This window comes from Scyliorhinus canicula, chromosome 15 (genome assembly GCF_902713615.1).
Source record: "Scyliorhinus canicula chromosome 15, sScyCan1.1, whole genome shotgun sequence".
Classification (NCBI taxonomy): Eukaryota; Metazoa; Chordata; class Chondrichthyes; order Carcharhiniformes; family Scyliorhinidae; genus Scyliorhinus; species Scyliorhinus canicula.
The window spans coordinates 46,206,193-46,278,281 of NC_052160.1; the positions used below are offsets into that span (position 1 = coordinate 46,206,193).

Here is a 72,089-nt window from a genome sequence, read left to right on the forward strand (position 1 = left end):
CCCTCCATGCAACAGTGAGGGGAATCTCTCCAGCGTCTCCTGCCATGCTGGGAATCACTGCCAAAGTGCTGCTACCGCTCCGCTGAAGGGCCCAAATGTCCGATCCCAGCGGGAGCTGCCGTGCGCGCGACCTAGTCGGACATGGCCACAACCGGAAGTCCTCCATATCTGTTAATACCCCCTTACCTAACAAAAATCCATCAATCGCAAATATTTAAATTGACTTCCTCAGCAGACGGAGCTTTTTGAGGAGGAAATTTCAAATTTCCAGTAAAACCCAAGCTTGTCCATGTGGAGTTTGCGCGTTCTCCCTGTGTCTGTATGAGTTTCACCCCCACAACCCAAAGATGTGCAGGGTAGGTGAATTGGCCATGCTAAATTTCCTCTTAATTGGGAAAAAAAAATTGGGTACACTTAAATTATTTTTAAAAACGCAAGATTATCTCTTGTACCCAGTCTGTGCTACTCCTTAATCCAACAATTCAACAATGTACAGGAGAAAAGTAATTACAAAAACCTGTTCAATTATTCCAGTAGGCTAGATTGCTTTTAATTCCTAAAAAGTGGCATTGCATTACAGGTACATGTACATTACATTACATTACACATTGAAAGAAGGAGCTTAAAGTTGTGGGTCTCTTCCCAGTAGATATCGGACTATCTAGAAACCGCTGGTTCCATTAATTTGCAATAATCATCTTTATCACACTTGGGTGCACTGATAATTGCAGGAAAAATAATTCCTCCACTCCTTTCATTTCTAGGGTTGACATATTTGCAAGTGTCTCCATGGTGATGTCTGATGGCGTCCTTATCTTTATATTTATTGTTTAAAAAATTTACAAAAATTAATTTTGCAAACTCAAAATAATCGAACACTGCCAAGTGTGATAAAGGGAATACTCACTGTGTCAGTCAATCTCCCGCAGTACTTTGGAGACACTGGAGAATCCCCCTTTTTCTACTGTATAAAATCAGTAAAATTAAACTTAAAAAAAAACCACGGCAAGGCAATCAGTTATGTCTTTGTTTCAAAACATAGTTCATTACCTACTTTGCCAAATTAGATTTTCCTCATCCATGAAGTTTTCAGTTATCATTTAACAGCAGACTGCAGGTTGGTATCATTGCCCCATCCTCGAGTTCCCTTGCAAAACACCCTGGATCCCACTGCAAAAGATTATCTACACAGCAACATTAAGACAATTGATGGTTTGGAGCTTAAATTATCAGTGTTTACACAGGCGTCTTGCAGTTCAGAAAAACTCAACCTATTAATATTTACCCGCCCCCCCCCAACCAACCCAGCCCCCAGGAAAAAAAATGCAGCAAGGATTCAATGGGGGAGAAAATACATTGACGAACAGAGTCAACCTGTTGATGTCCTCTTCGTATTTCAGGTATCTTGGTATCTTTCCATTCCTTCAACTGCACTATTCCACAATACATTCACTGACTGTTCTCGGTTTGCAGTCTGTATTTAACACCTTGTGTGGTAATGTCACTTGGCACAATGAAATTTTCCTGTTGTTATAGTATTTTAGACGATGTGCTCTAAAAGGAAAGAGGAACAAGAAACCATGAATGACGCGTAAATACAGGAGCACTTTTGTTACAGGATGGGCTGGGGTACTGTACTTCACTATTGTGTACTGCATGTAAGGATTTTGAGCGGGATTCTCCGCCGGCGGGATGCTCCGTTTTGCCGGTGCCTGGGGGTTCCCCGAAGGCATGGGGCTGCCCCACAATGGGAAACCCCATTGACCGGCCGGCATAACGGAGAATCCCGCCAGCGGGCCGGAGCAGAAATGTGGCAGGGTGGGGTGGAGAATCCAGCCTATGATATCCTAACAAATCCCAACTGAATTGTGTTTCCAGGACTTTTATACCTTTCTAAATCTTTGTCGTGCAGATTTGAGATGGCAAACCACCATCTTGGGGCCTCACGGTAGCATGGTGGTTAGCATCAATGCTTCACAGCTCCAGGGTCCCAGGTTCGATTCCCGGCTGGGTCACTGTCTGTGTGGAGTCTGCACGTCCTCCCCGTGTGTGCGTGGGTTTCCTCCGGGTGCTCCGGTTTCCTCCCACAGTCCAAAGATGTGCGGGTTAGGTGGATTGGCCATGCTAAATTGTCCGTAGTGTAAGGTTAATGGGGGGATTGTTGGGTTACGGGTATACGGGTTACGTGGGTTTAAGTAGGGTGATCATTGCTCGGCACAACATCGAGGGCCGAAGGGCCTGTTCTGTGCTGTACTGATCTATGTAATAGTTTTAAAAGCAGTTCATTTTGGATTTTTCTAACTATAAGGTAATGCCATGTGTAAACACACAGTCCAGCTGTCTGTAAAAATACAGCTTCTCGCTTCTGATTTGACGTGACAGTCGATAATATATGAATGCATACTGAATAGATGTCATTGCACTTCTAAAGGAAGAGCAGGGAAGCTTTCCTAATGATGCAGGCAATATTCCTCCAACACAAACATTTTAGCTGTTTCTGAAATCTTGCTGGGTGTAAATTAGCAGCTGTGTTTCTACAACAGTAGTTGCCTTTCACAGTGGAGAGCCAACAGCAAATGCCCAAAGGCCAGAGCTCGAAGCTCCAGTCGATTATCTGCCCTCAATGTGTGCTCAATGAACAGTGGTTAGCACTGTTGCTTCACAGCACCAGGATCTCGGGTTTGATTCCCGGATAGTGTCACTGTGCGGAATCTGCACATTCTCCCTGTGTCTGCGTGGGTTTCCTCTGGGTGCTCCGGTTTTCCCCCACAAGTCCCGAAAGACGTGCTTATTAGGTGAATTGAACATTCCGAATTCTCCCTCTGTGCGCCCGAACAGGCGTCGGAATGTGGCGACTTGGGGATTTTCACAGTAACTTCATTGCAGTGTTAGTGTAAGTCTACTTGTGACAAAAATGAAGATTATATTATTATGACCTCCAACTATAGAAACTCCAGTCACTAAGCTCGTTGCGGATACTTGGTTCATGCCTGAAACAAACAAGGCTGGGAAAAGTTAAAGGTGATCCAGCAGCTGCTGTTCTGGAACATTGAATTTATCAATGAAAGCAGTCAGCTTTATTACCTCTGATGCTCATTACAGTTCCAGATCTTTAATTAAAAATGAACCAACAGAAAAAATGAACAATTAAGTGACTGCGTGCAATCCCTATTTTCGACAGTTTGTAAAAATGTGTCACCTATTGGTGAATGTTATGACTTATTTGTGTCGGTATTAAACCAAGTATTACAGTGAGCAGTCACTGGGTACGGTAACAGTTTTCTTTTTAAAGGGGTCCCGATGACAAGTTCCCCTTTTGACTTTCCAACTTGCCTTTAATAAATGCACTGCAATGTTTAAATATAGGTGAGTAATTTGAACACTAGGTTTAATTCCTCTCCAATTCAGTGCGACAATATCACCTTCTGTTTACATTGATAATTTTCACTGTAGGGGGTCGGGGAGCCAAGAGAAAATTGTGATACTGTGCAACTCCCCAAACACATTGCTTTCCTACCTTATGCTTTGAGCACTTCATTGAAAAATTCTCCTCACTTAATTGGCAACCTGCGAGCGAGGAGAAGAATAATAATTATCGCAGTTCCAACAGTATGCCAAGTGTGCTCATTTGCTATCAATTGTGCTTCAAGAGTCAGAAGATTGTTTGGTTCAAACCCCACCCCAGGAAATTGAGCACATAATCAAGGCTAACACACCAGCCCAGTGCTGAGAGAGTGCAACATTGTCAGAGGTGTCATCCTTCAGATGAGACGTTGAACTAAAGTCCCATCTGCCCTTTCATGTGGACCAAAAAAGTCTCATGACACTATTTTAAACAGGAGCATGGGGGTTCTGATTTCTAACCAATGTCCCCTTTAAAATTCTGATCTGTACGGATGAGGTGGTAAGTCAGATAATAGATCAGCTTATAAAAACAGCAAAAGCTTAATCAGGAAAAATAAATTAAGAATATGAGAGGATGTTAGATATAAATGTAAAACATAGCAAGAGTACAGGTATTTGAAAAAGAAAAGAACAAGTAAATTAACCGTCGTCCTCTAGAGATTGAGAATAGGGAGTTAATAATAGGTAATAAGGAAATGGTGGATGAATATAGGGGATACAAAACCATTCCAGTCGTAGCTGTAAATCAAGAGGAACTTGGTGAAGTTACAGTCACTAGGGAAGCTATACAGAGCAGACTGATGGAGCTGTGGGATGACAAGTCTCTGGTGCCTGATGGACTTCACCCCAGGGTCTTAAAAGAGGTAGTTAATTTTCCAATTTTCACTAGATTCTGGAAAGGTTCCATCAGATTGGAACGTAGCAAATATAAGGAAGAAGGGAGCCAGCAAACAGGAAACTATAGACTAGTTAGCTTGATGTCTGGGTGGGGAGGTGTTAGAATTGTTCATTAAACTCAAGGTAATCAGGAAGAGTTAACATCGTTTTGTGAAAGGGAAATCATGTTTAGCCAATTTATTGGATCTATTTGAAGGCGAGACAGTGCACTGTGGATAAAGGGGAGCTCCACTTGCACGGTCGAGGCCTTCGGTGCTCACTGGGCACCGCAGGGACTGAGGTGCCTTATCGGCCCCTTTTCCCACATTTTTGTTTTACGTTTTATCGGGCGGCACAGTGGTGCAGTGGTTCACACTGTTGTCTCACGGCGCCAAACACCCGGGTTCATTCCTGGCCCTGGGTTACTGTCCGTGAGGAATTTGCACATTCTCCTCATGTCTGTGTGGGTCTCACCCCCACAACCTAAAGATGTGCAGGGTAGGTGGATTGGCCACATTAAATTGCCCCTTAACTGGTCATAAAAAATTTATTGGGTACTTTAAATACATTTTAAAGAAAAAAAATTTATTGTGATTTGTTTTTGTTCAAGTTGGTATCCCTTTAAGGGGTTGCCTCTTTTACTTTGTCCCTCAATTCATTTGATTTAGTTTAATTTGTTTACACAAAATAGTTGGATAAAGCGGAGCCAGTCGTCTTGGACTTGTACTTGGATTTCCAGAAGACATTTGATAAAGTGCCACATGAAAGATTATTGTGGAAAATGAGAGTTCATAGTGCAGGGGGTAACATTTTAGCACAATTAGAAGATTGGCTGGCTGGCAGAATATGGATCTTTACCAGATTGGCAGGATATGATGAGCAGAGTCCCACAGGGCTCTGTACTGGAGCCTCAACGTTTTACAATTGATATCAATGACTTAGAGGAGGGGAGTGAGGTATGGTCGCTAGATTTGTAGATGACACAAAAATAGGTAAGAAAGTATGTTGTGAAGAGGACATAAGGAAGCTGCAGAAGAATATAGATAGGTTGAGTGAGTGGGCAAAAATCTGACAGATTATGTATAATGTGGGAAAATGTGACATTGTTCACTTTGTATTTGAATGAAAAAGCAACGTATTACTTAAATGGAGATCAAATGCAGAATTCGGAGGTGCACTGGGATCGAGGTGTTCTAGTCCATGAGCCACAAAAGATTAGTATGCAGGTACAAGCAAGTAATTAAGAAGGCTAATAGAATGCTATCCTTTACTAAGCGAGGAATTGAACATAAAAATAAGAATGTTATGCTTCAGTTAGACAGGGCACTGGTCTGACTACAGCTCAAATATTGTGTGCAGTTTTGGTCTCCTTATTTAAGGAAGGATGTGAACGCATTGGGGGTGGTTTAAAGGAGGTGGTTCAGAGGAGATTTACTAGATTGATGAGAATGAAGGGGTTGTCCTATGAGGAGAGGTTAGACAGACTGGGCTTGTTTCCACTGGAGTTTAGAAGAGTGAGAGGTAACCTGATTAAAGTATACAAGATCCTGAATGATCTTCACAGGGTGGGTGTGGAAAGAATGTTTCCTCCAGCAGGTGGGTCCAGAACTATGGAACATTGTTTTAAAATTAGGGGTCACTCTTTTAGGCCAGAGATGAGGAGAATATATTTCTCAGAGGATTGTGTGACTTTGGAGCTCTACCTCAGAAGGTTGTGGAGACCGGGCCATTGAATATGTTTAAGGCGGAGGTAGATAGATTCTTGTTGGGCAACGAAATTAAAGAATATCAGAATAGTTGGGAATGTAGAACTTGGAAGTACAAACAGATAAGCCATGATTTTATCAAATGGCCGAGCAGTCTCGAGGGCCCGAATGGCCTACAACTGCTCCTATTTTACATGTTTGTATATATCTACCAGGCTGGTGCATGGCCATTGCATGTACACTGCTAAGGGGATACACTGGTCGCCCAGTCTCAACCAATATAACTAATGAAACAGATTATCTGGTTTAGTTATTGCTGTTTGCTGAAGTTTGGTGTGGAATAACTGACTGCCCTAATTCTTTACGATTACACTTCAAAAAAGTACTTCAGTGGCTATAAAGCGATTTGTACCAGGTATGCTAAATGTATTGTTTATATTCTGACATGGTATACAAAGAACAAAGGGTCCCGAAGATGCCCAGAAAGTATGGCGTTCTAGGTTAGGTGTTTTTGTGCTTCGATACAGATCTCCATGGACAATGTGTAACCCGGAAAAGAGAGCGGTATAAACACAGGTAACCACATTTGCAGGTTTGGGAGTTTCATTCTAGAGTTAATTGAGGTGGCGGTGGCGCATTGGTTAGCACTGCTGCCTCACAGCGCCGAGTCCCAGGTTCGATCCCGACTCTGGGTCACTGTTCGTGTGGAGTTTGCACATTCTCCCCGTGTTGCGTGGGTTTTGCCCCCACAACCTAAAGATGTGCAGGGTAGGTAGATTGGCCACACTAAATTGTCCCTTAATTGGAAAAAATGAATTGGGTATTCTAAATTTATTTATTTTTTAAATTCTAGAGTTAATTTAAAGTAGAAACTAACAGGACTCTGTTAAAACTAATTATAAATCATATAACGCAAGTTATCCAAAGACACAGAGTACATCCATTGTGCCTGTGCAGCATACAGAAAATTAAACCCTAAAACTTCAATCTTAAATCTGTGTGCTATAGTTACTGAACCTCCTGACAGTGCAAATAGTTTATTTTCCCACTACCCTTCAGAACCCCTTCAAGTTTAGTTGAGACAAGTTTAGACAAGACTGACCAGGTTTGACAGTCAACTGTGCTTTCCTTACCTGACTCAATGGCACAGATGTAATGGTATTTCTGATTGCAACCCTTGGTGTAACAGCCCAAAGTGGCACCCACCTGCTCACATCTGGAACATCTCTGCAACGAAAAAATAAGTATCGGCCAGTAAGGGGAATGATTTCCAGGATTTTCTCCAATTAATATTTCCTGCTTTTTAAAGAGGAGTAAAACTAAATTTCACGCAGCAAAAACTAAATTGACAACTGACCAGCTTTGGTCTCCTGCCCTTTGTTAAGCTGTGTAGTTTCTGGCCTCGCCACATCCCATGAATGACATTCGCAGCCACATCGGAGCCTGGCAGATCACTCACAAACCTTGTCCCGTGCGTGCGAGGCCCGAGTAATGAAAAATAGGCAAAACAAAGATATGAAGGGATATTGCCGACCCAGGAAGACGGTGTTCCTCTGACTCTGGCTTGTGTGTACCCCCACTCCCTTTGTCCCACCATTTGTGGTTGTGCCTTCAACTGCCTCGACTCTCAGCTCTGGGATTTCTTTCCTAAACCTTTCTGCTTCTCTCTCTCCATTTAAGACACCACTGCCTCCTGTCACTTGTCTTAATTGCTCCTTGTGCATTTCAGTACCAAATTTTGTTTGATAATTGCTCCACTTTGGGGTGTTTTATTGCATTAAAGCCACAATAAAAATACAAGTTGTTGTTGCTGCTGCTGTCCAATGGCCCACCTCTAAATGCTAATCTATCTCAACCTTCTGTTCGGCATCCAGCGTCTGTCTGATCACACCTATGAACAACCTCGGGACTTTTCTCCAAGCAAAATGGGCTGCATAAATGTGTTTCCAACTGGCGGGATGCCACTGTATGGATTGTGAATTTCTGTTTGCCCGGCTATGATGATGATTATTAGTAATTAGAGGAGGCCTACACTATCTGGGCTGGGAACATCACTGTGGGAAGCTCCCGCAAGTCAAAAGCAGCGATGGAGGAGAAAGGGATGCTTGTAGTCCAGCAGAGTCATTATGCAATGTGGTCCCGAAACACGGGGAGTTAAATATTTATACACCTGAAGAAACATTTAAATTTGTTGATGCCAGATCTTATTCATATCCTTCTCAGATCACAATTTAATAAATCAGTATTGATGGAATATCAGCTTGCTAAAAGTCTTGGGGAAAATATTTGGACATTCCTAGAAATTAATGAAATGATTCAAAATAAAATGACTTTTCCTGGGCGGGAGGTATTGAAAGGTCAGGGAGGGAGTTGGGCGGGGGCTGTGAAGAATAATCTGGTAAATCAATTTGGATGTTCAATAGTAACCTTCAAAAGGGAATCGGCTAAATATTTGAAGGGGGCAATTTGCATGGCTACTGGGGAGTGAGCAGGGAAGTAGTACTAATTGGATAGGTCGTTCACAGAGCTGGTAACGGTACAGTGAGCCAAATGGCTTTCTTCTGAGCTATTTGATGCTCCGATTATACGAGGTGGAACAAAAGCGTGGCTTTTGCAGTCAAGATGAAGATACATCATTCTGAAACTGAGAATCTGTTAAGACTTAATGAACGAGCATAGAGAGAAATTACCTTTGCACACTCAGTTGGTAAGAGGATTTAATTTAAGAAATTCATCAGAGCTCCAAATTTATAGAGAACAGATTGGTAAGTCATTGCAGCACAAGGGAGGAAACAAACTTGTTACAAGTGGCAGCGAGGAAAGAGGAACAAAATACACTCGACTCTGAAGCTTAAAACTCAATTTTAGAATCATAGCACAGGAGGAGGCCATTTGGCCCATTGTGCTTGTGACTGCTCTTGGAAAAACTATTCAATTCGAGCCACTCCCTGATGTACCCCTAGAGCCCTGCATTTTTTTCCAAGTATGTTTAAGACACTTTTTAAACCCTATATTTTGTGTCTCCTCACATACTTTGTTTTGTAGTCATTGTGAGGATGGGCTGGAGTGCTGAAGAACCTGATCAATCCATTCCCCCTGCTGACTGCACCAATCCTTTCTCCCCCAGTTAGATAACCCCAAACGTATCTATTGACCCCAAACGTTAGATGAACTGTATCAGCAGCACTTTCCTACTTTTATTCCGTCACTAGCTTTATTCCCTCACTTTAGCTATGTGGAAAGGCTGAATAGACTCGGATTGTTTTCATTAGAAAGACGAAGGTTGAGGGGGGTGACCTGATAGAGGTCTACAAAATTATGCGGGGCATGGGTAGAGTGGATGGACAAGCACTCATTCCCAGGGTGGAGGGGTCAGTCACTAGGGAGTATGGGTTTAAGGTCCATGGGGCAATGTTTAGAGGAGATGTGCGAGGCAGGTTTTTTTCGCAGACGGTGGTGAGTGCATGGAAAGCGCCGGGGAGGTTGTGGAAGCATATACATTAATGGCGTTCAAAAGGCATCTTAACAAACACATGGATAGGATGGGTATAGAGGGATATGGCACAAGGAAGTGCGGAGGGTTTTGGCAAAGGTTGGTATCATGACCATTACATGCTTGGAGGACCGAAGGGCCAGATCCTGTGCTGTTTTGTTCTTTGTACTCCGAACAATCTTATGGTCCCTCTTCCCATCCCTGGATGACACTACTAACCAAGAATTATCTTTAGTCCTATTGCTTTGCGCAGATGATCAATAGGCTGATCCCACCATAGCACAGGGCCCTCATACTAAACAAGGAGATTTCTGACCCTTCTCGAGCAGGACTCAAAGCTCTGATCCGAAGAGTCAAAGGGACAACACTCTAAGCCAGTTTGCCATTCAAAACAGCCTAAAGAGCTGCATCATGACTGAATCAGTATGTGCTTGGGAAACAAAAATGGAAGATATATTTTACACACACAATATATTATTTATGACACTATTGCAGCAAGTTAACTTGTGTGATGCCTCCAGAGGCAGCATTTCCCCGCCCAGGATAATTTGGGTTTGATATCTCACCATCTCGCTGGCCATCTCCACAGCTTCCTGCAGCCCGTACAGCTTCCCTGCAGCCAGGTACACTCCACTTGTCCACACAGCACAGGCTCCATGTAACCAGTGCTCGTGGGGGTCCAGAGGCAGTTCAGGAGGCTGCAGCTCCTCCTCTAAGCCTGGCTTCTTCTTCACCTTCTTGGGCTCGGTGTCTTCTGCTGTCCTCTCACAGCAGTAGCAGCTCAGCTTTTTGCACTTTTCCCTTGAGCTAGTGCGGAGTGGGTTCTGATCTTCCACCTCAGTTGCCTTCTCCAGACTGGGCGGAATCTCTGCCGTGATGCTGACAGTACTCTCGTTGTCCGACTCGGCAACTTTTGCTTCAACCGAGAGCCTCTCTTGCTTCACTTTGATCCCATTCTTCATCTCCAATTTCCCCCTGACATGCTGGTTCTTTGTTACTGGCGGTGTGTAATCCTCTGGGTAATATGGCCCAAAGAGGTCCCCGAGCTCTTTGTGATTCTTCGGCCTCCCACATAAGCAGCAGACCAGATGGCCTTGCTTAGCAGAGTCCAGCACTACTGGCCCTGGTAACATAGCTGAGGATGTTGGCAATGTCTTACTAGCTGATACAGGGGACTGTGAAAATGAAGATCTTTTCTTCATCTTTTGGAACCTGGACTGTTCCTCCGGCAAAGTGTTAATGATTGTGCAGGTGGACGAGACCTCATTACTCTTCTCAACATGAATATAAGGGGAAAAACTCTTAGCTTTGTTTTCAGCTCTTGGCATCTTATAGGAGACGTATTTTAACCGGATGACCGGCTCTTTGGTTTCCACAAGAGGTGGGTTTCTTCTCTTCAATTGGTTTTTGCGCCTGTGAGCAGCTTTTGTAGTCTTGCTGCCTTTCAGGTGCTTCCTTCTCCTTCTCCCGCCTCTCCCACTGGGCCTCTTAACTTTAGAATTATTCTTGGTTTGTCTGACATTTTTATTTCCCGTTGGGCGACTGCGTCTCTTCGGAGGCGGTGGACAAGATTTCGGGGGAGTTGGCCTCTTCAGCTCCAGATCATCCTGAGGATTGTCCAACTCTTCATTTGGACCCGCATCTGAAACAGAAGACAACACAGAGGAAGGAGAAGCATGCTGGGGAATTGTGTCAGTGTTAGCTTTGTGTTTTCCCTCCTTCTCTACCGTGGCCCTTTCTTTGGGAGAAAGCTTCACACTGAGCCGGTCTTCCGCCTCAATACATTCTGGTTCCGTGGGTACATTGATATCGGTCTTCCCATGAATGCTGTTCTTCTCCTGCGTCCTTGATTCATTTTCCTCCTTGAGCCTCTTAGATGTGAGGAGGCACTTTTTATTCAGCTCCACCAGGGCAATCTTGGAAGAAGCATCTTTGGCCGCCACTTTGTTCTGGCTAATTAGCGGCTGGTGCACCTCGTTGCTGGTGTTTTCAGTGAGTTTCTCTTCTTTCAGGGACAGTATCTCATCCAGAGTCAGGCATGTCACGTTGTTATCAGAATAATTGCTGCAAGCAAATGATTTTGAGTTTGGGGAGGTGATCTTTTGCACGATAGCCTCTAGTTTAAGGCCCCTGCCTTTCCGAGGGGGGAGGATCTTTGTCTTGGAAGGGGTTTTCAGAGAAATAGCGGGCAGGTCATTGCCATGACTGTTTGATGCTTCCTTACTCAGACCCCGTTGTGAAGCCCCTTCACAATTCTCACCTTGGATGGGTTCATCCAGCAAAGGATGGGCAGTTGGGTTACTTTCTGATGGAGCAGGGCCAGGGAGCGCTTTCTGTTTCTCTGACCTGGTATCGTTCCCCTTTGACATCTGGTGCTGTCTTTTCGCCGGGATCAGCGGGAGGGAGCAGTAACCTTTCCTTTTCAAAGGGTGCGAAACGGGAAATCTTTGGTCCTCCTGCCCTCCGAGTCTTGAAGCCGAATTTCGTGCCTTTAATCTCTCGGCCGTCATCTCCTCTTCAACATAATCCAACACTTCGTGTCTGGCTGTCAGTTGTCTTTGAGATTTTGAAAGGGAAGAGTTATTTCTGGTGGTCAGACATCGGCTCGAGACAAGATTGCAACTCTTGCGCTGTTTTACATCTTTTTGTGAAACCATTCCCTGCGCCCTGGTTCTGGCTCTGAGTACCACGGATTTATATGAATTGGAGTCTTGGGTCAGGCGTTCTTGGCCCTTCACCTGTTGTTGGGGGTGGGCCGTATCAGGGGGGCGATTGTGATGGATGTTGTTGGTCCTGGTCAGGTGAGCTCTCACATTTGGACTGGGACCTTGCCTTTGGATCAAACACTTGTCTGAGACCGAGTTCAGCCTGTGCCTAGAGCCACAGCTCCCTTCCTTTGGAGCATCTTCCCGGTGAGTGAGCATTCCCTTCCTCAGGACAGCCCGGGACTGGACACTTAGCTCACTGTCCAGTAATGCGCTGGAAGAGCGGGTGCACATCCTGCTGGGAGGGTTGGCCGTGCATTCCGAGACAGTGAATCCCTCCTGGGAACCTTTGCTTTTCGCTCTTTCTCGCTGTGATCCCAAACATTTCACCTTGAGAGGTTGGACGTTGTCCTCTGGTTTGGGGGGTGAATGGTCTTTAACCCGGACACCGCCTCCTGGCGACACTCTGGCCGACAGTCTCCTCACCCTAGGAGCTTTGCTCTTGGAAGGAGCCTTTTCTATCTCGGTCAGTGCCGAGCTGATGAGGTCGGAGGAAAGAGTTGGCAAGTTCAGAGTGAGTGTGGCTTCTGGAGGCTCCTCCTGTTTCACCCCCTCTCCCTCCGGCTTTAACCCGGCTGCGGAGGGGTCTCCCTGGCCCACCTTTGGGTCTGTGAGTATGGCTGGGCCAACATGGATAACAGAGTGTCCCAGCAAGCGGGGGGGAGCTCCGGCACCCACTGTGTCCTCCCCTCTCTGCGCGCTGCCCAGCTTGTCCTCTGCACCTTCCAGAGGCTCTTTAACACAGAGCCGGGTGGGGGACACATCACAGATGACAGATTTCCTCTCGATACCAGCGATTGCATCTTGTAGCACTGCGTTTGCCTTTGACTCCATGGCCAGCTCTTCATCTTCTTCTGACTTGACCATTGAGCCCTCCTTCCGTTCCAAGGGGGGTTGGCTGCTCTTGATCCTGTTCTCGTTATTTTCTGCAGGTCCCCCCTCGTTGTCTTGTCCCATTTGTTCCCCCTCCTCCTCCTCCTCCACCTCCTGGACTGAGCTGCCAGGAACCAGGTCCTTCTGCAGAGGCCGCTGTTCATGTTTATAGTTGGCCTGCAGTTTGTGAAGGTACATTTTCTGGAGGTCACACTGGGACAGGTTGGCCTCCAGCTCTTCCCACTCCAGCAAGGCGTCCTTCCCATTCTTATCAGGCAAGTCAACAAGCTTCAGTTTGTCCAGCTCCTGTGCAGGTATCTGTGAGGAATAGCAGTCGTGGTTATTGTTGGCAAGAGACATCTCTCTGTAGTCAGCCAACGGCTGGAGTGTGTTACTGTGGAAAGATTGGGATTGGCTGTAAACAACATCACCAAAAGCTTTTGGCATCAATGGACAGTCCCGTTTGGCCAGCCCCTGGCTGCAGTCGGGGGGGAAGGTTTGTCCTTGGCCGGCTCGCTTGGGGCGGATCAAGTGTCCGGGAAAGTTGTCAGTGCTGTACATATTGAACTGGCCCCCTTTACCTTCCTGCTCCCCTGTAAAATGGTTAAACCGAAGTTCTGACTCCAACCTCTCCTTGGCAGAGTCCTTTAGAATGATCACACTGGAGGCTTTGGTGTCCTCCTTGGCGAAGAGGCTGGACTGTGCTGGGTAGCTCTCCCCACTCAGATCTGCTTTACACTCTGCGCCCATGTCCTCGGTCGAGGCGAGCGAGCAGGATAGGATGGTGTCCAAGTTCTTCCGCACAGCATCCAGGTTGGCAGAGTTCCTGCAGTGGCCATGGAAGAAGTGGATCTTCTCCAACTGCTCTTCGGGACTGCTGGAATATTCCCCCTCCTGGAGCTCAGCGTGCACTGACTGAGGGGTCCCCAGGGACTCTGACTGAGGGGTCCCCAGCACTTCCTCGGGATACAGGCTTTCCTCGGAGCTCTTAAACATTTCCAACTTCCTGGGCAGCCGTTTGGCCATTTTGCGGTGTGGGGCGAGAGTGTTGGAAAGCAGCAGTTGCTGCACAGTCCTCGGGATGTTTTCTACCTGTGAGCTCAGGGCTATCAGGCTGCTGAAAGCGCCGTCTGACAACAATTTATCCGCGTTTTTATCCTTGAGGGGCACTTTGCAGCTCCCAGCCAGAGTCTTGCTGGGACTTTGCGTTGTGCAGGTCACTGCAGATGCCAGCAGATGGGACACGGTGCTTTTGATCTCGCTCTCAGTTTGCTGGGCATATTGCAGAGTCTCAGGATTGTTCATTAGGGGCGATGGCGTTGAGCTGTAAGATGGTGACCTTACCACAGTGGAAACAGGAGAGTGACTGGATGTGGGGCTGAAAGTTTGAAAGAACTGCTCAGGAGATTTGACTGGAGCATCTGCCTGATAGTAGAGCTGGGGAGACTGGTTCAGGAGGTGCAGCTTGGCCTGGTTGTGGTACTGGAGGGTGTGCAGCTTGACTTGAGTGGCCTTGTTCTGCTCATAGCCCCCAGACTTGGCGATGGCCGCTTTGTAGCCGTAGCCAGCTTGGGTGGAATAGTCCGGAGTGGCGGCACTTTGCCTGTCATACTGTGAACTTGCCGCCACTTGGCCGTAGCCCTCGTACGAGCGGGAGGGGTGGCTGTAATCTTGGACAGTGGGGTAGGAGGTGGGAGAGGACTGAAAGGTCTGGTTGAACTGTGCTGACCTGGCAATGTAGGGGGAGGTCTGCTGTAGCATGGACTTGTGGTGGGGCTGGTGCATGAAGTGTGTCTGTTGGGTGGACAGGGAAGGCGGGTTCCTGGTGGCGTTAGCTTGCATGTGCTGCTGCTGCTGGTAGACAGTGGAAGGAACAGAGCCTTTAAAAGAATCCTGCCCATACTGAGATATTGCTCTCACTGAAGAGCCCTGTGTGCCCCATTTCGGATCCTGCCCTTCACTTTGATACTGTCTTGAGTAAGCACTACTTTGGTAGGTCGATGCAACATTCAGAGGTCGACCCTGTGGCTGCTGGGCAGGAACCTGCTTAACGCCACCATAGTAAGTTCCAGCGGTGTTGTTCCCGTAGCCCTGGTAAGATTGCTGGTTGTAATATTCCTTCGAGGCAATCCCATGGGCATCATAGCTTTGGGCGACCGGGTTCTGCTGCCTGTAGGTTTCCAAACGCGACGAGTCAGCTCTGACCTGCTGGAAGTTTTGCTGGTTGCTCTGGAAACCCCCGGGATCTCGGAAGGACTGCATGGCCTTTTAGCTTGTGTCACTCAGCCCTGTGAACAAACAACAGCTAGAATCATACCGGCACCATAAATGCAATGACCAGCTTCACCCAACTGCAAAACTGCATCTAATGGTTCTGATGTGATATTGGGTCTAAATAACTGTAAAGGGGGTTTCAATTCAATCCTGTGTCTATGCTGTTTTTAATGTACAATATTCTCTGGAATACGCCTGCAGTCCCAGCTAATAGCGAGGCCGTATTCTTTGGGAACTGGGGTGATGACCCTTTGTCCCCTTTCACTGAGAGATGAGACCACCTTTATATGCTGGGGATGTGGCTCGGATGGGGCTGGAGAGTGTGCCCAAAACTGGAAGGAGTGCATGGCCATGGTGAAGCAGAAACTGGTGATGTGGGTGCCATGCTCCCTGCCCATTGCAGGTAAGAACCTGGCCATAAGGTGCCAGGTGCACCCACAGTTGCTCTATGTGGACCAGGCCCATACCCCACTCCAGTGCCACTGTGAGCTATCTTCTATTTTATTTGGAGATGTCTGTGGCCATATAGGCCCGGTGTCCAAACCTCAAGATAATGTTTGGGATTAAATGTAAATGTACAGTATAAATATAACCTGTAGGGAGACACCTGATGTACTGCATTGAAATAAATTATATGTGCTGTACTTTGTCACGTCAAATTTGAATTGTTATGTAATGCAATAAAAAGTATAGTTTTGGAAAAAAAATCTGATATATGGGATCTGCAGTCTGTTGATCTCTGATATATGCAGGGATCTGCGGGCTGTGTTAATCTCAGATATACACAGGATTCTACAGTCTCTGCTAATTTCTGTTACGTATACAGGACCTGTGGTTTATGCTTTTAAAAAATAATTCTGCAAGAGCCACGGTCTGTTATTTTCTGTTATACACAGAAGGGCCAGCACTCTGCTGTTCAGCACAATATACACTCACATCTGCAGTCTCCACTATGCTCCTGATAGGCTTGCCTTTATACACTGCTCTTCATGACCAGCCAGACGTCTCAATGTGCCTTGCAGACAATGAAGTGCTTTTGAAGTGTTGTCACTGTTGTAATGTAGGAAGTGAGGCAGCCAATTTGCGCATAGCAAGCTCCCATATACAGCAATGTCATAATGGACAGATAAATGTTCTTGTGATGTTTACTGAGGGATACACATTTGCCAGGACACCAGGGATAACTACCCCTGTGCTTCATACAAATATGACATGCGATCTTTCACACCCGCCTGAGCAGCCAGACAGAGTCTCTGTTCAACCTCTCATCTGAAAGACCACACCTCCAGCTTGTGCATCACTCCCTGAGATTCCCTGGGGAGTTAGCCTTAATTTGACACAGAGGCAAAAATGTTACCAACTGAACCACAGCTGCCACAGACCTGCAGCCTGAACTATTCTGCATGATATACAGAGGGGACTGCTGTCTCTGCTATTCTCTATAATGCACAGGACCTGTACTCTCTGTTATTCTCGGTAATACACACAATATCTAACCCTCCAGTATCTGTTCATTCTCTAATGCACAAAGGGTCTGCAGTCTCTGCAAGTGAGCAGAGAATTGTAAAATGTGCCCCTTGTAAGGACAAAGAAGGCTTGCATCTATTGCTGAAGAATAACATGCCATGTGTCTCTCTCATGGAGATAGCAGATGCCTTTTCTACAACAACGTAATTGCCGAGCCTGAATGTTATAATATCACAGATTGGCTGACTCTGATTTCTAGTCATCTGTCTCCCTGCTTCTTGAAAGCTGATACCAGGGACACATCACAGTGTTCACTGTGTTGCCATTATGAGGCTGCTTGTGTGCATCATTAGCATTTTAATCTTTCCAAAATACATTAATATGTGCGCTCAGAGAGAAGGAGTTGTGCTGATGATGATAACCATCCACAGGCAAAGGAGGCGGCAGTTCGGAGTAAAGCTTCTGCCTGGACACATTTCAATCTCACAGCCAGAGATTTACACCAGGATTGAAGAACAATTATTTTATTGTTTGATCATATTTTTCTTTATGTGGACACGTATTGTGTTTCCTGTTGGTTAGCAAGGAGAAATGGGGGAGAAGGGATGGGTCAGTGGTATCAAGCATTCCCAGTCAGCATTCGGCAGGGTAAAGCACAGAGTAAAGCTGAGGTTCTATTCAGCAGTCTCTACTGCACAAATAGGACATTTTATTTAAATGTGTTGGACTCTCTGGAGTCACATACAAGCCCAGCGCATGAACATAATTTTGCAATCCATCCAACTGGCCCCACAGATCAACACGTAATCCTTAATGTGTCAGCCTTGGCTCATTTGTTAGCATTTGTACCTCCACCAGAGGTTCAAGTTCCACTGCAGAGACTTTTATAGAACAGTACAGCACAGAACAGGCCCTTCGGCCCTCGATGTTGTGCCGAGCAATGATCACCCTACTTAAACCCACGTAACCCGTATACCCGTAACCCAACAATCCCCCCATTAACCTTACACTACGGGCAATTTAGCATGGCCAATCCACCTAACCCGCATATCTTTGGACTGTGGGAGGAAACAGCACCTGGAGGAGACCCACGCACACACGGGGAGGACGTGCAGACTCCACACAGACAGTGACCCAGCCGGGAATCGAACCTGGGACCCTGGAGCTGTGAAGCATTGATGCTAACCACCATGCTACCGTGAGGCCCCAAGGACTTGAACATATAATCCAGACTGACACTTCAATATCTTTGCGATGAGACATTAAACCAAAGACCTACCTGTTCTTTCACGACACTGTTCAATAGAACAACAATTAGTTCTCTGATATGCACATTGCTCAACCAATATCACAAAAAATAAACAATGTTGTTTGCGGGAGTGTTTTTTAATTAACTCACGGGATGTGGCCATTGCTGGCTGGACCAGCATTTGCTGCCCTCAAACTGAGTAGTTTGTCTAACCATTTTGGAGGGCATTTTAAGAGTCAACCACATTGCTGTGGTCTGGACAAGGTAAGGATGGCAGATTTCCTCCTCTAAAGGACATTAATGAACCAGAAGGGCTTTTACGAGATGTTTTTTGTGGTTTAATTCCAGATTATTATTGAATTTCACCATCTACCCTGGTGGGATTTGAACCCGGGTCCCCACGGCATTATCCTATCTCTCTAGGTGACTAATTCAGTGACAATACCCCAACACCACTAACTACATTATTGTACGTTCTACACTTCAATAAAAAGCAAATGATCAGCTGAAATATTTTTTGGGATGCCTGGAGATTGTGAAAGGTGTCATATAAATGCAATTTTTTTTTCTCCCTCTTCATTCTTCTCGATTACTGCATGAAATTGTCAACATAATGACAACAGCATTTATATGGTTCCATTAACATTAAAAAATCCCTTAACTGAAAACATAATTCGGCAAAAATGGACACCAAGCCCACAAGGATGCTGGCCTTAAGCCAAAAGCTTTATTAAAGATTTGGGTTTTAAGGGGGGTCTTAAAAGGACAGAGAAATAAAGAGATGGGGAAAACTGCAGAACCCGTGCGAAGAGCTACTATCATGGCTGATAATGACAAGCATACTGAAGGAGTGCTGGTTCTCAATGATTCAGCTGCTGCCATTTTTGCCTTGGGAGCGGGAAGATTGTTGGCTCAAGTCCCATTCCAGAGACTAAGATTCTGTAGAATACTGAAGGAGTGCTGCTCTGTCAGAGGTGCTGTTTTTCAATGAGACCTTTAACTGCTTTTCTCAGGGGCAGGTGAAAGATCCTAGGATACTATTCAAAGAACTGGAAGGAAGTTCTCCCTTGTGTCTTGGCAGTGTTTATCCCACACATCATTAAAAAGAGATTATCACATTTGTGGGACCGTACAATGTGCAAACTATCTCATTTATGTAAAGCACTTTGGGGTGTCGTGGGGATTTGAAACACAGCAGATTGGGTGGCATGGTGGCAGACTGGTTAACATTGCTGCCTCACAGCGCCAGGGACCAGGGTCAACTGTCTGTGTGGAATTTGCACATTCTCCCCGTGTCTGCGTGGGTTTCCTCAGAGTGCTCCGGTTTCCACCCACTGTCTAAAGTTAAGCAGGTTAGATAGATTGGTCATGCTAAATTACCCTTTAGTGTCCAACAGTTAGGTGGGGTTCAGGGTGGGAGGGGAGAGAAATGGGCCTAGGTAGGGTGGTTTTTCAGAGGGTCAGTACAGACTTGATTGGCCAAATGACCTCCTTCTAACTGCAGGGTTTCTGTGATATTAATGCAAATTAGGGGGCTGGTTTAGCACAGGGCTAAAGAGCTGGCTTTGAAAGCAGATCGAGGCAGGCCAGTAGCACGGTTCAATTCCCGTCCAGCCTCCCCCGAACAGGCGACTGAATGTGGCGACTAGGGGCTTTTCACAGTAACTTCATTTGAAGCCTACTTGTGACAATAAGTGATTTTCATTTTTCGAATCCTTTCTTTCTGATTAAGCTATACAATCAGTCCCATTTCTCGGTTCTTTCTCTTGGACATTGAATGGCAGAACAGGTTCCAAGGGGCTAAATCACCTGCTCCTGTTCTTATGAATCTGTTTCCACCAGCCTTTCAGACAGCCTATTCCAGTTCATATATCATGTCCTCATGTTGCCTCTGATTCTTTTGCCAATTAGATTAACTCTGTGTCCTCCAGTTACCAAACCATCTTCCACTAGAAGCAGTTTCTCTCTGCTGGAGAGAGCATATAACGAGGCAAGGGAGAGAGGGGAACTTCCCCCTACTTTATCACAGTCTTCTAGCTCCCTGATTCTTAAAAATACAGTAATAAGGACCTGGAGCCATGAGGGTCATACCGCCCAATATCGTTGTTGAATGTCGATGCCAAGCTACTGCTGAAGGTACTTGCATTGCAATTGAGGCTGTGTGCCAGGGTTGATGGGGGAAGATCAGACGGGTTTTGTGAAAGGAAAACAGTTGTCGACAAATGTACAAAGGTTACTTAAGGAGGGTTGGGGTTGTTTGTGGGGTTGATGTGATGTTCTTCTAATGCTCTTTGATTGTTCTTTTGTTATTTAGCATATTTACATTTTGTTCAAAAGCCGTGAATAAAAATATTTTTTTTAAAAGCAGTTTCTACTTCTGTACTCTATCAAAAACTTTTGTGAGTTTGAACAGTTCTGCCCTTAATCTTCTCTCCTCTCAGGACACCAAAGGTTTCTCCAGACTCTGAGATACGTATCCTTGGTACCATTGTGGCAAATCTCCTCTGCACCCTACATATACCCACACTGACATCACAGCTGCCAGTGTGACAGATACAAGTATCCTCACCAGCAACAGGGCTGTGGCAAATTGCACCTACCTGACTGTTAGATTAAAACAGGAGAGGGAATGCTAGCACATTTTATTCCTCCAAGGGTATATTTTAATAAAATGCAGTCCGATTATTAAAAGTCGTGTCACAGAGGAGTTGCAGGAAGACCACTTAACTCGACTGAGCAACACATGTAGCTGGGCCGGTGTCAGACCCATGCAGATAATGGACACAGCATGGGGTCAAGGTCAGCATTAGCACTTTACCCAAAGCAGATGAAAACATTCATCCAGCCCCGGAGGCTGGCAGCAAAACTGCCTGCACACACATTGAATACAGAATGATCAGTGACATGCTTAAAGAATCACTCTCCAGCTCCTGCTCGTAGGCTAGAGAGAACAAGAAACAGAGCAGGAAAGTGAGACAGAGAGTTACATGCAGGCAGAAAGAGAAAGAAAGAAGAGGGGCAAAAGAAGAAAGAACAAAGATAAAGATAGAAGCGAGAGAGAGAAAAACAAAGTGTTTCGTTTATATAAAGTGGCAGGAGATTGAATACAACAGCTAACAGTCGGGATACAGCTGAAGAAGCCTTGATAATTCTGCATCCTCTTAACCTTCTAACTGAGCACAAAATCTTTGATTTGCGTCCCTGCTCATTTGTTCCTTTTTCTCTGTTGGGTTGAGCTGGTTGTTTGAACGTTAACCCAGCCCCACCCAAGAAGGTTCTGTTGCCCGTGCTGAGCTCCATCTAAAGATTCCCTGTAAAATACCCAACATTCCCTGGAAGATAAGTGGCTGGAAATTAGTGCAGTACAAACTTGGGAATCCTTGACAGCAAAGCTGCATATGCAATCAGCTCCAAACAGAGCTTTAAAAAAAAATTCCAGTTATTTTTAACTTTCAACAACTGAACATAATCTAATTCATAATCACAACACCAGAAATGCTCACTAAATGGAAGGGACAGATTGCACGTTCTCCCCCCCCCACACCCCAGAGAATGACCAGCCCTTTCAAAGCAGGTATATATAATATATATGTTCGGCAGATGTTAACTTACTTACAAAAGGGTCTTGATAAATTCCTGTTTGGGGATGGGAGTAAGGATCAACTTGTGTGCCAGAGTTGTTGGAGGGGAAAAACTCACCCAGAGGAAACAGTGCGGTATGGGTGGATGGAGAGGGGTGGAGGGGAAGAGGAGGGCACGGAGAAAGGAGCTGAGGGGTTGGGGCGTGGCATGGTGGCACAGTAGTTAGCACTGCTGCCTCTAGCTCCAGGGACCTGTATTCAATTCCGGCCTTGGGTAACTCGGGGTGGCACTTTCGACCCGTGTCTGCATGGGTTTCCTCCCACAGTTCAAAGATGTGCAGGTTAGGTGGATTAGCCAGGCTAAATTACCCATTAGTGTCCAAAAGAGTAGGTGGGGTTATTGGGTTACGGGGATAGGGTGGAGGAGTGTGCTTAAATTGGGTGATCTTTCCAAGGCCTGGTGCTGACTAGATGGGCTGAATAGCCTCCTTCTGCACTGTAAATTCTATGACACAGGGATTAATTTCAAATCTGAGGTCCAATGAGCTGGGAGTAAAAATTAAAGTAGGGCAATTTTGTAGGTTGATCCTGGCACTTTTTGGCAGCGATTTGCAGGGCTCACTGCCAATGCTCTAGGAGACTGGCCCAGATGTGTCAAGCAGGCAATGTGATTAAAACAATTAGTTTTTGACTGCAGAACACAGTGCGCCATGTTCTAAGGTGTGTGGTGCAGAAGGGGCTGGACTGGAGGAGATTGGGCCGATTCCAGTGACCACCAGTGGAAGGTACATGTGAACATTGAATGAAGACAAAAATGGCCCCCATCGCATACCAGTGCTTGTTTGTATTCACAAGCACAAAATTAAATGCCCACTTCGCTGAGATGCAGATTGACTGTGAGGAGGGGAGGGGTGAGGCATGGGGTGGAGGCCACATGATGTTCCCCCAAAATGTTCACTGCATCAAAATGTTAATTGGGGGGGGGGGGGAAAGAGTGGACAAACAGGCAGATAGGGGAATGGACAGGGAGACGGGGATAGGGAGACCAGGGGGTTGGGGGCGGGGGCAGGAAGACGGAGGGGGGGGGGCAGGAAGAGAGAGGGGGGCAGGAAGAGAGGGGGGGGCAGGAAGAGAGGGGGGGGCAGGAAGAGAGAGGGGGGCAGGAAGAGAGAGGGGGGCAGGAAGAGAGAGGGGGGCAGGAAGAGAGGGGGGGCAGGAAGAGAGGGGGGGGCAGGAAGAGAGGGGGGGGCAGGAAGAGAGAGGGGGGGGGCAGGAAGACGGAGGGGGGGGGGCAGGAAGACGGAGGGGGGGGCAGGAAGACGGGGGGGGCAGGAAGACGGGGGGGGGGCAGGAAGACGGGGGGGGGCAGGAAGACGGGGGGGGCAGGAAGACGGGGGGGGGGCAGGAAGACGGGGGGGGGCAGGAAGACGGGGGGGGGCAGGAAGACGGGGGGGGCCAGGAAGACGGGGGGGGGCAGGAAGACGGGGGGGCAGGAAGACGGGGGGGGGCAGGAAGACGGGGGGGGGGCAGGAAGACGGGGGGGGCAGGAAGACGGGGGGGCAGGAAGACGGGGGCAGGAAGACGGGGGGGGGCAGGAAGACGGGGGGGGCAGGAAGACGGGGGGAGGGGCAGGAAGACGGGGGAGGGGCAGGAAGGCGGGGGAGGGGCAGGAAGACGGGGGAGGGGCAGGAAGACGGGGAGGGGCAGGAAGAAGGGGGAGGGGCAGGAAGACGGGGGAGGGGCAGGAAGACGGGGGAGGGGCAGGAAGACGGGGGGGGGAGACAGGAAGACGGAGGGGGGCAGGAAGACAGAGGGGGGCAGGAAGACGAAGGGGGGCAGGAAGACGAAGGGGGGCAGGAAGACGGGGGGGCAGGAAGACGGGGGGGGCAGGAAGACAGGGAGGTGGGGAAGCAGGGAGACGGGGGGGGGTGGGGGGAGCAGGGAGACAGGGGGGGGGGGAGCAGGGAGACGGGAGCAGGGAGACGGGGAGGGGGGAGCAGGGAGACAGGGGGTGGGGAGCAGGGAGACAGGGGGTGAGGGGCAGGGAGCCGGGGGAGGGGGGGTAGGGAGCCGGGGCAGGGAGATGGGGAGGGGTGGGGGGCGGGGGCCCGGGGGGGGGGGGGGGGGGCAGGGAGCCGGTGGAGGGGTGAGAGGGTTTGGGTCACGTTTGGCTGATGAGTGAAGTGCTGCTGGGTTGATGACAGAAGGCTGGGTGGACGGCGCTCGGGCTGCCGGCAGCTTCAATAAACAGGAGCGGCTGCAGCAAATTAATGTTAGCGCCCACACTGCAGGCGAGCTGGCCCTGCCATTGGATGGTTCGCAGCTGAGTGGCTGCCGCAGACTTGGCTCATTCCCCAAATCCGAGTCTAATCACATCACAAGTGGCTGCAGCCTGGAGTAGGCAGTTCCCTTTCCCCAGCGACTTCCTGCTGCACACATTTATACGCAGCTGAGGTCAGATCACCCTGTCCCAGCGGGTCAGGGGAGGGGTGGGGTTTTGTCTTTTAGTGCGTTTAGTTTTCGCTGTGGTATGCGGAGGGGGTTTGATGGAGGCCAGATTGGGGATTGTGAAATGAGAGGTGATTCCCTTCACTTTCTTCAGGTGAGGTGTTAAGTGGTCCTGTTCAAGTGATCCCCAAATTTTTTTTTGGGGGGGGGGGGTCAGTCAGGGTCATCTGGCTACCAACACCCCCTCCCCCCCCCCCCCCCAAAACCAGCGAAAGGATTTCAAACCTTTAGGTCGAGTGAACAGTACCAGTCCCAGGTCACTGATTTGATCCTCACTCTGCCCAGCGTTAACAGAGCTCAAGTCAGGATGGAAGTTCGACACGAGAAATCGAGACAAGGCTGCAGTGGGGATGAAGGCAAAGTTACCTCGTCTGGGCTTCACACCCTGGGCATCTGATGAGCAGTGAGTGGGACTTGAGTTTGGGTCTGATGCCCATTCAGTTCACTCTGAAATGAAAAAAAATTAAGAAAAGGCAAAAAAAAAATTTCATCTCCAACAGAGGTGAGAGACAGGAATAAGGGAGGAATACATTGCAATAATAATCGCTTATTGTCACAAGTAGGCTTCAATGAAGTTACTGTGAAAACCCCTAGTCGCCACATTCCGGTGCCTGTTTAGGGAGGCTGGTATGGGAATTGAACCCGCGCTGCTGGCATTGTTCTGCATTACAAGTTAGTTGTTTAGACCAATGTGCTAAACCAGCCCCTATACCAGTAATTACCTGTTTAAAATGGTATTTCTTCAAGTCAGTCAGCCAAGGTTTGGTTTAAACCAGTGAGGGTTAAAAGCTTCGAACAATTCTAAATGCTGCCAACTAAACACCAGTTAATCCAACCCAGGAATCACAATACAAGAGAGCATAATCCTCTACATGTCTGCTAGGGTAGCCTGGTTGCTAGGAGCCCAATTTTTAAGTGCATTTTTCCTTTGCTTTGATTTTTTTTCATATTCTTTGCTGATCCTCCCCTTCCCTTCTGTAAATTGGTGATGATATTGGTGTAAAACCCCATCTGATGGTACAGAAAAAAATCACCAAGCACTATTGAGAAAGCCATCTTCACACGATTAGAACACAGTCCACTGGCAGTGCTTTATAAATAGTCGCTCACACCGAGTCTTATTGATTCTGAATACTTCAGCAAAAAAGCACAGGTATCCTAGTTTCACATTTAAGGAACAGGAAATCCACTGGTCTGTGATGCTGAGGCAAATAGACAAGAAAGGTCACAGGTTCAAATCTGCAATCCGTGCTGAGAAAGGAGCATGTAAAATACAAGCTTTTAACCCTTTGTGGTCTAAAACTCGGCTTTAATCAACTGTACCCTAAATATCAATCAACAACAACTTGCAATTATATAGCACCTTTAACATAGTAACATGTCTCAAGGTGCTTTGCAGGAATGTAATCAGGTGAAAATAATTGACTCTAAGCCAAGAGAGAAACCAAGAGGGCTGGTGAAGTAGTTTCTTCAAAGGAGGAGAAGGAGGCACAGAGATTTAGGGAGGGGATTTTGGAATTTAGAATTGAGACAGCTGAAGACGGTCAATAAATGCTGTTGAGTGCCCCAGCAGCCCATAACTCACCCCTACCCACTGTCACAGCTTCTGAAGTCAGATCAGCCTTCCTGAAAGTGAACCCTCGGAAGGCGACAGGCCCGGACGGGATATCTGGTCGTGCATTCAGAGCCTGTACGGACCAGCTGGCAGAGGTGTTCGCGGACATCTTTTTTTTTAATAAACAATTTTATTGAGGTAGTTTTTGGCTTTATAAACAGTTACAGACATCATCAGAAAGGAAGCAAAAAAGGCAAAAATGTGCAAACATCCACGTACTTTCAATACTTCCATCGTACCGTATTGCACAAGCCCGCTCCCCTCCCACCCGTACTACCCGCCATATTTTCCCTCCTACTCTACTCTACCCCCCCCCTCCCCCCACCCCCCTGCTGACGCTCACTCTCCCGCAAAGAAGTCAATAAATGGTTGCCACCTCCGGGTGAACCCCTGCACAGATCCCCTCAAGGCGAACTTAATTTTTTCCATCCCCAGGAAACTTGACATGTCCGCAAGCCACCACTCAGTCTTCGGGGGCTTTGAGTCCCTCCACACCAATAATATTCGTCGCCGGGCTATCAGGGAAGCAAAGGCCAGCACATCGGCCGCTTTCTCCCCCTGGACGCCCGGGTCTTCCGAAACCCCAAAAATTGCCACCCCTGGACTCATCACCACCCTTGTTTTTAGCACCTGGGACATGACCCCCGCAAATCCCTCCCAGTACCCCCTCAGCTCAGGGCATGCCCAAAACATGTGCACATGGTTCGCTGGTCCTCCCGCGCACCTAGCGCATTTGTCCTCTATCCCGAAAAATTTGCTCATCCGAGCCACCGTCATATGGGCCCGGTGAACGACCTTAAATTGGATCAGCCCGAGCCTAGCACATGTCGCGGTCGAGTTTAACCTACTCAGGGCCTGTTCGCGGACATCTTTAACCTGTCCCTACTCCACTCCGAGGTCTCCACCTGCATCAAGAAGACCACCATCATACCAGTGCCAAAGAAACACCAGGCAACGTGCCTCTATGACTACCGTCTGGTGGCCCTGACTTCAGTCGCAATGAAGTGCTGCAAGAGGTTGATCAATAAGCGCATCACCTCCATATTCCCAGAATGCCTTGCACATTGCATACCGTCGCAGTCGGTCCACAGCAGACGCCATTTCCCTGGCCCTACACTCATCCCTAGAGCATCTCGACAACAAGGACTCCTACATCAGACTCCTATTAATTGATGACAGCTCCGTCTTCAACACCATAATCCCAGCCAAGCTCATATCAAATCTCCAAAATCTAGGACTTGGCTCCCCACTCTGCAACTGGATTCTCAATTTTCTGACCAACAGACCGCAATCAGTAAGAATGAACAACAACACCTCCTCCACAATAGTCCTCAATACCGGGGCCCCGCAAGGCTGCGTACTTACCCCCTACTCTACTCCCTGTACACACACGACTGCGTGGCAAAATTTGGTTCCAACTCCATCTACAAGTTTGGTGATGATATGACCATAGTGGGCCGGATCTCGAATAATGACGAGTCAGAATACAGGAGGGAGATAGAGAACCTAGTGGAGTAGTGCAGCGACAACGATCTCTCCCTCAATGCCAGCAAAACTAAAGAGCTGGTCATTGACTTCAAGAAGCAAAGTACTGTACACACCCCTGTCAGCATCAATGGGCCCAGGTGGAGATGGTTAGCAGTTTCAAATTCCTGGGGGTGCACATCTCCAAAAATCTGTCCTGGTCTACCCATGTCGACATTACCACCAAGAAAGCACAACAGCGCCAATACTTCCTCAGGAAACTAAGGAAATTCGGCATGTCCACATTAACTCTTACCAACTTTTACAGATGCACCATAGAAAGCATCCTCTCTGGCTGCATAACAGCCTGGTATGGCAACTGCTCGGCCCAGGACCGCAAGAAACTTCAGAGAGTTGTGAACACCGCCCAGTCCATCACACGAACCTGCCTCCCATCCATTGAGTCCATTTACACCTCCCGCTGCCTGGGTAAAGCGGGCAGCATAATCAAAGATCCCTCCCACCCGGCTTACTCACTCTTCCAACTTCTTCCATCGGGCAGGAGATACAGAAGTCTGAGAACACGCACGAACAGACTCAAAAAACAGCTTCTTCCCCGTTGTTACCAGACTCCTAAATTACCCTCTTATGGACTGACCTCATTAACATTACACCCCTGTATGCTTCATCTGATGCTGGTGCTTATGTAGTTACACTGTATACCTTATGTTGCCCTATTATGAATTTTCTTTTATTCCCTTTTCTTCCCATGTACTTAATGATCTGTTGAGCTGCTCACAGAAAAGTACTTTTTACTGTACCTCGGTACATGTGACAATAATCCAATCCAATCCAATCAAGGAAGTCATAGGTGCACAACTGGACAGAATTGGAGGAATGCAGGGCTGCAGAGGGTTGTGAGAGGCTGTTAAAGCTTGTAGAGATTTGAACACAAGATGAGAATTTTTTATTTGAAGCATCAGTGCACCAGGAGACAATGTAGGTCTGCAAGCACTGGGTTGATGGATGAATGGAACTTGGTTCAATTCAGGACAAGGGCTGCAGATTTTTGGATGAGCTCAAGAATATAGAGTGTAGAAGGTCGGAGACTAGTCAGGAGGCCATTGGAATAGTCAAGTCTGAAGGCAACAAAAGCACGGATGAGAATATCAGCAGCTGATTAGCTGCTGCAAGGTTTCAGAAAGGTAATATTATAAAGGTGGGAATAAACAGCATTAGTAATGGATAAAGGAGGAATCATCTATCAATGAAGAGAAACATTAAAAAAATTTTTCGAGTACCCAATTAAAGTTGAATTTAGCACATGTTTGAGTTTGTGAGGGTGAGACCCATGCAGACACGGGGAGAATGTGCAAATTCCACGTGGAGAGTGACCCGGGGCAGGGATCGAACCTGGGTCCTTGGCGCTGTGAGGCATCAGTGCTAACCTCTGCATCACCATGTCGCCCTCAATGAATAGAAACATAGAACGTTTATGGAAAAGGAGGTCATTCAACCAATCGCTGGCTGAAAAAACGTTATCCAGCCAAATCCCATTTTCCAGTTCTTGGTTCATTGTCTTGGAAATTTCAACTGCATATGCAAGTTTTTCTAAAATGCCACAACAGTTTTGCTTACCACACTTTCAGACAGTGAGTTCCAGACCCAACTAGCCTCTGGTGAAAACATTTCTCAACTTCCCTCTAATTCTTCTAACAATTACTTTTAAACCAGGTTATTGACTTCTTTGTGTCGGGAAATAGGTCCTTCTTATCTAATCATCCATCAACCCATTTAGGTCTCTCAGAATTTTATATCCTCAATTAAATCTCTTCTCGGCCTCCTATCTTCCAAAGGAAACAACTCCAGCCTATCTCAATCTTTCCTCATGACTAACATTCTCCATTCCTGGCAACATCCATGTAAATCTCCTCTGGCCACTCTCTAGTACAATCACATCCTTCCTATAATGTTGAGGCCGGACTGTATGCATTACTCTAGCTCTGGGCGAGCTAGTATTTTATACATTTCTGCATAACTTCCCAGTTCTTGTATCTTATGCCTCAGCTAACAAAGGTATAAATCACATATGCTTCCTTAACCATCTTATCTGCCAATGCTGCTACTTTCAAAGATCTCTGGGCAATGCACTTCAAAGTCCCTCTGTTCTGCTATACTTCTCAATATGCTACCATTTATTGTGTAGTTCCTTGCTTTGTTCACCCCTCCCAAAATACATTACCTCTCACTTCGCCAAACTGAATTTCAGATGCCACTTTTCTACCCATGATCACTGATATCTTCCTGCAGTCTACAGCTCTATACCACACTATCAATCACATGCCCAGTTTTTGTATAGACTACAAACTTCGTAATCACCCACCACATTTAAGGCTAAAATCATCAATGCACCATGAAACGAGAGACCTGGTACTGAGCCGGGGAACCTCATTGGAAACAGCTTTCCAGTCACAAGAACACCCGATGACCATTACAGTTTGATCCCTGCCACCGTGCCAATTTTAGATCCAATTTGTCACTTTCCCTTGAATCCCATGGGCTTTTACGTTGCTGAACAATCTGCCATATGGGATCTTGCCAAAAGCCTTGCTAAAATCTTTGTTAGCTCCTCAAATGACTTTATCAAGTTAGATAGATGACCTTGCTTTAACAAATCCATGCTGACTGACCAGAATTATTCTGTGCGTTCCTAATTAAAATTTATACACACCAGCAAATTACATGATCTGCAATAATGGTTGCATTCCTTTCCTCTCCCATCACTGGTTTGCTGTTCCCTGGTTTGGTTCCAAAAACAAACTTGTACACATCGTCTGCCGATACAAACAGGTTACCTTTGTGATCTGAAATTCCCCTTTCTTTCGTTAACATTTTGATTTTTATATAGTTATAAAACATTTTTGGGTGTTCCTTGATTTTACTTGGCAAAATTTTTTCATGCCCTCTCTTTCCTTTTCTAATTTTCTTTTAACTTCACTCCTGCACTTTTTATACTTCAGGTTTTATACAGTGTTGAGCTCTCAGTGTCTGGCAATAAGCTTTCCATTTTTGCCACATCCTACTCTCTATGCTTCTTATAGGAACATAGGAGCAGAAGTGGACAATTCAGCCCTTCAAGCCTGCTCTGCCATTCAATCAGATCATGGCTGATCTCTTCCTGGTCTGAAACCCACCTCCCCACCTGTTGCTCATATCCCTTTAACCCGTTTTTTGTCAAAAATATATCTATCTCATTCTTGAAACCACTTAATGACTCAGATTCCACCGCACTATGGGGCAGTGAGTCTCACAAATTTACCACCCTCCACAAGAAGTAATTCCTCCCCATCTCAGTTCTAAATCAATCGCCTCTCAACCTATATCCGTGACCTCTTGTTCTAGGTTTCCCCACAAGGGAAAGTCGACATTTACTTTATCAATCCCATTTAGTATTTTATACACCTCGACCAGATTCCTTCTCATCCTTCTAAACTCCAGCGAGTATAAGCCCAAACTGTTTAATCTCTCCTCATACGTTAACCCTTTCATCCCTGGAATCAATCTGGTGAACCTCCTCTGAACTGCCTCCAATGCTGTCACATCCTTCCTCACATAAGACTAAAACTGGACACAATACTCCAGATGTGGTCTCACCAACATCTGATATAATTTCTGTATTACACTCTGCCCCTGCTTGCAGATCATTTATACAGATTATAAACAGTTGAGGTCCGAGGACTGAATCCTGTGGCACCCCACTAGTTACAGTTCGTCAGCCAGAGAAGAACTTTTATACCAACCCTCTGCTTTCTGTCAGTCAGCCAATCCTCAATCCAATCTAGTACTCTACCCCCAATCCCCTGCAACACCCAGGGTGTCTTAATTTGGGAGTCTCACCATTTTTTTTTGTGGAACATATTTGTTCTAAACCCTTTCTATTTGCCTCTTGAATGCTTCCCTCTGCTGTGACAGATGTATTGCAGTCATTTTTGCCAAATCACATTTCAAATGAGCAAAATTAGCCTTCTCCAATTTAAATGTTTTAACCCTGGTCTATGTGTCCTTTACCATAACTACATGAAATCTAACTCACTTATGATAGCTACCAGAGAAGCAGTCCAGAGAATGTTTGCTGGATTGATCCCAGTATGGAGGAATTTTCTTATGAGGGGAGATCGAGTAGATTGGACTGTACTCATTTGAGTTTAGAAGAATGAGAGATGACCTTGTAAAGACAGATAGGATTGTCAGTGGGGCTTGTCAGGGTAGATGCGGTGAAGTTGTTTCCCCTTCTGAAAGAGCTGAGCACCAGAGGGCATAATCTCAGAGTAAGGGGTCAAGGGCGGCATGGTGGCACAATGGTTAGCACTGCTGCCTCAGGGAGCCAAGGAACCGGGTTCGATCCCAGTCCCGGGTCACTGTCCATGTGGAGTTTGCACAGTCTCTCCGTGTCTGCATGGGTCTCATCCCCACAACCCAAAGGTGTTCAGGGCAGGTGCACTGGCCATGCTAAATTGCCCCTTAATTGAAAAAAAATAGAATTGGGTACTAGTCAGAGTAAGGGGTCACTCATTTAAGACAGAGAGGGTAGTGAATCTGTGTAATTCTTCACAGTAGAGAGCTGTAGAGGCTGGGTCATTGGGTATGTTCAAGGCTGAGATAGACAATTTTTTAATCAGCGAAGGAATCAAGGGTTATGGGGATAAGACAGGAAAGTGGAGTTGAGAATTATATTTTCAGATCAGTCATGATCTTAAATGGCATTGTGTACTTAGTGGGCCAAATGGCCTACTTCTGCTCTTTCATCTTATGGTCTTACCACTAAAATGCCCCTATCACCCTTCCTCCACCCACATTTTAGGGATTCTACATACTCTTTACGCTGATTATATCCTGGCTAATATTGGGGTAATTTAAATTCCTATTACTATACCCTATTGTTCCTAAACTTCAGATAATTACCTAGATATTTGCTCTTCTATCTCTCTCTGGCCAGTTGGGTGTCTATCAGTGGTGAGAATGTCCCTTTTCAGTTCCTCAGTTCAACCCATATGGCCAACATTTGACCCTACCCTCCATTTTTATCTTTTCTCTGCCATTTGAAAGCCTTGTAACCAGGATGTTGAGCTGCTATCCCTGCCCTTCTTTATGCTGTATTTCAGTAATGGTTATAGTTTCATAATCTGTGCCGTCAGTTCACCTTCTGCTTTATTCATTGACTCTTGCATTGAAGCATATACTATTGCTCTCTGAAACAACTCCTTTGTTGTCCATTTTCTTTTTTTTAAATGTTTTTATTAAAGGCATTTTGCATATGTACATAGAAATATCAGGAAACCAAAAATCCACAGGAACAAAGAACACAAGCCCACAACACCCCCTGATGCCAAGCCCACACTCTCCCCGCTTTGTTGACCATATTCTAACCTTTGATTTCTTTGCTTTCCATACTTGCTACTAATTTCCTGCTTTCTATTTCCAGCTTTGCTCATCTTCTTCAAGAATGCACACTCAGGTTCCCATCACTCAAAGAAACTATTCAAATTCAAATTGAATCCAATTCATTGTCGTCCCCCCAAAATGAGACATACAAGATGACAAGAACATGCATTACATCTGATTTCATACTTGATCCTGTGTTTAGCTAAAAGGGTTCCAGGCCAGTTGAAGTGCAACGTATCCATCTTGTCCAGGTCCCACCTACTTCAAGGATTCAAAGCCCTCCCTGCTGTATCGTCTCTCACATATTCAGGTGCACTATGCTTCTATTTCTGTATTCACTAGTACAGGTGTACCCCAGACATTACTACCTACTTGTGGATTGTGGATAGCACAATCGCTTCACAGCTCCAGGGTCCCTAGTTCGATTCCGGCTTGGGTCACTGTCTGTGCGGAGTCTGCACATCCTCCCCGTGTGTGCGTGGGTTTCCTCCGGGTGCTCCGGTTTCCTCCCACAGTCACAAAGATGTGCAGGTTAGGTGGATTGGCCATGATAAATTGCTCTTAGTGTCCAAAATTGCCCTTAGTGTTGGGTGGGGTTACTGGGTTATGGGGATAGGGATGAGGTGTTGACCTTGGGTAAGGTGCTCTTTCCAAGAGCCGGTGCAGACTCGATGGGCCGAATGGCCTCCTTCTGCACTGTAAATTCTATGATAATCTACTTTTTAATTTCTTTCCATCCTCCCTAGAATCTGCCTGCAGGACCTCATCCCTCTTTGTTGTTGGTACCAATATGGACCATGACATCTGGCTATTCACCCTCACCTCTCATAATGTTTTTAGCCATTCAGTGACATCCTTATCCAGGCAGCAGGGACGTAACAAACCATCCTGCAATCGCTTATGTGGTCGCAGAGACACCAGCCTGCTCCTCTAATTATTGAATCCCTTATTACTATTTTATTGCTGTCCTTCTTCCTCCCCCTCTGTACAGCTGAGCCAGCCATAAACTTAGCTCTGGTACTCACCAAAGGAACCATTGGACTCACCAGTAGTTAGAGAGCAACACATATTCAGAGAACTCCTGCACTACCTGCCTGGTCCTCTTCTGTCTGTTTGGTAGTCAGCCATTCCCTCTCTACCAGCTCACTCAAACTGCTGGGTGACCACCTTCTGAAATGTGATATCCATAAAGCTCTCAGCCTTATCCCTGCATACACTCTAGTGATTCGAGCTGCGAGTGAAGCTACAAAACCCAGAGCTCAGGCTCTTCCAGCTGAAGACACTTCCTGCACATGTGGTTCCTCAGGACATGAGCAGCATCCTGAAGCTTCCACATCACACAGCATGTACATGCCATGAGGTGTCTTTCATGCCTTTATTTATTAGACTACCAACCAAACTTACCAGAAATAAAGCTTAAGACTTAAGATTTAATATCTCATACTTCTTAAACCTGGTTTATTTTTTCTAGTCCTTTATTTTAGATCCTTACCTCAAAACATACCTTTGATCAAGACTTTAGATTCCTCAGATTCTGCTGCTCCCTGCACAGATGTTGGCATCACTCTTTCAATTTCTGTCTGAATTATCTCAGCTCCACTCCCCTTAACCTTGGGGGCTTTCTTTGCGCCACACTTTAGATCTCAGTCTGTTCTCATTCATCTCATTCTCCATTTGGACTCTACTGGAGGGGAATGAGATGGGGTCGCCCATCCGTGGATGGAGGAGGGGTCACCCATCTGTGGATGGAGGAGGGGGTGCCCACAAGTGGATGGAGGGAGGAGGGGTCACCCACCCGATCCTGGAGGAGCGCTGCCCATCCGTGGATGGAGGAGGGGTTGCCAACAATGGCCAAGATGTATCCCAAAATGTTACAATCAAATCAAATCAGAAAAAGTACAAATCTTCACAATAACTAACATTGATCAGAAAACAAACTGCACCTGCACCATGGGAGAGATCCCACATCCTCTTTTCCATTGGCTTTCAGACTGTTTTACTTTCTGATTGTCTCTCTCTGCTTTTGGCTACATTACTCACAGAACATCTCAACAGGTCTCCTTTTTCTCTCTCTAATACACTCTCATTCTCTGCCTGTATGACTATCGCTCACGCTAGCCTCAGTAAATCTGTCTTCACCTGCAACTCCTCTCACAATTTTCCTCCCTCACACTCATTCTCTGCATTTATCTCCTTCCTTTATTGCCTCCATCAGTGTTTCACCCTTTCGATCTTTGCCTTTCTGCATCATGGACAACATGGTAGCACAGTGATTAGCACTGTTGCTTCACAGCTCCAGGGTCCCAGGTTCGATTCCCGGCTTGGTCACTATCTGTGTGGAGTCTGCACGTTCTCCCCGTGTCTGCGTGGGTTTCCTCTGGTTTCCTCCCACAGTCCAAAGATATGCAGGTTAGGTGGATTGGCAATGATAAATTGACATTAGTGTCCAAAAAGGGTTAGGTGGGATTACTGGGTTACAGGGATAGGGTGGCGGTGTGGGCTTAAGTACGGTGCTCTTTCCAAGAGCCGGTGCAGACTCGATGGGCTGAATGGCTTCCTTCTGCATCTAAATTCTATGATCTATCTTGCTTTCACATGGTCTTTCTCGCATTCTTTCTGCCTGCCTTTCTCTTGTACCCTGACTGTCTCTTTCTCTCTCTCTCCCATACTGTCTATCTGTCTCTGATTCTGTTATTATGCTCTCACTTGCTGTCTGTTGTTCCCACTCGCGTTCTCCCTCCCTCACTCTGTTTCCACATTGCTGCAATTGAACTACTCTTGCATCCTGTAGATACTCCAGGAATCACGTCTCTTCTTCATTATCCTGCTGTGTCAGAATGGAGCCATCTGTTGCACGTAATCAAATCAGCAACACAGACAGATACAGACTTACTCACTGATGAGAGCACGTGTCTCCCTGAAATTTTATCACATACAGATTTACTTTTGCTTTTAAACCCTCAAGGAACTTGAAACTTGCTGTGGTAGTTCACAACCCGCCTGTGACCCTCCACTACTCACAAGCAATTGCTAGTTAACATCAATGTCGAGCATAATCCAGTCCTTAGTGGCTATGTGCACCACACCCTTTCCAGAAGGGAAATATTTCCCTCTCCATAGCCCAGGGGCATTAAAGCAAACTGTGATGCTCACCCCACTGTCCTGGTTGAGATAGCTAACTCATCTGGAGACCAAATTGGTCAGACCGTTGTGAACTATATGGTTCCGCATGACTAAGTACCAAAACAGCTGAGATTTTATTCTTTATCATTCAATGTACATTAAAAATATCACGGAGGAGCAGCAAAATTATGGCCCAAACTTTGTCCGAGGATTTCCCTGCACTGAGATAAGTTTACAAGTTCCCTCAACACTGCTTGAAACAGACCATTTGAAGTTTCTCTACCACCAAAGTAATAGCCACATATTTTAATATGGTTACCTCAGGTTTCTTCCTCCACTCGGGTAAATTGTTGATCAATCGACTTTGGCGCAAGAGTCCAGAACATCCACGAGCTCTGGACATCTAATGGACTGAAACACGATAGAAGGCTGCCATTCAGCCCTGAGATCCATGCTGGCTCTTTGAAAGAGCTATTCAATAGTCCTATTTCCCTGCAAATTTTTCCTTTTCAAATATTTATCTGATTTTCTTTTGAAAGTTATAGTTGAATCTGCTTTGGCCACCTTTTCAGGCAGTTCAAAACATTCTCTGTGTCAAAAGAAAAATCTTTGCCACTCCATAGGCATCTTTCTACCTTTCCTGAGGTCAATAAAGTTAAATGAATGTCAACGGTTGTCACTTCAGCTCTCATGTTTGGATCACCCCTCAGGTTTCCAACCCTCTGGGATTATCCTGAAGATTCCAGGAATTGAAATCTAATCTTGAGAACACTGCTCTGAGCAACACCTTGGAGCAAAATCAGAGGCATTTCAAAAAGATTTTCCATTTCCTCATCAGAAATGAGAAAAATGGCTGTACAACTACTAACCAACTGCAGGAGTGTGGAGACAGGGCAGACGGAGGTGAGAGGTGGCATCTTCATTTTCTAACCTCCATTAACCTGAGATCATACAAAACTCTGCTGCCCGTGTCCTAACTCTCATCAACGCTTGTTCACCCATCACCCCTATGCTCGCTGACCTATATTGTATATGTGAAGGAAAGACTCAATTTTAAACTTCTCATTTTTGTTTCCAAATCCCTCCATCATCCCACCCCGCCCTATCCTCCAAAGATATCTGCATTCCTCCAATTCTGGTCCTTTGAGTATCCCCGATTTTAATAATTTCATCATTGGCAACAGTGTCCTCAACCACTTAGCCCTAAGCTCTGGACTTCCCTCCATCTCTCTACATATTTCTTCCCATTTAGAGGTTCCTTAAAACCTACCCGTTTGACCACGCTTTTGATCATCCACCCTAATATCTCCTTATGTGGCTCGGTGTTAAATTCTGCTTCTGTGAAGCACCTTTGGGTGTTTTACCACATTACAGGCCTATATTATAATAATAATATTTGCTTATTGTCACAAGTAGGCTTCAATGAAGTTACTGTGAAAAGCCCCTAGTCGCCACATTCCGGTGCCTGTTCAGGGAGGCAGGTACGGGAATTGAACCTACGCTGCTAGTCTTGTTCTGCATTACAAGCCAGCTGTCTTAGCCCACTGTGCTAAACCAGTTGTTGTTTTTTTTTATATATATGAATTCAAGTTCCATTTTCTGACAAAAAGTCATTGACCTGAAATGTTAATTCTATTCCTCTCTCCAGAAATGCTATCTGACCTGGTGACTATTTCTGTTTTTATTTCACATTTTCAGCATCAACTGTATTTTGCTTTCATACAAGTTGTTGTTGAATACATTCAAACGGACTTGCTAACTCTAACCCTTGTTTCTGGTCTTATTGGTGACACACATTTAGGAACAAAGCTGAGCTCTGATGGATATCCAGAACAATTGGATGATTTGGCCACTCCAAACAAAATCCAATGATTAATAATTTACCTGGAGAAAAGCAAATAGAACTATTATAAATGATGTGGCTGTTTCCATGGTGATAAGCGTTGAGGCAAATCACAAATTGTCTCTGTCGGGGAAAGGGTGGCTATGGGACATGGCCAGGTATTCCACTGGAAACACACACACACATTCTACATACAGTTACATAAGGGTTGTCAACCCACCAAGATTATCCAGGAATTAAAGATTTTATTTAACAATACCCTGAGCAACCCAAGTGAAAAATCAAAAGGGAATTTTAAAATGGTGTGTTTAGGACGGTACGGTTGCATTGGTTAGCGCTGCTGTCACACGGCGCCGAGGACCCGGGTTCGATCCCGGCCCCGGGTCACTGTTTGGGTGGAGCTTGCACATTCTCCCCGTGTCTGCGTGGGTCTCACCCCCACAATCCAAAGATGTGCAGGGTAGGTGGAATGGCCACACTAAATTGCCCTATAATTAGAAAAAGAATATTGGATACTCTAAATTTATTTTTTAAAATTAAAATGGTCTACTCTTTGAACAATTTAGATTTTACATTGAAATTACAGCACAGAATCTCCACAACACCACAGCAAAGTCCAGTGGCTGAATTCTCCATTCCTGAGACTAAGTGTTGACGTTGGGGCAGGATTCGTGGACTTTCACGACAGGAAAACTGGCGCCGAACCTGGACCAAAGCAGCTACTGTGGAAGGGCTAGCATCGGTGGCACGTGGAACGCGACCGATTCCAATGAAAATGGTGCAGGATTCGCCGGGTCTGTGCATGATACTCATGAGGCTGACAAGCTGCAGCCGCATATACGCATTACAATCCCCACACACACTCATCCTAGCCAACAAGATGGCACTGGTTGCACTGGAGCACACCCATATAGCTGATGGGTCGCTGGGGCCAGAGGGCACCTAGGGGGTTAGCTTGGAGGGATTCCTATACGTCCCAAGGGCCTAAGTTCACAATGGGCTGTCAGCGGCGTGCGCAGCTGCATGGCTGCCTTTCCGGCTATGGCAATGGTGTTCCATGCCTGTCCACCCTGGCCCCACAGCCTACCTCCTAGCCACCCACCGCTACTCCCCCCAGCCCTGGCAGAAACCCGGCCAGCCAGTGGCACAACTGTCAGCACATTATGGCGATGTTGGACACTTTCTGTATTCCCTCTCTCCCCCTCAGCAGCCACAAAGCCAGTTTCACAATTTAAAAAAAAATTTAGAGTACCCAATTCATTTTTCCCAATTAAGGGGCAATTTAGCGTGGCCAATTCACCTACCCTGCATATCTTTGGGTTGTGGGGAGAAACCCATGTAAACACGGGGAGAATATGCAAACTCCACTCGGACCGTGACCCAGAGCCGGGATCAAACCTGGGACCTCGGTGCCATGAGGCTGTAGTTTTCCAACCACTGTGCAGCTGTGCTGCCCGTTTCACGATTTTTAAAAGCACAAGTGAACTGTACTATCGGGTACTGGCCCATTGGAGGCGGAGAATCACAGAGGCCCCGGAGAATACTGGGTCAGCCCAGCTAATGATATATGCAAACAGTGTTTACTGTACATGCATTCAGGACCGCATTGAAACTGTTGTTGAGGCACCGGAGAATTACAATTTGGCGTCAAAACGGCGTCCGCCGCAATTTTGGCGTCGGAACCTATTCTCTGCCCAAGCGGGTTTCCCGATTTCTGCATCCGCCAACGGAGAATCCTGCCCAAGAATTTAATTGAAATGGGAAAGGAGGGAATGGAGACTTTAGATAGATATGTGTTAGCTTCAAATTAGTACGCTAAATTGAAGGTGGGGGTAAAAGATCCCATGACACTACTTTTTTAAAAGTGTTCTTCTGATGTCTTGGGTGGAGGGACCTCTATTACCCTTGGTGAGAAGAAGTGCATCCAGATTTAACTTAAGGGATTTGGTCCTTAACTTTAAGATTTTTCTGACTTTTCTTGATACCCTCACCAGGGGAAATATTTTCTCTGTATGGGCCCTATGGAATCCTTTTAATATCTTAAACATTGCAATCAGATCATCCCTTTATACTCAAGGAAATGCAAGACAAGTTTATGCAACCTGTCCTCATAATTAAATCATCCAAGGTTCCCTATCATTCTGGGTTTAGATATCGCTTTTACTGTTTCCCTTTGCAGCCTTATCATCTTCTGGATTTCTCCTTCTCCCATTCTTCCCTCCCCTAGTTATGGTTGTATCTCGATTTTCTTGTGATAAATAGATTCATTCAATTGGCTATTTATTTGGCACTACTCGGTTCCTTATTCTGTTGTAATGCCTCAAAATTGATAACAGGGATATCTTGCTGATTACTCTCAAAAATGTTTTTACTGTAACTTTGTATTGCTGGTCATTAAAATTAATTTTGTGTTTTCCTTTGGACTTAATAGTTACCTGTAATGTGCATTTGTTTTATTTTTTAAAAACTACATGCTGTTGTGGTTCTTTCGCTTGTTCCATGTCTGCTGAGAGAGTCCTACTTCTTAATAGCATTCCCTTGCTTTCTCTCACTAGACAGTAAGAGGTGAGGGAATAGAAATGAGTCCCAGTTCTGGCAACACCTCCCAGCCCATAATGTAGCTCACGGCGACATGGAGTAAGATGCACGTCAAGGACAGAGGTGAAATGGGACAATGATAAGGGTGAGCGGTGAAATTGAGGGATGTAAGAAACAGCTGCTGGGCCAAATTAAGAGCACCACTAAACATATGAGGCAGAAAATTGATCGTTCAGTGGGTGCTTCAGACTTGGGCTGTTGGTATCCTTCCCGTCAGTCACAGGGGCTGGAGCTGGAGGGGATTATGGGAGGCTCCTTACAAAGGCACTATGTCCTGTGGAGGTCTGTAATATTTTGTTTTTATCAAGAGAAAGCTCTCAAGTCCAATATTTTGACAGAGAAACAAGTAACAGAAATACAGAGTTTCCAAGTCTTCTATGTTTCCCGTCTCTTATGGTGGCATAGTGTAATGCCACTGGACTAATAATTCAGAGACCCAGGCTAATGCTCTGGGGACATGGGTTCAAATTCCACTACAACAGCTGCTGGAATTTAAATTCAATTAATTATAAATCTGGAATTAAAAGTTAGTCTAATGGTGACCATGAAACTATCATCGATGGTCATGCAGACCCATCTGGTTTACTAATGGCCCTTTAGGGAAGGAAATCTGCTGTCCTTTTCCAGTCTGGTCTTCACATGACTCCAGATAACAACAATGTGGTTAATTCTTAACTGCCCTCTGAAATGGCTGAGCAAGCCCCTCAATTCAACAGCAATTAGGGATTGACAACAAATGTAGGACTTGTCAGTGATGCCTAAATTCCATGAATTTTTTTTTAAAACGCCACATTAACATTTTTCAGAAAAAGTTTGTGTTGTGCCAGAGTTTAATATGGGGAAAACTCAGAGATAGGAATCTTGATCTGTGCCTCATTTTCTTCACCTCTTCCCTCTCTCACCATCCCGAAGTGACCAGCAGCAAAATCACATGTGCAGAGCTCAGGAGGGGCAGGAACAGGGCAAGGGTTGATGAGGCCAATGCAGTCTATGTGGTGTACAAGGACTTCCAAAGGTGTTTATCAGCAAAGTTGAATGAAATAAAAGGGACAGAGGCAGCACGTGTACAAAGTTGGCTGAGTGACAGGAAAAAGAGCAGTGGTGAATAGCTGTTTTTAGGACTGGAGGAAGGCATGGAGTGGGACTTATTATTAGGATCATTGCTTTTCTTGAACAATATTAATAATTTGGACTTTGGTGTTCAGGGCATAATTTCAAAATTTGCAGATGACAAAACTTGGAAGTATTGAGAACTGTGAGGATGGGAGAGATCGACTTCAAGATAACATATAACAAGATAGTAGTGTGTCTGGATACGCGACAGATGAAACTTAATGTAGAGGAGTCTGAAGTAATATATTTTGACAGGAAGGACAAGGAAAGGCAATATAAAATAAAGGAAGCAATTCTAAAGGGGGTGTAAGAGCAGGAGGTTCTGGTATCTATGTGCATAAATTCTTGAAGATAGCAAGGCATGTAGAGAAAGTGGTTAATAGGGCATACACCCTATTAAGGGTGTGGTTTAGCACAGTGGGCTAAACAGCTGGCTTCTTACCCAGAACAAGACCAGCAGCAATTCCCGTACCGGCCTCCCCGAACAGGCGCCGGAATGTGGTGACTAGAGGCTTTTCACTGTAACTTCATTGAAGCCTACTTGTGACAATAAGTGATTATTATATTATTATTATATTGTACACGATCCTGGGGTTTATAAATATACACAAAATACAAGAACATTGTAAACCATTATAAAACACTGGATCAGTCTCAACTGGAATATTCTGAGCACCATGCTTAAGGAAGGATATGAAGGCATTGGAAAGGGTATAGAAAATTATTCTGGGGATGACAGACTTCAGTAACGTGGATAGATTGTTGAAGCTTAGAGAACAGGGCTGGACAGACTAGCTACAGAGAGGATGTTTTCCCTGGTTGAGGAATCCAGAACCAGGGGACACAGTCTCAGGGTGTGGGGTAGACCATTTAGGACTGAGACGAGGAAACATTTCCTTACTTAAAGGACAATGAACTTGTGGAATTCACTACCACAGATGGCTATGAAGGTAAAGTCATTTAATGTATTCAAGAAAGAGATAAATAATCTTTTACATTTTAATGACATTGAGGGGTTTGGGAAGAAAGTGGAAATATGACATTGAGATAGAAAATTAGCTGTGATCATATTGAATGGCGGAGCTAGCTCAAAGGGCCAAATGGCTTACTCCTACTCCTAGTTTCTATGTTTTTCAGAGAAAGTTGAGAGGTGTTCAAAATTCTGATGGGTCGAGACGGAGTCGAAACTGTTCCCATTGGCAGAAAAAGGTAAGAACCAGAGGATAGCAATTTAAAAAAAACACCAGGTTAATTTATCCAGTTCATTTTTTTCCCAAATAAGGGGCAAATTAGTGGGCCAGTCCACCTACCCTGCACATCTTTGGGTTGTGGGGGTGAGACCCACACAGACATGGGGAGAATGTGCAAACTCCACAGACAGTGACCTGGAGCCGGATTAAACCCGGGTCCTCGGCACTGTGAGCATCAGTGCTAACCACTGCGCTACCGTGCTCCCCGAGGACACCAATTTAAGGTGATTGGCAAAAGGTAACAAGAGGATAAACTTTTATTTATTTTTTTACATACAGCAAATAGTTAGGATCTGGAATGCACTGTCTTAAGAGTGTGATGCAGGCACGTTCAATTTTGGTTTTCAAAAAGGAATTAAATAATTATTGAAGAGAAAAAATTTACAGGACTGTGGAGAGAAGATAGGGGAGTGGACTAGCTGAGCAGCTCCTAAAGGGAGTTGGCATGGACACAATGGACTGAATGGCCTCTTCTGTGCTGTAACCATTCTATGATCTGTACCATTCTCTGTGGTAGCAAGTTCTATGTTTTCATTACTCTCTGAATAAATAAGTTTCTTCTGAATTCCCACTTGATTTCTTGGTGATCTAATTTTAATGGCCTTAAGTTTTGCTTTTCTTCAAGTGGAAATCTCTGTCTACTCTCAAAACCTAAGGATTTCTATCAGGTCATCCAGAAATCCCACCCCCAGATGTGCATAAAGCAGGAATAAATTGGCCCGTTTTAATCTCTTGGTAATTTAACTGTGTTGCTGAGGCATACAGATCTGGAAGATCCCAGGTTTGCTCCACACAAACTCCAGTCTTAACCTAGTTTACTAGTCTTAACCTACAAAAGGGATATTGCAATTTTTCAGTGACCTTGAGCTGGATGGGATGGCTGGGAGATAGTGGGGGCAGAGATCAGCTGAAGTTCAGTGATTCCCAAATCAGGCTTGGCTGAAATTCCTTCCATCTTTCGTTGCCTGCCAACACTCACTGTCAAGGCTACGCACTTGAATAATGACAACAAGGTCTGTGAAACTTTGGCATTCTCTAGAATTCTCTGTGGATGCTCAAAATGATAACTATATTCAAGACCTAGAGCAATAGATTTTTGGACACTAAGGAAATCAAAATATGAGGATAAAGCGGGAAAATGGAGTTGATACAGAAGTATGATCTTATTGAATGGCGGAGAAGTCTTGAGGATCCATATGCCCAATTCCTATTTCTTATATACTATAATAGCTATTGAGTGTGGATAGTCAGTGCTCTCCACCCCCTTCAAAACTGGAGGGTGAAAATTTAATAAAAGAGGGTGGCACAGTGGTTAGCACTACTGCCTACGGCGCTGAGGACCTGGGTCATTGTCCGTGTGGAGTTTGCACATTCTCCCCGTGTCTGCGTGGGTTTCACCCCCACAACCCAAAGATGTGGAAGTTGGGCGGATTGGCCACGCAAAATTGTCCCTTAATTGGAAAAAAGTAATTGGGTACTCTAAAGTTATTTTTAAAAATAAAAAAAAAGAAACATGTGTGTTTTGCAATGGAATATTCCCTTGCCATGAGGACTCTGAACACCAAAATACAACCTTTCATTCTGTCAAAACTGATTTTGGTTGAGGGGGAAATATGGCTGTCGGAATAGGTCACATGACTTTGAATTGTGTCCCAATGCCGACAGGCATTCATATAAAATTCTTACACCTTGAGCCTGGCTAAAGGTTAAAAAAATAACTTGTGCCTATCATGAGCTCAGGATGTCCGAAAGCACCTTACAGTCAACCTTTTGAAGAGCAATCATTGTTGTGGTGTGGGAATCGCAACAACCAATGTTTGTACAGCAAGCTCCCAGAAACCCAATCTGATAGTAACCAGACCATCTGTTCTTTTTTACTGATGATATTTGAAGTATAAATTTTGGCCAGGCCACTGCCGAAAATTATTTGAATTAGTGGCTGTGAAATCTTTCACATCCACCTGAGAGGATAGATGGGGCCTTGGTTTAGCATCTCATCTGTAAAATAGCTTCACCAACAGAATAGTGTTCCCTCAATACTGACATTGGAACGGGACTTGAACAAGAAACCTGCTGACTCTTAGGTGAGAGTACTATCACTACCTTTCATGCACCCTCTGGAAGTTTTTAAGCTTTGCTGCTTTGAAATTCTCTGCCTGAGGCAATCTATTAAGAGTCAATGGCCAGCTTTGACACTGGAGTGGTTACTTGGTTTTATTAACTAAGGCATAGAATATCAGAGCAGGGAGGTTATGATGGAGCTGTATAAAGCACTGGTTACACCACAGCTGGAGTACTGCATGCAGTGCTGGTCACCGCACTACATGAAGGAAGCAATTGCCCTAGAGTGGTTGCAGAGGAGATTCACCAGGAGGTTGCCTGGGCTGGAGCATTTCAGCTATCAAGAGAAACTGGATAAGCTGGGGTTGTTTTCATTGGAGCAGAGAAGGCTGAGGGGGGAGCTGATTGAGGTGTATAAAATTATGAGAGTGGACCGGAAGGCACGTTTCCCCTTAGCGGAGGGGCCAGTAACCAGGAGACATAGATTTAAGGTAATGTGCGAGAGGCTTATAGGAGATTTGAGGGAAAACGTTTTCACCCAGAGGGCGGTGGGAATCCGGAACTCACTGCCTGATAGGGTGGTAGACCATAAGATCATAAGACATAGGAGCAGAATTAGGCCACTCAGCCCATCGAGTCTGCTCCGCCATTCAATCATGGCTGATATTTTTCTCATCTCCATTCTCATACCTTCTCCCCATAACCCTTGATCCCCTTATTGATCAATAAAGACGTGAACCCTCACAACATTTAATGAGTATTTAGACTAGCACTTGAAATGCCACAGCGCACAAGGCTAGGGGCCAAGTGCTGGGAAATGAGATTATAGTAAATAGGTGTACGATGGGCTGGTAGGTCTCTTTCCGTGTAAAAACTCTACGCTTCCCAATGTAAATAGCACCATTTATAACTATAGATAAACAGAGTTGCACTGGTTGCATTTCATCACCTGCTAATTCTAAGGAAAATACATTGGGGTCCTTATTCCTCCAAACCCCACCAATGAGCGTGACATAGATAAGCTCCTGGGTTGTGCATTGGCAAGCTTTGTGTAACATGTTTCCCTCATATTTCGGTCTGTCACGTTAATAAGCGACTTTGCATTTCTTCAACCTGGTGCACTGTTCCAAAAGCAATATATAATATTAATATATACATGCACACACAGACTCAAATATCTATAAATGATTGTTTACATTAAATTCCTCCTTCCCTCCAAATCTCTGCCAATGTCTCTCAAGACAGACAGCCTTACACTTAAACCGGTGGGGGGGGGGGGGGGGGGAATGATATCTGTGAGCTGCAATTTGCATTGCCAGCCCTCTATCTGCTGGCAGACAGGCCACCCGAAAAGAGCTTGTTCGTAAACACAGCAGTAGAGACTGCATCAACCAACAGCAGTCAGCAAAGGGGGCCTCTGCCTTTCAAAGACACGCCAGAGACAGAAGCATTGCAGAAGGAAAAAAAATCAAAAGCCAAATAGACTTACATCGGATGTTGTCCCTCTCTGTAGTTTTTAAACAAGATTTTCTCTTCACACGATCCTCCCCCCTCCATGACATTAGACTCTGAGATTAACAATATCGGGGATTGAGAGGAACTGCTGATCCCTTTCAGTTTCACAGTTGCAAGAAATCGAATATCGAAAGCATGCGTAGAGAGAAGGGGGGGAAGAGCTACCATTGGGCACTCAGATATGGGTCTCTGAGACGCCGATCCACATCAGGATCGGTCCCGATTCTCCCCTACATCCCCACCGCCACCCCTTCCTTCCCCAGACGCATTAACTCACAGCAATCCTTTGCCCCCTCCCCCCGGAAGGTGCCTTTTTTTTTGTTTGTTGCGGGCACTGCTAATCGCTTGCAAGATTTACCTGCAGTCATTTTCTGCTTCCTAGGTCTTCTTTATCTGTTCCACAGGGAATGTGTGTGTGACAGAGAGAGGGGGGGGGGGGGGGGGGGGGAGAGACAGAAGGGGGAGGGGAGTTGGTGGTAGAATCCAAAAAAACACAATCCAGATCCGTCAGAAATCCAGAGAGAGAGAGAGAAATGCAGAATTTTTATTAACTCTTCATTCTTTCTGCGCAATCTCAGCAGCCATGTTGTTCCAACTCACAGGGAGAGAGAGAGAAAAACAATTAGAGGCCAGTGGCACCTGAATGGATGAGTACTGATCACTGAGGTCCACCCAGTGCTGTATTTTTTTCACATGGCTAAGTCCCAGATACTTCGCAGCTTGGGCAGGGGAGGGAGGTCCTTGTGAAGAGGTACTTCCTCTTGTCAGGTATACTCTCTCTAAGATGCAGTTCAGCTTGTGCCTTGCCCTGTCCTGTCAGCAGGCTGCCCTGCTCTCTTCTCTGATGTGTGATTGTGCTGGGAATGTGAGAATAGGGAGGAGGAGCTCAAGTCGGACCTGCTCCAAAAAGCTGGTGACCAGCTCCCTATCATCCTAATGCGCTTTCTTTCTTAATGAATTATGGATGATCTAATTAGAAGTGCAAAGCCCGTTAGATTAATTCACCATTAATCCACTATAACTGCATTTGTTTAAAATGTTAATGGACGCCCTTAAAATGAGAGAAGGGGGGGGGGGGGGGCTGTCACAATTCCCAAAAATTACATATTTTCTTTCCCGAGAATGAGAACTCACACCAATTTGTGAAAGGGAGGCAGATCCAGTTAATGCCCATAAGACATTTCAGTTTTGTTACAAAATGTCAAAGGATAAAACTGTTCTTCTAAAATTCTTCTTTTACACCATTAGGATAGGCAAAAAATCTTCTCTTTCAGTGTACAATTCAACTGGATCAATCCCCTCCCGAATCATTCCTTATTCAAAAAGAGTGTAAAGATAAACCCAGCAACTACAGGCCTGTCAGTATAATCTCAATGGGGGGGGGGGGGGGGGGGGGGGAACTTCTAGAAACTATATTTTGGGACAACATGAATAGTCACTTGGGCAAATTTGAGTTAAGTATGCAAAGCCAGCATGAATTTGTTCAGGGAAAATCATGTTCAACTACTTGGGGTTGATGAGGGTAATGTTGTTGATGTAGTTTACATGGACTTTCAAAGGGCAACTGATAAAGTGTCACACAATGGACTTGTGAGCAAAATTAGAGCTCATGGAATAAAAGGACCAATTAGCAACATGGATACAAAATTAGCGGAGTAAGAGGAAACAGAAAGTAGTGGGTAATGGTTTGTTTTCAGACTGGAGGAAGGTTTATAGTGGAACTTCTGAGGAGTTGTGTTAGGACCTCAGCTCTTCCTGAAACACATTAATGACTTAGATCTTGGTGTACAAGACACAATTTGTTGTTCCAGACAAACTTGGAATGATGAGGAGAATAATGTAAAGCTTCAAAGGGAATTAGATTGATGGAAAGGGGTGGACAAGCGGTAGATAAAATTTAATGCAGAGAACTGTGAAGTGATTAATTTTTGTAGGAAGAATGTGGAGAGATAATATAAAATAAAAGGGGTACAATTCTACGGGGATGCAGTTGCGGATGCAAGACAGGTGGAGAGTGCATCAATAAAGCTTACAGCATCCTGACAAAGAAGTTACATTAAACCTGTATTAAAAACTGTTTAAGATTGGAGTATTGCATCCAGTTCTGGGCACCACACTTTAGGAAGGATGTGAAGGCATGAGAGAGGATGCAGAAAAGATTCATGAGATTGATTCCAAGGATGAAAGACTTGAGTTACATAGATTGGAGAAGTTGAGATTGTCCTCCTTGGAGGAGAGAAGGGGATTTGATAGAGGTATTCAAAATCATGAGGGGTCTGGACAGAGTGGAGCTGTTTCTATTGGTGGAAGGATTGTAAACCAAAGGGCATAGATTTAAAGTAATTAGCAAAAGAAGCAATGATGTAGGAAGAAAAAAAATGTCATGCAACAAGTGGTTAGGATATAGAAGGTACTACTTGAGTGTGTACAATTCAAATTGATCTAATGTCTTCCCAATCGCACCCATTATATCCAATACATAAGGATTAAATCCCTTGCCATTCCCTCATCGTATAAAATTCAAATGGATCGGATCCCTTCCCATGCATTCCTAAGTACACAATTCAAATGGATCAAACCCAGTTGCAAAGCAATGGATGGGGTTGTTGACATAGCTGTCAAGCAGCACTTACTTGATGCTCAGTTCCGATTCCATCAGGACCACGGAACCAACGAGGACCGAGAGACAGACAGCAGCACCAAAAAGGGCGGGAGCAACGAGGACCGAGAGACAGACAGCAGCACCAAAAAGGGCGGGAGCAACGAGGACCGAGAGACAGACAGCAGCACCAAAAAGGGCGGGAGCAACGAGGATCCAGTGACAGGCAGCAGGAACTCAAAGAGCGAGAGAGAGGACACGGAAATAGACGTGTCACCTAAAAGAGGTGAGAGGAGGATGTCGAGACAGACAGCAATACCTAAAAGGGCGGGTGAGAGGAGGATCCGGAGACAGACAGCAGTAGCTAAAAGGGCAGGAGAGGGGACGACCCAGAGACAGACCGCAGCACTTAAAGAGAGAGAACCTAAAGACAGGCAGCAGTATCTAAAGAGGGGTAGAGAGAGAGAGGAAGGCACAGAGACGGAGCAGCATATAAAGAGAGAGTGACCTGGCAGGCAGCAGTACCTAGAGAGAGAGGAGGACCCAGAGATAAACAGCAGCATCTAAAGAGAGAGTGACCCAGAGACAGACGGCATTACTTAAAGTGATAGAGCGAGGAGGACCCAGAGACAGACAGCAGAGCCTAAAAAGAGATAGAGGGGAAGACCCAGAGATAAACAGCAGCATCTAAAGTGAGAGAGGGGGGACCCAGAGACAGACAACAGTATCTAGAGAGAGAAGGGACCCAGAGTCAGACAACAGGACCAAAAGAGAGAGAGAATGAACCAGCTACAGATAACAGGCGCCAACGAGAGAGAAAGACAGGCAGCAGCATCTAAAGATAGAGGAGGAATTAGAGACAGGATAGCAGGACCTGGAGAGAGAGAGAGGAGGATGCAGAGGCACAGCAGCACCTAGAGAGAGAGAGACAAGGCCTGGAGACAGACAGCAGGACCTAAAGAGAGAGACTGAGACTGACCCAGAGACAGACATCAGGACCTCTAGAGAGAGTGAGAGAGACAGAGAATGACCTAGAGACAGTCAACTGCATCTAAAGAGAGATGGAGAGAGGTCCCAGACAGCACTATCTATAGAGGGAGAGAGAGAGAGAATGTATGACTTGGAGACAGACAGAGAGGAGGACCCAGAGAGAGACAACAGCACTTAAAGAGAGGAAAGAGGAGGTCTCAGAGACAGGCAGCAGTATCTAGAGTGAGGGATAGGAGGAACCAGAGACAGACAGCATTACCGAGAGAGAGAGATAAAGAAGGACCCAGAGTCAGACGGCAGAACCTAATGAGTGAGAGCATGAGAGAGAGCAGAACCCAGAGACAGGCAGAAGCATCTAAAGAAAAAGAAAGGTGGATCTAGAGACAAAGAGCAGCACCTAAAGAGAGAGAGGATCACCCAGAAACTGGAAGCAGCATCTAAAGAGAGAGACAGAGAGAGAGAGAGGTGGACACAGAGACAGACATCAGAATCAAAAGCGATAGAAAGAGAGGAGGACCCAGAGACAGACAGCAGTACCTAAAGAGAGGAAGGGTTGTGTACACAGACAGACAGCAGGGCCTAAAGATAGGAGGGGGGTACACAGAGACAGACAGCAGGGCCTAAAGAAAAAGAGAGACAGAGGAGGACCCAGAGGCAGGCAGCAGCACCTAATGAGAGAGAGAACGAGAGTGACCCAGATACAAATGGCAGCATCTTAGGTGATAGAGAGAAAGGACCCAGAGACAGACAGCAGGACCTAATGAGAGAGAGAGGAGGACCAAGAGACAGACAGCAGGACCTAATGAGAGAGAGAATGACTCAGACAGCAGGATAAAGAGAGAGAGAGAATGACCCAGCGACAGACAGCAGGACCTAATGAGAGAGCAAATGGCTCAGACAGACAGCAGCACCTAGAGAGAGAGAGAAAGGAGGACCCCGAGACAGACAGCAGGACCTAGAGAGAGAGGGGGGGAAAGCAGAGACAGCAGCATCTAAAGAGAGAGATCTAAAGAGGATCTCCCCTCTCTCTTTAGATGCTGCTGTCTGTCTCTGGGTCCTCCTCTCTCAACCCTTTCTGTCTCTCTTTAGGTACTGCTGCCTGTCTCTGGGTCCTCTCTATCGGTTTAGATGCTGCTGCCTGTCTCTGGGTCGCTTTCTTTCTCTCTCTCTTTAGACGCTGCTGGGTCCCCCTCTCAAGTTGCTGCTGCCTGTCTCTGGGTCTCCCTCTGTTTAGATGCTGCTGTCTATCTCTGGATCACTGTCTCTCTCTCTCTCTATTTAGATGCTGTTGCCTGTCTCTTCTCTCTCTTCAAATGCTGCTGTCTGTCGCTGGATCACTGTCTCTGTCAGTCTCTGGACGGCACGGTAGCACAGTGGTTAGCACAGTTGCTTCACTGCTCCAGAGTGCAAGGTTCGATTCCCAACTTGGATCATGTGTCTGTGTGGAGTCTTCACATTCTCCGTGTCTGCGTGGGTTTCCTCCGGGTGCTCCGGTTTCCTCCCACATGTCCCGAAACTCGTGCTGTTAGGTGAATTGGATATTCTGAATTCCCTCTCTGTGTATCCGAACAGGTGCTGGAATGTGGCGTCTCGGGGCTTTTCACAGTAACGTCGTTGCGGTGTTAATGTAAGCCTACTTGAGACAATAAAGATTATTATTTAGATGCTGTTGCCTGTCTCATCTCTCTTTCTTTAGATACTGCTGTCTGGCCTCACAGTGCCGAGGACCTAGGTTCGATCCCGGCCCCAGGTCACTGTCCACCTGGAGTTTGCACATTCTCGCCATGTCTGCGTGGGTCTTACCCCCCACAACCCAAAAAGATGTGCAGGGTCGGTGAATTTGCCACGTTACATTGCCCCTTAATTGGAAAAGAAGAATTGGGTACTCTAAAATAAAATTTAAAAAGATGTTGCTGTCTGTCTCTGGATTCTCCTGTCTTTCTCTCTCTTTAGAGTCTGCTGTTTTTATCTAGAGACAGGCAGCAGCACCTAGAGAGAGAGAGAGAGAGAAGATCCCAGAGGCTGGCAGCAGCATCTAAAGAGAGAGAATGCAGATTAGATGGTTTTCTAAAATAGTATGTTGAGCAACCATCCAGAGCCCAGGACCCATCCAGATGCAATCACTTACCTTCCACAAGGTGGACGAGAAGCTGTCAGGTTGTATGGCACAGTCCGGTGAGGCAGGAGTGAGCAATATCTTTGTGAAACAGCACCGAGCAGTCTCTCATTTCCCTCTGAGGGGCAAATCTAGCATTAAGCTCGTCCAGCTTGTTTTAGATCACATGGACGGTTTCTGAGAGTATGCTGGGGAGACTTGAAACCTTGTTGTTTTAGTCTCGCCTGCAGACCGGCGCCATTCCTTCGTTTCCTAGGATGGCGGCTGCTTGTAGTTGGGCCCAGGATCCGATGAGAGAAACCCAACCTTGTCGAGTAGACAATTCAGCCCCTCGAGCCCACTTTGCCATTCAATACGATCATGGCTGTCTCCTCTCGGCCTCATTCCAACATTCTTGCCTGTTCTCCATCACCAGACTGCACAGCATCCTCAGGCAAGATGAAGGGTGATAGGGTTTGCCTCCTCAACTCCTGGTGCTCAGACGTGGCGACCCTGGCGAACTATTGCTCCCCGGACCTGGAATACCTGACTGTAAGGTGCTGCCAATACTTCCTTCCATGGGAATTCTCTTCTGCCATCCTCACAGCGGTGTACATTCCACCCCAAAATTCCACCAACACATCTCCTGTCCCAGCAGGGGTCCTAACATCCTTGACCACTGCTACACAACCATCAAGGGCGCCTACTGCTCCATCTCTGATCGTATTTTGGAAAATCAGACCACAAGACGGACAGCAGGGTAGCATGGTGGTTAGCATAAATGCTTCACAGCTCCAGGGTCCCAGGTTCGATTCCCGGCTGGGTCACTGTCTGTGTGGAGTCTGCACGTCCTCCCCCTGTGTGCGTGGGTTTCCTCCGGGTGCTCCGGTTTCCTCCCACAGTCCAAAGATGTGCGGGTTAGGTGGATTGGCCATGCTAAATTGCCCGTAGTGTCCTAATAAAAGTAAGGGGAGGGGGGGGTTGTTGGGTTACGGGTATAGGGTGGATACGTGGGTTGAGTAGGGTGATCATGGCTCGGCACAACATTGAGGGCCGAAGGGCCTGTTCTGTGCTGTACTGTTCTATGTTCTAAGACAGTGTTCCTTCTCGCAACACACAAGCAAAAACCTAAGCGGGAGGATCCGATTAAGAAGGTCGCGTAATGCTGATCCGAGACAACGGAAGACCTCCTGAATGACCCTCTTAATACATGGTTTGTAACACATTTATATTCCTTTGAGGCACGAAATTCCAGCAGGAAAGGTGATCCAACCATGGATAACAAGTGAAGTTAAAGATTGTATTAGAGCAAAGGAAGAGATATATAAAGTTGCAAAAGCAAAATAGTAAGCCTGAGGATTGAGAGCATTTTAGAATTCAGTAATGAAGGAACAAGAAACTGATAAAGAGAAAATGGAATGTGGAGGTATACTAGTGAGAAACATAAAAATTTACTTTAAAAGTTTCTCTTGGTATGCAAAAAGGAAAAGCTTTGCAAAGACAAAGGTGGGAGAATTTATAATGGGGAATATAGAATTGACAGAAACAAAACAAATATTTTGGGTGGGATCTTCTGTCAAGTCAAAGTCACTGGACCTTTGGTTGGCTAGATGCATCCGCCAGAGAGACCTGCTGTGGCAGGGCAGGGAAATCCTGGCCTTTCTGTCGGTCTTCACGGAGGAAAATAAAGAGCACGGCAGATGGGATATAATGTGGAAAAATATGAAGTAATCCACTTTACTTGTATTTCTTAAAAGGTGAGAGATTGGGAAGTATTGATGTCCAAAGGGATCTGGGTGTTCAGGTTCATAAGTCACTGGAATCCTTTTTTTTTTGTGTAATATTTTTATTCAAAATTTTGATATTTTAACATTTTAAAACAGACAACAGAGTAAAGAAAGCCCCCCCCCCCCCCCCCCGCAGTAATCTCAACCGAACATCCCACTCTGTCCCCTGCCACCCCCCCCTTAACAGCTGACGATAACCAGCTTCTTGAAATGTAGTACAAACAAACCCCATCTCTTGTGGAACCCCAAACTTGCCCCACTCAATGCAAATTTCACCTTTTCCAGATACAAAGACGCCATTAGATCCCCCAGCCACACTGAGGCACAGGGTGGAGCAAATGATCTCCACTCCAACAGGACCCGCCCGAGAGTGATCAGTAAGGCAAAGGTTCAAACATCTGCCCCCGCTCCCCTTCAACAACAAGGAAAGAAAGGTTGCTTGTGCATGTTAATACTGTTATTCATCTGTTGTTTTGTATATATTTGACCCACAGGGTACTCTTTAAAAAAAAAAGAAAAAATAATTTAGGACACTCCAACCAATCTAAAAACGCCTAATGTCCAACTCATCCTCCAGAGGCTCCGTCCCATACAACGTTTTATAAAACTCCTCGAATGCCTTATTCGCCTGCTCAGGTGCCACCACCAATTCCCCTGCTCCACCTCCAACCTGAACAATCTCTCTCGCAGCTGCCCGCTGGCGGAGCTGGCCCTCCAGCAATTGGCCAGCCTTCTCCCCATGCTTGTACATAGCCCCCTTCTCCCGCCTCAACTGCCGAACCACCTTCCTGTGGACAGAAGATCAAACCTTGCCTGTAATTCCTTTCTCCTCCCCAGAAGATCTGGAATAGGATCCTCTGCATACTTTCCATCCACCTCCAGAATTTTGTTAAATAGCCACTGCTGCTCCTCTCTTGCCTCTCTGTCCACCTGAGCCTGAAATGAGATGATCTGACCTCTTACTACTGCCTTAAACGCTTCCCACACCACTGACGGCGAAATCTCCCCATTCCTATTAAACCCCACATAATTTTCAGTAACATTTCCCATCTTTGCACAAAGGCTTGGGTCCACCAACAGCCCCACATTCAACCACCACACCTGTCTCCGTGCCAGTCACCTCTCCAGGACCACGTCCACCCAATGGGGAGCATGTTCCGAGATAACAATCGCCGAATATTCTGCTTTCACCACCCCAGCCAACAGCGCCTTCCCCATAATAAAAGTCACCTCTGCCGTGAAATCTTGGTATATTGGAATACCACTGCCTTCCCACCTTACCTCTCGATTCAGCATCGTCCATCTCAACACCTTTTCATTCAACTTGTAGCTCTGAAAGCAGACTATCACAGCTCTTGGTGGTTCATTCGCCTTTGGTTTTGGTTGGAGTGACCGATGGGCCATGACCAGCACGTGGAGGGAGGGATCTTCCTCCTCCCACAACAACTTAGCGAACATCTCCGCAAAATAATGCATTGGCCTCAGGACTCCATGCCCTTCAATCCTCAGACTCTGCCTTCAATACCTGTTCTCCAGGTCCTCTACTTTGGCTCTCAGCTTTTTGTTTCTCTCCACCACCCTCTGCAACTCCTCATCCATTGAGATGAACTGGTCACTGTGCTGCGACAATGTCTCCTCCAACACCTCTCCTTGCTCCCGCACCGCCGTCAACGTCTTTGCCACAGCCTCCTTTATCTGGGCAAGAATCTCATCCACCCACTCCTTTAGCAAAGCCATCGTCTCCTTGCGATGCCTGTCGAAGTGCTTGGAAAACAGCCCCTCAAACTCTCCCGCCATCACTTCGGCCAGCTTATTTATCCACAGTTATGGGCTCTGCTCCTGCCATCTCTCCTCCCACTGAATTCCCCACCGAGCCTGCTGGCGGACTACTGCTCGCACCCTTTCTTCCCAGATTCCTTTTCTGTGATTTTGACATTCTTTGGTTGCTGCAACTTTTATAACAATCATATAAATTTCTCACCACAATCTGTGTGAAAAGGGCCAAAAAAACAAAAGCTCTAGAAGGAGCCACCCAATGTGTGACCGCCACCTACGTGTCGCCACTGGATGTCCTCGAGTCACTGAAAACTAACATGCAGGTGCAGCAAGCAATTTGGAAAGCAAATGCTATATCAACTTTTATTGCAAGAGGATTTGAAAACAGTAGTAAATAAGTCTTGCTGCGATTGTATAGAGCCTTGGTGAGACCACACCTGGAGTAGTGTGTGCAGTTTTGGTCTTCTTACCACACTTGTCTCAGAGGAAATGCAACAGAGGTTCAACAGACGCATCCCAGGGATGGTGGGATTGTCCGATGAGGAGAGATTATGGAGGCTGAGGACACGATCTACCAACCATGTTGTGTCACGGCGTGCTGCTTTTCGAGCGCAACATGGCTGGTAGATGCCAGGAGATCCCTCTTCTGGGATCTACCCAGCTCGCCATGCCTCGTGAGATCTAATACGATCTCAGTGCCCTGGCACTGCCAACCTGGCACTGTCACCTGCGTGCCAAGCTGGCACTGCCAAAGTGTCCTGGTGGCGCTAACAGCTGGCAGGGGCACTGCCAAGGTGCCAAGCTGGCATTTTTCACGTGGCAGTGATTGGGCCAGGGAGGTGCACTACGTAGGCGTGGGTGGCTGCAGGGGATCCCTTTATAGTTAGTTGGGGATTTGGGGGTCACACCAGGAGCTGAAGAGATCTGGACGCCATTCTGGTGAGCGGAGCTTCTCAGTGTAGTAAATGGGACTGAGTGTGGCCTTGTGCACACGTTCCCCACTGAGGCCCCATATGTAACTGGATGGGAGTTAGATAACATTGTGTTTCTTGGCACTGGGAGTGACTGGAAATAGGCAGCTGAACGTGCTCACTATTGGACTCTGTTCCTGTTTGGTTAGATCGGGTCCTGAGAGTTTATTCTCTAGAATTTAGAAGAATTAGAGGTGATCTCATTGAAGCATTCACAATTCTTACAAGGCTCAACAGGGTTGATGCAAGAAGGATGTTTCCCTTGTCTGTGTCTCAGGATAAAGGTAGGCCATTTCGGACTGGGATGAGGAGGAATTTCTTTAGTAAGAAGATGGTGAATCTTTGGAATTTTCCATTTCACAGAGCTATGGAGGCTTTGTCATTGACTATATTCAAGACAGAGATCGACCATTTCTAGATATTGAAGATATCAAGGCATTTGGGGATAGTGTGGAAAAATAGCATTGAAATAGATAAACCAAGATCTAGTTTAATGGCAGGGCAGGCTTGGTGGTCTGAATGGCCTACTCTTGTTCCTATTTTCTATGATCCTGGGCTAGAAAGAGATCATATCAACAAGGGTTCTGATTATTATCTCGCAATGTATCATTAAAAGACTTGCACTGATTTGAACTACCTGCCCACAAATCCTAGATGCTGTACATCATGCGAGACAGGAAACTGAGGCCAGGTTTGCCTGTTTCAGTACTTCAGGCTTATGTTAAAGGTCCCACGGCCATATTAGAAAAAAATATGAACACTGCCTGGTGAGTGAAACCAAATTTTAGCAATTAACTACCATCAGAAACAGCCAAATGGCCTTCTTCAATGCAGCAAGTCTCACTATGCTGTTTGTAGTATCCTGCTGTTGTCAAAATAGCTGTCTCATTTTCTATTGCACTACTCAAAGGTGTCAAAGAAATGAGTTGGGGAGGCAATAAGATGTCCTTCTGGACACTGAAGGAATTGAAGAATATGGTGGCCAGGTGACCAGGTAGGCAGATGGGGTTCAGATCAATAAAAAGGAGGCAGCTCATTTTTACATTCTCAAATTCTTATAATTCCTTTCAACAACATTATATCTCATGTAACTCAGTGTTCTTAACACGTAAAGCACAAAATAAAACGCATTAGTAACATAGTATTGTACATTAGGCAAAAAATAGCAGGATATTGTCACATATTCCCTTTCTGGTCCTTGATAAGATTTTCCGACTTTAACTATGGACAGTAGGATATAATTTGAAAAAAAAACTCTGGATACAAGGAATGTGTGTGAGAGAAAGAGAGACAATGAGTGAGGTGAGACAGAGAGTGAGAGATACACCCCTGATTTCTATTGGAAGCCAGAGATTAGAAACACAGCATGACTTTGGGTGATAGTGAGTGTAAAAAGAGGTCCATGTAAAACAGGAGCCAGTGTAATGGGCAATAGGGTAACAGATGTTAACGCAAAATGGGTGATGTTGGATCAGCCTGTTATAAACATCTCCCGATATTAATTTCCATTGAAGTCAATTTCAACAAAGTGTATGGGCAGCTGGTCCATTATTGTCCTTCTTACACCATCATTCCAATGGTCGACCAAGTACCCTTAGTTTTACACTGCAAAGTTAGTTTAAAATTGCCTAAGTAAACAACATATTTTTAAACAAAGCCAATGATGTAGATAACAAAATAGTTTCACAATGAGTATAAATCTTAATTTGAGTATAAATCTTAATTTAGTCACTCCAATTCCTGAAAATAAATTATAGCCCTGGGCGATTTTTGAACTTAAGCAGAAAATCATGGTTAAGCAATTAGTCACCTTACTTTGCATGTTTTTGTACAAGGTATTTTAGGCTACTTCCTGTTGCCTTCTACCTGTAGTCTCTCTATTCACAGCATACCCAATCAACATGGATGACCATCCTGACCAATTTTCATTTGCTTTTACTCCTAAAGCTGAGATTTGTGCAGTATTCAGTTGAAGCTCAGGACTAATATAGAGATGGTGTCAGCCCTAGCTCAATGGGTAACTGTCTCAGCACTGAATTAGAAGGTTCTGGGTTCCAATCCCCCTCGAGTGACTTGAGCAGGTATCTAGGTTAGGAACAAAGGGGAACTGGACTGTCAGAGGTGCTGTTTATCAGAACAGATGTTAAACTGTCTTCCCTCTCAGCTGGACTTAAAAGATTTATGACACTGCTTTGAAGAAGAGCAGTTCTCCCCGGTGAACTGACCAATATTTATCCCTCACAAGAACTCTAAAATACTTTATCAGGTCATCGTCACATTGCTCTTTGTGGGAAAGTGCTGTGTATAAATCAGTTACCACATTTCCTATATTATAATAGTGTCTACACTTAAAGTACTTAATTGACTATAAAGCCTTTGGGCCATTCTGAGGTGGTGCAAGTTGCAAGTACTTTCTTTTTGTAGTCCTCCCAATTTTTCACTTGCATTTGAATCTCTGAGACTGTAGTGTCTAACCAAAGCACATGACCAACATGAAGTTGTAATTTAGCTGCTTACACTTTTCCAGAAACATGTTATGACACTTAAGTAGAAACTTATCCTGTGGCATAATTTTAACTATTTAATTAGAGCAGCCCATTCAGATTTGAGAGTCTGACAAAGTGAAGTTCATATTTTGTGGACAGCGTTTCCTTCCGTACCCAATAACAAGGGTAATTATAAGCCTTAAAGAGAAGATTCATTTGTGGACACTTACCTAGACTTCCTTAACTACAGCATTTTGAGCTTTTAGTTGATTGCTTTCCAGGTGATCAATTCTTAAACAATTGGAATCCTGCTTCACAGCCAGTTTTCAGGTAGGAGCTTGACGATCTTGGATTGAGATATAACTATCTGATAGAAGTATTGTATACTTAGAGGGGACTAGACAGTGCCTTAGCTTGTACTGACTAACTCTGGGTGTGGTGGAACTTCCGGGCATAGCCGCATGTTTGGCAGCTCCCGCCAGGGATGGATTTTTGGGTTCTTTTAAGGGCCCCCAGCAGTACTTGCTCAACGGTTCCCGACGTGGGAAGGTGTCTGCAGAGGATCCCCAGTGGTCTATGGTCTTGACCAGGAGCGGGGCCAGCAGAATAGCGGTGGCAGCGCCTAAGAAAAAGCGGGGGAAGAGAATCAAGATGGCGGCCGGCGGAGGCCTTGAGGAATGGAGGCAGTGGGCGCAGGTGCAGCAGGAGACTCTCCAGCGCTGTTTTCAGGAGCTCAAAGTGGAGCTGCTGGACTCGCTGGAGGCGAATACGGACAAGCTGCTGGCGACGCAGACAGCCCAGGGGGTGGAGATCCGGGAGCTCCGACAACAAGCCTCTGAAAGAGAGGATGAGGCCGCAGCCCTCGCGGTAAAGATGGAGATGCACGAGGCGCTCCACAAGAAGTGGCAGGAGCGGTTCGAGGAGATGGAGAACCGGTCGAGGCGGAAAGATTTGCAGATCCTGGGCCTCACGGAGGGGCTGGAAGGGACAGACCTGGGGGCCTATGTGGTCGTCTTGTTGAATTCGCTGATGGGAGCTGGGTCCTTCCAGGGGCCCCTGGAGCTGGAGGGGGCCCACAGAATACTGGCCAGGAGGACCAAACTGAATGAGCTGCCACGGGCGGTGCTGGTGCGGTTCCACCGGTTCGTTGACCGAGAGTGCGTGCTTAGGTGGGCCAAGAAGGAGCGGAGCAGCAAGTGGGAGAACACGGTAGTGCGGATCTACCAGGACTGGAGTGCGGAGGTGGCCAAGCGTAAGGGCCGGTTACAACCGGACAAAGGCGGTGCTCCACAGAAAGAGTGTGAAGTTTGGCATGTTACAGCCGGCACGTCTGTGGGTCACCTACAAGGACCGGCACTTTTATTTTGAGTCCCCGGAGGAGGCGTGGGCCTTTGTGCGGGCCGAGAAGTTGGACTCTGACTGAGGGTCGGGGGTTTGTAAATAACTGTTAACTTTTGGTGGGAAGGGTCTTTGTTTTATGCTGTTTCCTGCTGTTTTAAGCTGGTTGTGGGTTGTTTCTAGGGTGGGTGGGGTGCTGTCTTTTTTTGCGTGGGCGGGGTCCGGCAGAGGGAAAGCGTGGGCTTTTCTTCTGTTTCCCGTGCTGAGGGTGGATGGGGGCGGGGTCGGAGCTGAGAAGCGCGGGCTTTTTTCCCGCGCAAGAGCGGGAGGAGGAGGGTCTGCTGATGGGTCTGGAGGAGGAGGAGTAGCCCCACGTTGGGAGGGGTCGGAGGTGTGGCGGGAGCTGCCGGGGTCAGCAGAAGTTAGCTGGCTCACGGGAGTGCTACGGAGGGGGTAGCCTGGGGGGGATGGGGGGGTCGAACCGGGTTGCTGCTGAAATGGCCAGGAAGGAGCTCGAGTCTGCAGGGGGGGGGCCGGGGTGGGGGTTTGCCGCCGTGGGGAACTGGCTGAGCGAGGGGCGCTGGCCTGGGGCGGGCAGGGGACGGGTTATGGCTAGTCGGCAGGGGAGGGGGGCAGGGAGCCCTCTGATCCAGCTGATAACTTGGAATGTGAGGGGGCTGAATGGGCCGGTCAAACGGGCCTGGGTGTTTACGCACCTGAAGGGGCTGAAGGCGGACGTGGCTATGCTCCAGGAGATGAACCTGAAGGTGGCGGACCAGGTTAGACTGAGGAAGGGCTGGGTAGGCCAGGTGTTTCATTCGGGGCTGGATGCAAAGAATCGGGAGGTGGCGATTCTGGTTGGAAAAAGGGTGTCGTTTGAGGCATCAAAGGCGGTGGCTGACAGTGGAGGGAGGTATGTGATGGTGAGCGACAAGTTGCAAGGGCAGCGGGTGGTGCTGGTGAATGTCTATGCCCCAAATTGGGACGATGCGGGTTTTATGCGGCGTATGCTGTGCCGCATTCCGGATCTAGAGACTGATACTGGGGGGGGGGGGGGGGGGACTTTAACATAGTGCTGGATCCCCCATTGGATCGATCCATGTCCAGGATGGGCAGGAGGCCTGCGGCGGCTAAGGTGTTGAGGGGGTTTATGGACCAGATGGGAGGGGTGGATCCTTGGAGGTTCACGAGGCCGAGGGCCAGGGAGTATTCATTTTTTTCCCACGTGCATAAAGCCTATTCCCGGATCGATTTTTTTGTCCTGAGCAGGGGGCTGATTTTGAGGGTGAAGGATGTCGAGTATTCGGCCATTGTCATTTTGGACCATGCCCCGCACTGGGTAGACCTTGAGCTTGGGGAGGAGAGGGTCCAGTGCCCACTCTGGCGCCTGGAGGTGGGACTGCTGGCGGATGAGAAGGTGGGCGGGTGGGTTCGGGGGTGTATCAAGAGGTACTTAGAGGCCAATGATAATGGGGAGGTCCGGGTGGGGACGGTTTGGGAGGCATTGTAGGCGGTGATTAGAGGGGAGTTGATTTCCATCCGAGCCCATAGAGAGAGGGGAAAGCAAAGAGAGAGGGAGAGGTTGTTTGGGGAGATGGTGAGGGTGGACAGGAGATACGCGGAGGCTCCGGGGGAGGGACTGTTGGGGGAGTGATGTAACCTGCAGTCCAAGTTCTACTTGCTGACCACCGGAAAGGCAGAAGCTCAGTGGAGGAAGACACAGGGAGCAGTGTATGAATATGGGGAGAAGGCGAGTAGGATGCTGGCGCATCAGCTACGTAAACGAGACGCGGCCAGGGAGATTGGTGGAGTGACGGATAGGGGAGGCAATGTGGTGCGAAGGGGGGTGGACATTAATGGGGTCTTCAGGGACTTTTATGGGGAACTGTACCGGTCCGAGCCTCCGGTGGAGGGGGGGGAGGGGGGGGGGGGGGGAGGGGGGGGGAATGGGGCGCTTCTCGGATAGGCTGAGATTTCCGAAGGTGGAGGAGGGACAGGTGGAGGGGCTGGGGGCGCTGATTGAGCTGGTCAAAGGGATAGGCAGATTGCAGTCGGGGAAGGCGCCGGGGCCGGATGGGTTTCCGGTTGAATTTTACAAAATGTATGCAGACCTGTTGGGCCCCCTGTTGGTTAGGACCTTTAACGAGGCAAGGGGGGGGGGCTTTGCCTCCGACCATGTCACGAGCGCTGATTTCCTAGATCCTTAAACGGGACAAGGACCCCCTACAGTGTGGATCATATAGGCCTATCTCGTTGGTAAATGTGGATGCCAAGCTGTTGGCGAAGATCTTGGCCACAAGGATAGAGGGCTGTGTGCCGGGGGTCATTCATGAGGACCAGACAGGGTTTGTGAAGGGAAGGCAGCTGAACACCAATATACGTAGGCATCTGAATGTTATAATGATGCCGGCGGTAGAAGGGGAGGCGGAGATAGTGGTAGCATTAGACGCGGAGAAGGCCTTTGATAGGGTTGAGTGGGGGTACTTGTGGGAGGTGCTGGAAAGGTTTGGGTTCGGGGAGGGGTTTGTCAGTTGGGTGAGACTGCTATATGAGGCCCCGATGGCGAGCATAGCCATGAATAGGAGATCGTAGTACTTTCGGTTGTACCGGGGGACGAGGCAGGAGTGTCCCCTGTCCTCTTTGTGTTGGCAATTGAGCCCCTGGCCATGGTGTTGAGGGAGTCGAGGAATTGGAGGGGTCTGGTGCGGGGGGGGGGGGGGGGGGGGGGGGGTGGGGGGAGGAGCACCGAGTGTCATTATACGCAGATGACTTGTTGCTTTATGTGGCGGACCCAGTGGGGGGAATGCCGGAGGTGATGCAGATCCTTAGGGAATTTGGGGGCTTTTCTGGGTACAAGCTCAACCTGGGTAAGAGTGAGCTGTTCGTCGTACACCCAGGGGATCAAGAGGAGGGGATTGGTAGGCTCCCGCTGAAAAGGGCGGGGAGGAGCTTTTGGTATCTGGGAGTCCAGGTGGGTAGGAGCTGGGGGGCCCTTCACAAGCTTAACCTCACTAGGCTGGTGGAGCAAATGGAGGAGGAGTTCAAAAGATGGGACATGTTGTCGCTGGCGGGCAGGGTGCAGTCCGTCAAGATGATGGTGCTCGCAAGGTTTTTGTTCCTGTTCCAGTGCCTCCCCATCCTTATCCCGAAGGCCTTTTTTAGGAGGGTCAATCGGAGTATTACGGGATTTGTATGGGCGCATGGGACTCCGAGGGTGAGAAGGGTGTTTTTGGAGCGGGGCAGGGATAGGGGGGGGGGGGGCTGGCGTTGCCCAACCTCTGTGGGTACTACTGGGCTGCCAATGCAGCAATGGTGCGTAAGTGGGTAATGGACGGGGCAGGGGCAGCATGGAAGAGGATGGAGATGGCGTCCTGCGTGGACACGAGTCTGGAGGCACTGGTAATGGCGCCGTTGCCGCTCCCTCCAACGTGGAATACCATGAGCCCGGTGGTGGCGGCTACCCTCAAAATTTGGAGGCAATGGAGACGGCATAGGGGGCTCGATGGAGTCCCCGATACGGGGGAACCACCGGTTTGTTCCAGGGAGCATCGATGGTGGGTTTCTGGGCTGGGACAGGGTAGGTATTAGGAGGTTGAGGGACCTGTTTGTGGATGGGAGGTTCGTAAGCCTGGGTGAGTTAGAGGGGAAGTTTGGGTTCCCCCCAGGGAACATGTTTAGGTACATGCAGGTTAGGGGGTTTGCCAGGCGGCAGGTGGAGGGGTTCCCTCTGCTGCCCCCACGTGGGGTACGGGACAGGGTGTTCTCCGGGGTGTGGGTTGGAGGGGGGAGGATTTCGGACATGTACCACGTCATGCAGGAGGTGGGTGAGGCCGCGGTGGAGGAGCTGAAGGGTAAATGGGAGGAGGAGCTGGGTGAGGAGATTGAGGAGGGGACGTGGGCGGATGCCCTGGAAAGAGTGAATTCCTCCTCTTCCTGTGCAAGGCTTAGCCTCATACAGTTCAAGGTGCTGCACAGGGCCCACATGACCGGGACGAGGATGAGTAGGTTTTTCGGGGGCGAAGGCAGGTGTGCTAGGTGCTTGGGGAGCCCAGCGAACCACGCCCATATGTTCTGGGCATGCACAGCGCTGGGGGAGTTTTGGAAGGGGGTAGCAGGGACGGTGTCGAGGGTGGTAGGATCCAGGGTCAAGCCAGTCTGGGGACTCACAATTTTTGGGATTGCAGTGGAGCCGGGAGTGCAGGAGGCGAAAGAGGCCGGTGTTCTGTCCTTTGCGTCCCTAGTAGCCCGGCGGAGGATCTTGCTTCAATGGAAGGATGCGAGGCCCCGAAGCGTGGAGGCCTGGATCAATGATATGGCGGGGTTCATCAAGTTGGAGAAGGTGAAATTTGCCCTGAGGGGATCAGTACAGGGGTTCTTTAGGCGGTGGCAGCCTTTCCTGGACTTCCTGGCAGAACGGTAGGAAAATAGGCCGGCAGCAGCAATGGCACTCCACACAAGAGAATCTAACCATCTCCCCATTCAATAGCATTCTCCAGTGGAGAAGGAGGGCCTATGGGTGCTGGCAGAATACAATGTTGGACCCGGACTGTGTTGTCGACAACAGTCAAATAACCCTATCTGTGTTGATACATAATTAATGGGCCTCTTGGGTGAGGTAACCAAGATCTTCCAGTGCCCATGGAATTATGTCCAAATGAAAGAGTTGGCACGATCGAATGGCCTTGTTGCGCCCGTCTCGGTGACACAACGAGCCTTTAAATCTTGTGAGAGACCTCTCACACCTGGGAGACCTCGCCATGGTGCCATTCAGCACTGCTCCACCCAAACGTGGACCAGGTGTAACGGCATCTGGGGGGGGGGGGGGGGGTACTCAGGCCATCGAAGGCCCCTGGGTGGTCGGGCTCTGGGTAGGGTGGTACTCTGAAACTGCCACTTGGGCACCTTGGCACTGCCACCCAGGCACATTGGCATTGCCAGAGTGCAGCCTCAGCGAGGTGTTCATGACTGAGGCCAGAAAAATATAATCCCGTTTGATAACGAGGACAGATGCCGAGAAAGACCCCGTTATTCAAGTCCAAAATGGGACTCTGTTTTTTGCATGTTAAATCAAGCCCGGTGTGTTCACAAGAGAAATATAGAAAAGAAAACATTCTTCTATATAGCGCTTGTCACAACGTCAGGATTCCCAAAGCATTTTGCAGTCAATTAAGTACCTTTGAAGTGTAGTCATTGTTGTATTGCAGGAAACACAGCACGCCAATTTGCGTGCAACAAGCTCCCACAGATAGCAAAGTGGTAATGTCTTGATCACCTGTTACAGTGATGTTAGTTGAGGGATAAATATTGGCCAGAATCCTGGGGAGACTCATCTGCTCTTTTCTGACTCGTGCCACAGGATCTTTTACATCTACCTGAGAGGGCAAATAGAGCTTTGTTTTAACATCTCATCCAAAAAGCAGCAACTCTCTCTCAGTACTGTACTGGAAATATCAGATTGCAATTTGTGATCAAGTCTGAATTGGGGGGCAGCACGGTGACACAGTGGTTAGCACTGCTGGCTCACGGCGCCGAGTCCCAGGTTCGATCCCGGCTCTGGGTCACCGTCTGTGTGGAGTTTGCACATTCTCCCTGTGTCTGTGTGGGTTTCACCCCCACAACGCAAAGATGTGCTGGGTAGGTGGATTGGCCGCACTAAATTACCCCTTAATTGGAAAAAATGAATTGGGTACTCTAAATTTTTTTTAAAAGTCTGAATTGGGGCTTGAATCCATGATCGTTTGACTCAGATGGAACAGAACTCCTGACGATATAAACCACAGCTGATACCTTCAAAAAAAGAACAGGTCTCATTATCTTTTTCTGGGTGACAATTTTTAAAATTTTAATGGATGAGCTATCTGCCATACAGTAATATTTCAACTGTGTTATTCCTTCAAAGTAACATTTAAGCCTCACTGAATGTCTATAATGCAAATGCCCAATTGAAAAGATGAGGAAAAAAAGTCCACGAACAATCTTAAACAGAATAACCCCGAATGCGACATTGACACATGAACCCGATTTTCCCGATGCTCTGCATGTGTGTTCCTCAGTTCTCATTTCACTGAGGTTGCACATTACCATAGAAACTTCTGGTTGGAACTAGGCAACAGCAGGCAGATCACACGTTGCTAACAATACATCAGAGATTTCTGATTAAAAGCCAAGCCACTGCTGCCTGCAGACATGACAATGGTGAAAAAGAAATATGCCATCCAGTCGAGTGATATTTCCATTTTAGTCTCTTTGTCCCATCAAAAATTACAGAGACATTTATAGCACTGAGGTAAATTCAGACCAGCTGGTACTTGTAGTATGGACAAGCCTAGTCTCCCTCCACTGTACTTCATTTTATCTTTTTCTAAACAAGCTAATTTATTCTAGGGCAGTGATACTCAATCTTTCTACTTCTCGAGTTCCTTCCTGTGTTCTAAAAAATTTCGCAGGCCCCCTGTATTATAACACAAGTACATTTTTACATGCGTAAAAATCAGTTATACAATTAAACATAATTATTTATTTTTCTTACTTAATGTAAAACTTTAAAAAATATATTTTTATTACAAAATTAGAATTTTAGATTATAAATGCAACATTCACACTAACCAACAAATACATACAAGTACAGTATATGAATATCCCTTTCAAGAAAAAATTAACAACACTGACCCCGTTTCCCTCCCCCTACAACTAACCACAGGCTATTAACACTCTATAACAGCTGAGGGTGAAAAAGGAAATTAATGGTTGACATCTTGAGGAGAACCCTTCTATCGATCCTCTAATGGTGTACTTGTCACCTAATGGTGATCTTCCCGAGGTATAGGATCTCCAATAGATCGTCCAACCAGGCCGAGGCACTGGGCAGAGTAGGAGAATTCCACCCCAACCGAACCTGCTTCCGGGCTATCATGAGGCAAAGACGAGGACATCTGCTTTTACCCCATTTGCAGCACTGGCAAGTCCAAAAGCCCAAAATATCCACCAGTGAACAAGGCTCGATATCATGAATCCTTGACCTGGTGCTAAAGAAGGAGACCCAGAAGCTTCATGTTTGGGACACGACTAGAACATATGGATATAATTCGTCAGACTCAGAGAACAACGTTCACACCCATCCGCCACTTGAGAAAAAACCACTCATCCTCGCCATGGTCAGGTGTGTCCTGTGCAGGGCAGCACGGTGGCACAGTGGTTAGCATTGCTGCCTACGGCGCTGAGGACCCGCGTTCGAATCCCGGCCCTGGGTCACTGTCCGTGTGGAGTTTGCACATTCTCCCCGTGTGTGCGTGGGTTTCACCCCCACAACCCAAAGATGTGCAGGATAGGTAGATTGGCCACTCTAAATTGCCCCTTAATTGGAAAAAATAATTGAGTACTCTAATTTTTTTTTAAAAAAGGTGTGTCCTGTGCACACCTTGAACTGAATCAAGCCGAGTCTAGCACAGGAGGAGGTTGAGTTGACCCTGTGAAGAACCTCACTCCAAGCCCCTCCCTCCGAAACCGGACCCAGCTCTCTCTCCCACTTCCTCCTCATCTCATCCAACGGAGCCTGCTCTACTAATAGGGTCTGACCATAAATTTCCAAAATCTATCCCTCACCCACTGCGGCCAGAGACAAAGCCCTATTCAGAGAGAGTGAAGGGACCAAGGGCAATGAAGCAATCTCCTTATGCAGGAAATCAGGCAACTGGAAATAAATTAGAACTTGGGAGTTGGAATTTATTCATCAGTTCCTCACCGGGAAGGACAACCATCTACAAATTGCATCATGTGCGCCATCCCCTCCAGGGGCTCGATCAGTATAGACTATGCTAAAAAGCTTCAAACGCTGGTTTAGCTCACTGAGCTAAATCGCTGGCTTTTAAAGCAGACTAAGCAGGCCAGCAGCACGGTTCGATTCCCGTACCAGCCTCCCCGGACAGGCGCCGGAATGTGGCGACTAGGGGCTTTTCACAGTAACTTAATTGAAGCCTACTCGTGACAATAAACCATTTCCATTTCCATTTCCAACTTCGAAAGGGGCTGAAATCAACCAGTCACCCGAGTCCCTTATGTATAAAATCTCATGGGAGGCAGCCTGCTGCCACAGCTGGTGCGCTAAAAGGTGACTGGCCTTTTCTCCGTGCTCGTAAAAAATTCCCTCGAGCATCACTGCTTGTTCACTGCCTTACCCGTTGAGAGCACCTGAAATTGCGCCTGCAACGTTTTCCTACTCGCCAACAATTCCAGTGCAGGGGCAAGAGACTACTGGTGGTCCACCTCAAGAATGGAATCCACCAGCCTCCATTGCTCCTCCCTCCCAGTCCTGTCCTTGTGTGACTTGTAGGAAATTACCTCTCCCCTAATGATCACCTTAAGTGCCTCCCACAACGCAGAAGGAGAGATAGACTTACTTTTATTAAACTTAACGTACATCCCGATGGCGGAGGATATACACACACGAAAATCTTTATAATGATAACACTTATTGTCACAAGTAGGCTTCAATGTGAAAAGCCCCTAGTCGCCACATTCCGGTGCCTGATCGGGGTGGGCAGTACGGGAATTGAACCCACGCTGCTGGCCTTGTTCTCCGCCAACAACGGCATATCCAATCTCCATGGTGAGCATTGAGAAGGCCCCGGCTTCAACATCAAATCCACAAAATGTGGGGCATGATTGAAGATAACAATTGCCAAGTTCCACACCCTCAACACCCTCGGAAGGAGAGATCCACCCACCAGAAAAAAGTAAATCCAAAAGTACACCTGATGGACATGAGAGAAAAAAAGAAAAGTCCTTATACTCAGATGTAAAAACTGCACAGGTCAACCCCCAGCCATCTTCTCATAAAAGCCAATAATGCTTTTGCTAAGGGAGGTGGTGGCATAGTGGTATTATCACTGGATTAGTAAACCAGAGACCTAAAGTAATACTCAGGGGAGCCGGTTCAAATCCCGCCACTGTAGGTCTTGAAATTTGAATTCAATATATTCAATAGATCTAGAATTAGAAGTCTAATGATGACTATTAAACCATTGTCGAGTGTCGTGGAAACCAATCTAGTTAATTAATGTGCTTCAGGGGAAAAAAATCCGCCATCAGAGACCCTAGGCGGCATCGGGGACCTCCATCCAAGCAGAACTCTCCTCTGGGCTTTTAACCTGGTAAAGACTAGGACATCTGCCTTCGCCCCCGTCTGTAACACCAGCGAGTCTGATAGTCCAAAAATGGCCACCAATGTGCATGGCTCCAGTTGAATACCCCAAATGTCAAAAAAGGAGACTCAGAATCTTACAATTTGGGGCAAGACCAAAACATGTGCGGATCATTCGCTTGCCGTCTAGCGCACCGTTCACACCTATCCTCCACCCTTGAGAAGAACCCACTCATACGTGCCCTGGTCAGGTGCAGCCCTTGCACCACCTTCAACTGGATCAAGCTTATCCTTGTACATGACAAAGTGAAGTTGACCCTGTGAAGAGCTTCACTCCACACCCCGCCTTCAAAAACTAAATCCAGTTCATCCTCCAATGCAAATTCTTTCTGTTCGCCAACAACTCCAGTGTCGGGGCAATGGAGTACTGGTGGTCCACCTCAAGAATGGAATCCATCAGTCTCTGCCTCTTCATCCTTGCAGATTTGTCCTTATGCACCTTATCTCCCCCCTAATGACTGCTTTCAGGGCTTCCCAGAATGTGGAAGGCAAGACTGGCTCGTTCCTGTTAAACTCAACATATTCCCCAATGGCGGAGGAAATACGCTCACAAAATCTTTTATCCGCGAGTAATGCAGTGTCCAATCTCCACAGGACTGCTGAGAGCGATCCAGTTCCACCATCAGGTCTACAAAATAACGATCGCCGAGTACCCTGCTCCCCTCACCCCACCAGAGCTACCCACCAAAATGGAGTCAATCCAGGAGTAGACCGATGGACGTGGGAAAAAAGAAAATTCCTTATCCTTTGGATGCATAAATCTTCATGGGCCTGTCCCCCCATCTATTACATGAAAACCAAGAACTCCTTTGCTACCCCTGATGGACTCACCGAGATTTGGGACATGTCCATGAAAAGAGAACGGGGGAGGTGCAGGGCAGGTAAGAAGGGACCGCTGGCAGATTGGGAGGGGGTGATAAATGGGAGTTCTGGAAGGGGGGTGTGAGGGGGCCTATGGACCTCTTAGCATGGTGTCCTCACTTGGGGGAGGGAGGGGTTATGCCCATCGGTCGGGGGGGGGGGGGGGGGGTCCTACATGCTCACTTAGCGATCGGGCACCCTATCAAAATGGTGGCCTGCTCTGAGTTCAGCTCCCCAGTGATTAAAAAAATTCCGTGTGGGCTAAACTGGTGAGAAAGTCCCCAGGGCACAATAAAGTGACTAAGTGTTATTAGATAGCAGTGGGGAACTCTGAGCAAAAGCCTTCACAAATGACACTTAGAAGCTTTTCCATTAAATCAGCCCCATAGTCTGTAGATTTTGAGCACTCCAGATACTACGGCAGCCCAACGATTCTTAAATTTTGCCGTTCTCCAGCTTGTCCACCTTGTCCTTTAACGCCTTATGCTCTTCAGTCAGCAACGCCATTTCTCCCTCTAGGAGAAAATCTGGTCTGAGTACGCCACCTCCACCTATTGTATCGCCGTACCTTGCTCCTCTATCCACCCATCCATCTTTTCCGGACCTGAATAGGAGTCAAAGTCCCCTCCATTGACTTCTCCAGGTCCTCAGCGACCGCCTGCCGCTGTTTCTTAAATTCTTCCCCCAAAAATGTTGCCAACGTCTCAGTTGACCACAGGGAGGCAAATGATGCGGCAGAAGCCGCCGCCATGTTTACCCCCACCAAGGCTCGAACAGCCTGTTGAGTCTGATGATGATCCCTTTCCCGACTTCTACCTTGTATTATTCTTGCTGCACATATCTTTGTGAGGGGACCCTATCCCATCAAACTAAACAAATTTTCACCCAAACATCGCCCATAAACCAGGCAAAAAGTGTTGAAATCAAAGTGCCCTTGTGGGAGCCACTGCATGTGCAACTGCTCACCACATAGCAGCCACTGAAAGTCCTCATTATCTAAACATATCCTAACATAATCCTAACATAACCCCCACCACTGCCCTCCCGTTAGCTAGCTTTTTCAGTTTGCAGGGCAGCTATTGCCTGGAATAAGGATAAATAAAAAGCCTTAACAATCAGCCCTCTGCCCACATCCAACTTTAATAACTATAGAAAAAGTAACACAGCTATCCCACACAAGAACAGTAAAAAACAAACGGGTACAAGAAACATTAATAAGTCCCCATAACACATATCCTCACCAATTACAAGACCTCATACAAATAACAGTTAACTCGCCCCCAACCCATGTTTCCTCATAAAAGCATCAGCCTCTTCCGATGCATTTCGAGTCAAAAATCACTCAGAAGCGAGCAGGGTATACCATCCCAAAGCAAACTTTACTCCTGTACAACGCAGTCTTGGCCATGTTAAATGCCGCCTTTTAACCTGCTCCGCTCCTACGTCCTGATATCCCATTTGTAGTCCAGGTGATCCTTCGCCCACCTCAGGATTCGTCCCTTCTCCTGCTAGCTGTGGAATCTAATGATGATTACCTGTGTAACAGTGTGGGTCATGCTGGGAGATTTCTTCTGCACAGAGTGCTGCAAAATGTGATGAGAAAAGCCAGCTGTGCAGCCTGCGAGGTGAACTCCGGTTTTCCCACCTCAGCCAGAATTCTGCAATGGGAAATTCCACTCTTTGGGTTGCTGCTGCTGCTTGTGCTGAAATAGAAGCTATGGCATTCCACACTGCAACAGTGTTGGGTCCACATGTTTTTGAATGGA

General features: G+C 46.8%; 1 protein-coding gene across 6 annotated transcripts; it reads right to left on the bottom strand.

Annotated features, from left to right (window-relative positions):
• Positions 1-520: 520 nt before the first annotated feature.
• On the bottom strand, positions 521-46,698 carry LOC119978357 (transcription factor 20). 6 transcript variants are annotated; one of them, XM_038819935.1, is made up of 7 exons: positions 46,580-46,643; positions 45,656-45,827; positions 24,564-24,644; positions 10,047-15,406; positions 7,121-7,214; positions 3,518-3,567; positions 521-1,554 (listed from the first exon to the last, which is right to left on the bottom strand). In XM_038819935.1, the coding sequence occupies exons 4-7, from the start codon at positions 15,378-15,380 to the stop codon at positions 1,531-1,533; spliced, it is 5,502 nt and encodes a 1,833-aa protein (XP_038675863.1). In that variant the 5' UTR covers positions 15,381-15,406; positions 24,564-24,644; positions 45,656-45,827; positions 46,580-46,643; the 3' UTR covers positions 521-1,530. The 6 variants fall into 6 exon arrangements, with proteins under 6 accessions (XP_038675863.1, XP_038675865.1, XP_038675862.1 ...); XM_038819937.1 differs by lacking the exon at positions 45,656-45,827 and having other exon boundaries at positions 46,580-46,629; XM_038819934.1 differs by lacking the exons at positions 45,656-45,827; positions 46,580-46,643 and adding an exon at positions 46,196-46,474.
• Positions 46,699-72,089: the final 25,391 nt, after the last annotated feature.

Coding starts and splice junctions, on each gene's coding strand:
- LOC119978357 (XM_038819938.1), bottom strand. CDS start 15,380: ATGCAGTCCTTCCGAGATCCCGGGGGTTTCCAGAGCAACCAGCAAAAC. Junction 7,215..10,046: donor TGGAGATGGCCAGCGAGATG/GTGAGATATCAA, acceptor TTTTCGTTGCAG/AGATGTTCCAGATGTGAGCA. Junction 3,568..7,120: donor CATCTGTGCCATTGAGTCAG/GTAAGGAAAGCA, acceptor CCTCGCTCGCAG/GTTGCCAATTAAGTGAGGAG.